The following is a 72,089-nucleotide window of genomic DNA, read 5'->3' as shown; positions in this document are numbered from 1 at the left end:
AATAATTGATGCAAATCCTGGAAATTTGTACTATGCATACTGCACTAACTGGTTTAAAAAACCACACACTGCACAAAAGCGAAAAATTTGTGGAATTTACCAGTGGTATGTTACTGAGCTGAAAAAAGTTAATGGAAGTTTAGTTAATGATGTAGATTTTATAGAAAGCAACAGTAGCGTTGATGACTCACTACCAACTTTGAATCTTGAAACTGAAGCTTATCTTGATGGCTTGTTCAAGTCTTTTATATCTAATAACAACTTTGAACCTCAAGATTTTGATGCAGTTGGTATTGCAGCTAAAGCAGCAGAAATGGTAGGAGGTGCTTCAATAACTCCAGTGCAAATAAGTAACGTTTTCTTTAAAAGATTCTATTCAGCTCGTGAAAATTGTCAACCTACAGAAGCTATAGTTTCTGAATCAACAGAAAAGAGCAGTGAATTTCTAATGTCAGAATCTTCTATGAGCAATGACTATTCTCAAAAGTCTTAGAGCTGTTGCTGATGTTGAAGTTTCCACTGCTGAACAGTGGAAGTTATTTGAGATCTCTGAATATTTCTTCAAAAAATGTGTTTATACCTTTTAAAAGAGACATTTCTTTTTTTCGTTATAAGTAAAGTTTTACCTCAAAAAAATTTACTTATAATACTTCTCTAAGTAAAAATAAATATAAAACAAATAACTTTTTAAACAAATTAAAAACAAATGAATTTTTTTATTGACCTTGATTTTTTGGAAATCTCCTCACACATTTGTGGATATTTTTTTAAACAAAACAAATAAATACAAGTAGTTTTCTACCACGCACATCAGTATTTAACTTGTGGTTAAAAATGCTGTGAAAACATTAACTAGTAATAACTAAGAAATTCAAATCTATAAAAAAAATAATAAGTGTAATACAACTACAATAATTAAAGAAATTAAGCAAACGTTTAATTAGTAGTATAAAAATGTAGCACAACTATATTAATTAATAAACAGAGCACATAATTAATCAATTTAAATTCAACGAACTAAAAGGTATGCTCGAGTAGAATGTTTTATTTTCTTTGCATAGTTCTGGTTATAGGCTTAAGATGTTAGGGTTTTTAAATGAAATTCTTTAAGTGCTCTTTGTATTGTTTTGAACTTATCCACATTATAATTTTCAAAGTGTTTCTACTTTTTAATCAATTGTCGACTAATTGCTAAACTACTGTTTATTTTTTTATTAACAAATGTGTAAGGAGATTTCCAAAAATATCAAAAGTCGAAGGTCATTACAAAATACATAAAAGAGAACAACCTTTTAGTTGTCAAGTATGTGATAAAAAGTTTTCTTTAAAACTTCAAATGATTTCTTTTTAGTTTAACTAATCTATATAATTTGTAATGACTACTCTAAACTATAATGCTTCCTAGTTTGCTTAGTGTTTTAATAGCAAAGTGCTGCTTTTTCTGTTTGTGATTTTAGTAAAAGTTTTAGGTAAATTTCGTTACATGTTTTAATAAAATTTAAAAACAAAAATGTAGTTAGTTTAAAGTTTAGTTGAAAACAATTAACTTCAATAGCTTCAATAACTTGCATTCCTAGTTTATAAAAATTGAATAAACCTTTATACTTTTAAACAGCGCAAGAATGCTTCAAATATTTAGATATTTTAGTTTAAGATTTAAAATTTTATGATGTGGCAGGTGTCATATTTGCACATCAAATCCCCTGAGACAATGATACTACACACTTCTGTAAAGTAATTGAAATCTGCTGTTTTCGTTATACAATACAACTAGTGTTTTTTATTGTTTGTATGTACTAGTATTGTATATGTTTTTTGGTATTTAAGTGTTTAGTTAAAAAATTCATGCAGAAGTGTTTTAAATCACTGATAAAGTATTAAATTCAATAGATTTTCTAAATAACCAATTCAAAGTATAAATTCTACCCTTTTAGAGAGTTTTAAATAATAAACATTTTTTTTTAAACTTAAGGTCTTAACAAAGTTTTCTATTTCAAATAAGTTAAATGAACTTCCTTGAGTAGATACTTATTTGGTGAAAATACTTTTTTTAGAATACCATCTATAAAATTACTACACAATTTTTTTTTAATCACAACAAAACTTTTTAAAACTTTTAATCAATGCCACTTCAAAATAACATTCTGAAAGTAAATTAGTTTTTTTCCTACAAATTTAAATAAAGTTATAACTATGACATTGAATATTTCAAAAAAAATAACTTATTCATAATAACTACGTGAAACTTAGTCTTTTATTAACTTGTAAATCGGTTTACGAAGTTTTTTTTTGCCAATTTAAAATGCATTAGTCACATTTAGTTGTGTTAGGTGTAGTACTTTAATCAATTTTCTAGATTTAACTATAATCCCGGCAACTTCTAAATGAAATTTAGATATAAATGAATTTTAGTTTAAAAAAAGAACAACAGATTAAATATTTTTTGTATAGGTTGGAACGGGAGCCGATCATCTCTAACCCGCTATCATTTCTAACCCTATCACTTTTAACTCGATCATTTCTAACCCGATCACTTATAACCTGATCACTTCTAACCCGATCACTTCTTACCCGATCATTTTTAACCTGATCACTTCTAAAACGATCACATTTAACACGATCACTTCTAACCCGATGACTTCTAACCTGACCATTTCTAACTCGATCACTTCTAACCCGATCATTTCTAACCCAATCATTTCTAACCCAATCATTTCTAACCCTATCACTTCTAGTCTGATTCATCTAACGCATTTTACTAGTTTCTTTCATTTTAATTTTTCATCCGGGTTTCTTGCAAAAACAAACTAATCTTAATAAAGTTATTAAAATAATAAAACATAATGATTTAAATGTGTTACGTAAAAAACATTTTTAGTATAAATTTAAATTTTAGTATTATCATAATTTTAATTTAGTTTTATTTTACATGTTTTGATTTTTTATCCTACATATAATTTTAATTTAATTTCATTATATCATACTTGATTTGTTTTCTTAGACTACTTTAACAGACATTTTTCGTTAATTATATACAATTTACTAAACTGTTTACTTAACAAGATTTTAAAGTAAGCAGTTATAACTATATAAAAGTTAGATCTTATTGTAATTAACGTAACTATAATAATTTTTACATAAGTAAATTTAAAAAAACAAAACTCTACAATACTATAACATTAAGATACAAAAGCTTTTATATTAAGGTCTAAAAACTACATTGTAAGTCTGACGTAAATGTTGTACTATTTCTGACTAATGTATTAATGTTTTATAGAAGGTTAGATTTAAATTTCATCTCATTAATTTATACAAATTGTTCTACAACTTGCATAAGCCTTATAAGATAATAAAGTTCAAACAAACATTAATAGATAATAAATTATTTTGTTTTATTAAGTGGAAAAACATGATTTTTAGATATAACTTAGGTATTAAAACAGTTATATCGTATAACAAACCGCAAAAGTATGTTACGTCGATTGACCGTTTTGATTTCACATCGTTAATAAGTTCCTACTTAGTCCTAGAGCAAAAAAAGTCACTAATAAATAAACAGACATGTTTATTTGTATAAAAAGTCGGAGGGTAATTAATACTCGCCTAGGTAATCTTCTTCAAAACTTTCACTTTAATTTATATATTGTACGAAATTTTTCAATTACGACTTAAATTAGTACTTTCGTTGACAAATATTTCTTTAAATTATACTTTATATATATTTATATGAAGAGTTGTAATAACGTAAGTAAAAACAAAATAAGAACTAAAAAAAACATTTTGAAACAGAATAATAAATTAATTATAGTTAAATTAAGTATAGCTAGGAACAAAAGCTTATTAAAACTCCTTTAAGTTCTTTGTTTCCTTTAATAAACTATTTTTTTAGACGATTATTACACTCAACATGTTTACTTTTTATTCATTACAGTAAAGCCAGCTTGAAGTCTATTGACTTTATTCTCGGTGTTTTTTTTCACATCTAAATTTCTATAAATGTCTTGAGTTTTTTCTTCATTAGAAATTAAAACCTATATAATAGGTTTTACAACACAAACAATTTTTATTATTTTATTATAAGTTTCAAGTTATAAATACTAATCTAATAACTTATATTTATAACTCATTCTTAATGATCTCTAAATAATCTACAGTTTTTGTGTTTTTTGAAACCTGTGAAATAATGACTTTTAAAATAATGCATGCAGTCAAAATTTTCTTTCAGTTTAAATGTGAAATTAGCTTTCAAACTAAACTAATCTTTGCAAAAAACTTAAACAAATTTGATTTAAGTTTACTTAATTAATTTAAGAAACTAATAGTAATTTACCAAATTTCAAACTTATAAACCATTGATTTAATATGTAAGATTTTGTTCATTTAGTAGTTTGATTATATTAGCAGCGCCTTTCTTCTGTAAATATTCCTGCCTGATGAGTCCTAATAAGGACGAAACCGGTTGTAGGATTGTCTCAGATACTGTTGTTGTTGATCTTGCGGTAAAGTTCATTGTTTATTATGGATGGCATATAACATCTCAACTTTGTTGATGATGGCCAAAATAAATACTGGCTAAAACTGATCAAACGAGCGTAGACTATAATCTCACAATAAGCTGACAATGTCTGAGACGTTGGGCTGTGAATAATTTAGCTGTGTCATTTTTTTAACTTTACCCTCAAACGGTCGCTTCAGTACTTTGTACTTAAGCCCGCTTGTTTAAGATCACAATAGCGGTTTCTCGCGACTATTCCTGCCTGATGAGTCCTAATAAGGACGAAACCGGTTGTAGGATTGTCTCAGATACTGTTGTTGTTTATCTTGCGGTAAAGTTCATTTTTTATTCTGTAAATAATAATACATTTTTCAATGTTTTCTATAAATATTTATTTGACTTTTTTTCTTAATGTGCTTTGGACTTTAGGCTTTAAGTTTAGTGGTTATTCAATAAACTTAAGTTTTTGATTTCTCTTTTACAACTGTCTGTACCTTAGTTCCAATAATGTTTATTTTAATTATATCGATTATGCTTTAACAAAGCTACAAAAACAATCGATAAAAAAAAACAATGATATACAAAACGGTTGCACAAATGTGCAGAACCTAACTCTAAAAGTCAGGATGTGTAAATCCGGTTGATGTTAGAACAAGAAGAATTTTTTTTGTGAATTTTTGTAGTTTGTTTGAATTCTGACATTCTGGTATGTTCTAAATGAATTTAGTAAAAGTGACTTCAAACTTTATTTTAATGTAAAAGTGCATGATTCAGACTATTTTGCTGCTTGTTGCACTAAACTCATTGAAATAATTTACTAAATTGTCTAAAAATGTGTTGCTGAATTTTGCAGAGATGGTTTTTTGTTGAAAATAATTTAGAAATTAATTCGATAATGAAAGATTGGGTAGCTATGTTTGGTTTTGTTGAAACTCACTAATTGTTGAAAGAGTTGACGTTAAAGTTACCTATTATGAATTTAAAACCGAATTAAAAAAAAACCTTCTACTTCCAATCATAAATAATTTAATTAGTACTATACTAGAGTGTTGATTTATTTTACTGTTAATCTTTAATAAACAAACAAAACTGTAGTTTTTGAATTTAAAATATTTTCATTTTCGTCTCATCGTTATGTTTCATTCAGTTTAAGTGGCCCAGATTTTGCTGCTTGGGTCTAGCGTAAAACAACAAACTTACAATAGCAATAATTATCAAAAATTAAGTTTTAACTTTAGCTATCTGAACATTAAGTTTTATTTTAAACAAAATAAACTAAATTTCAATAAAAAAACAACTTTGTTGAGATTTGTTTGTTTTTAATACAAATCCATTTTTTAAAACAATAATAAAGAAACATACTAATACAGATCGAGTTGTCGGGTTAGATCGAATTAGAAACGATCAGTTTAGAAACGATCGGGTTAGAAATGATCGGGTTAGATGTGATCGGGTTAGAAATGATCGGGTTTGAAATGATTGGGTTATATCGGGTTAGAAGTGATCGGGTTAGAAATGATTGGGTTAGAAGTGATCGGGTTAGAAGTGATCGAGTTAGAAGTGATCGAGTTAGAAGTGATCGAGTTAGAAATGATCGGGTTAGAAATGATTGGGTTAGAAGTGATCGGGTTAGAAGTGATCGGGTTAGAAATGATCGGGGTAAAAATGATTGGGTTAGAAGTGGTCGGGTTAGAAGTGATCGGGTTAGAAATGATAGCGAGTTATTAATGATAGTGAACCGGTTGGAACAGAGGTTGGCAGTCATTACAAGTCACGGGCAAATTTTCCGTAAAAAAATTGCGCGCGGAGCACATTGTATAGAAAAAAGTGTTCAAGGCCGCCATTATTTCATAATAACAATTAAAATTTATTTCTGGCTTAATTTTTTATCACAGTAAATTAATTTCTATGCACAAGTAAACACTGTGAAGACCACTGATCTAGAGGGCTTAAAGTAAATTTTAGGAAAAGTTATGTGTTGTAAACTGTTAGAGATCATGTGTTATTAAAAATAAAATTCTCTGCTAGAAGGCGCTGATAGCTTCTTTTTAAATGCTTAAATCTGAATTTAAACTAAGTTTGCGGCTTTAGCTAGTGCATATCAAGTTGTGCGCAAAAATTTGATTATTTTTTTGCTGTTTTTATTTGCGCCTTATAAAAGGAACCTGATGAACTAACCGACTTTGATCGATCATATCTCAAAAGTTACTTTGAATTTTGTAATCAGTTAAAAATCTCTTATGACTAAGATAAAACTCTGCAAAACAAAGTCAATTTATAACAAACAAGGTTGACTCGCCAGTACCTTTTATAGTCTAAACTGGGCTTTGGCAACCTACAGGCCACATCCGGTTCGCTAAAAGAAATATGTGGCCCGCGTCTCTATATAAGCCTATCTTTATACTTGATAGTAAAGAGATAGGCTTGTATAGAGACGACGGCCTTATCATTATCGGACGAAAAAACAACCAAGATTTTGAAAACAAAAAGAAAAAACGATGGAAGTATTCAAACGCATTGGTTTTAAAATAACAATTGATCTATTAGTGAAACTACATTCAACCCTACTAAAAAGAAAACACAGAAATCAGTTACATTAACAACAATCCTAAAGTTAAAAAACCTACCGGCAATGGTGGAATATAGACCGACTAAACTATTCAAAACAAACAACACTAAACAATTTGCAAATACCAAATCGCGTTAGACTAATCAAATTTTAAACACATGATGACTAATACGGAATATGTAAATTAAAAAAACAAGATAAAGGATCAAGAAAAATAATTTTGTTTATTCTGCCATTTTGCGAGTTAGTTAAGAGAAATGTTTGGGAAGAAAATTCTTAACTAATAAAAAAGCGTTTTAAAGAAAACAGCAGACTAAAAAATTTGATAAATAAAAACAATTGCAAATTATCGTATAGTTGCATGAGTAATATAAAAATGTTAATACAAAGACACAATAAAAGAACTTAAAATAATATCGAAAATATGGAAAATACTAATACAGAAATAAAAGAGTCACTTTGCAATTGCAGAAACAAAAGCCAATGTGCCCTTAAAATCAAATGCATTGCTAAGAACGTAATCTATAAAGCTATGGTGACAACAAAAAAAGAAATAAAACTATATATATTAGCAGCACTGGGGGAGGTGTTTAAAACTAGGTGGTATGCCCATAATAGACATTTAAAAGTTCACAAAAAAAACGGTACTTAATTTTCGAAATATATCTAGAAACTAAAAACAATGATACTGATTACAGCATTAACTACTCCCTTGATAACAAAAGTTTGTTTGAATATTTTATAAAGTATTCAAATGGAACACTTTACACCACATCGGATAGATAAGGAATCCGCAAAGAATCTGCATGATCTGTACCTATGAAAAGATGGAAAAAGCAAACGCAGAAGGGGAACTTCGTAAAAAAGGAACGAGTCAAAATGTTTATGTGTTTTGTAAAAAAATTGTTTTAAAAGTAAAAAAAAAAGATAAACACATTCCTAATTTAAAGGTATAAGTAAATACTAAAACCGACAAAATCAACCAAATAATTACGAGTCTTGTTGGAACACTAAGGTGCAGGGGCGTGTTTTGTCTGGTTTCCTGTTTCGTGTGAACCCCCTGAAAACAAAGAAAAGAAAAAAGAAAAAAAAATTCTTAGAATATCACTAAAAACGTCGTTTATTGACTTTGCTTTGGTTATTTGATAAACTTTGAATAATGAATGTTGAACTTATAACACTGAAAGATTATAAGTTTCCGTAAGAAAAAATGCTCGTTTTTGCACAGCTGAAATAGATTTCAAATAAAATTTTAATCGGGACGTGATAATAGGTAAAAGTTTTAAGTAGCAATTTTTTTCTGGGAAACTTTTTTGAATGATTTATTATCAAGGTTTTACATTTTGTTTTACTGGTACTTTTAGATTGTTTAAAGTTCAAAAGTTTTCATTTACCTTAAAAATTTTTTATTCTAGCTGTGCTTTTTATTAGCTCTGTTCCAAAAAAATATGAAAATTAATGATAATGCTTGAAAAAATTATGTTCTCAATTGTTTTATTTAAATGACTTGTAATTTTATTTTCGACAACTTCTAAAGGTTTTTTATTGAGTTTTGTATTATACAACAGATTTATTAAGTTTTTCTTTTCAAACTTTAAACTATAATTATAATTATTTAGATTATAATATACTAATACTACCTGCAAGTTTTGGTCTATAACTACCTATATATTAAATAAACAATGTTCGTTATTTTCGATAATTAAATAAACTGTAAGTAATATATTTGTTTTACATAAAAGACTTGAATTTTGATATACAATTTGTAAGTTCATAACTTTTTTTGGTTCTTTAAGTTTTAACTTATCTAAATTTAATAAAGTATAATAACATAAAAAATATTATATTTTTCTATTACTACTTATATTTTTTTAAAATTTCTAAGTAGCTTAGACTTTTTTTACCTTAGCATGAATTCGCCTAAAATATTTTGATTTTGCTAAATTGATGGTTTTAAATTAAAAGTTTCATTTTGCTTGTTTTTAACATAATTGCCCGTTTTCTTCCGAGTTTAGCTTAATATCTTCCTTTAAATTTATATACAAAAAAATTACAAATTTCTTGATTTAACTTAGGATCTCGTTTGAATTAACAATATTATTTTGTTCAAACGACTAAAATAATGTTTAGAGCATAAAATTAAAAAAGTTTGATGTGTAAGTTTTGTAATGACTAATTTACATAATAATAAATGCTTTAATTAGAAAAAAACATTATTAGTACTGTACTGTAAAGATATTTTTGTTTCTGGCAAAAAAGTTGTGCTACTCGATTTAAAAAAGTCTAGAGACGCCCTTTGAAAATAGAATGCTGTTGATATTTGTATTTAGTACAAAACTTAAAAAAAAAATTGCTTGCCCACTTTTTATACAGAATGCAGTAAAAATAAGTTTTCGAATTAAGTCCACTTTCGTAAAAAAATTTAAAAATGTGTAAGTTTTATCTCACTATAATACAAAAATACACCCTAAATAAAAAAATATGTTTAGAGCACAGAATAACAAATATTATTACACTATTTAAAACAAATGATATAGTTTTACTACAATTATCTTTGTTTAGTTTATAAAGTATTATTCTAAAGAGCGCATCATTTTAAAGATTTTCAAAACTTAATTTAAATGAACTATGTTGTTTTTAACCTATAAGTACCTAATTAATCAAGGTTACTGGTATTCTATTATTTTTTTTTAAAGTAGACCAACAAAAAAAGAAAAAGTTGTAAAGTGAAAAATAATTCGAAAAAGATCTTACATGAATAGATTTGAAAAACTAACAATTTTTGCAGTTAGCAGAATTAACAGAATACTAGAACAACTATTTTAGTAATTTTACTTTTGTTTATTGTTATCAATATAAAACAAAATCTCTAGAAAAAATCAAATATAGTTAAAGTTTACGTAATTTCTTTTCCAAAGCAAAAAAAAAAAAGCAAAAGAGTATAAATGTTAAAAAAAGAAAGGAGATGCGATGTTAAACAAAATTAAAAAAAACTTAACTACACATAGAACTGGGATAAACCACTCAAATTTAACCTAAAAGTGAAAACAAATTTTACAACTTATGAGTTTACGAACTTCAATTTTTAAGGCTGTTTAATGACAAAAGCTTCCTAAATAAATTATTACTTAAAATCGTTTTGATTTTTCTCATTTTACAAATCATTTTACAGATTAGTTCAATGATTTATTTTTTAATTTGTTTAGAATGTGTTACTTTTACAATGAACGTGCATGCAAATCATAGTTCTACTCAAACTAATTTTTTTCTACAGTAAAGTTATCATACCCATGTAATATATTTATACAGCTATTTAATTTATTTAAATTGCATGCATATCACATAACAGCTTTAAAAAGAGCTGAATTTCATATTTACTTAATCTATGTATATTGTAGTATTAAAAAAAAAGATGTCCAACTTGATGACTGAGGTTATTTTTCTCACACCAAGGTCCTTTAAATAACATTTTTTTGAGCATCTTTGTTCTTTTTTTACAGTAAAATTAACTTAAACAGCAAAAGTGATCGAAAAATACTTTTTAAACTCGCAAAAATGTTTATGACTATGATTAAAAAAAGTTTCGAGTAAATAAAAGCTCATAAAATTTAAGTATAAGATAAACCAAAGTAGTTAAGCTAATGTATAGAATTTTTTTTAATTAATAACAAAATATACATGGAAAACAAAACACAGTAGTGATGTTTTAGAATTTAGATGATTTAAAAACTTTCAGAATCAAGTTGCAAAGATTAAAATTCGACATTAATTTCTTAAAAGCTTCATAAAAAATTAACTTTGAAGAAAACTTATTTACTTTTTAGATAGTAAAAAAGTAAGTAGTGTAATTAATCAAGTATTAAATATTTATGTGACAAGCTGGCAAAAAGTACAGGAGCTCGTAACAAGAACGTACAGCATGGCTACAATAACAAACATAGGCTAATGATAAACAATTTGTTAAATTTAAATATATAATGAAAAAAAAAAAACTGTAAGAGCTTTGTAGGAAGTTAAAGTTAAGCTAGCTAAAGATTTAAAATCGAAAATAAAAAAAATAGTCAAAATAAAAATACTTATAGATCCTAAAAATTTTTTTTGTAATGGAGTAATAAATGTTTTAATGATGTGGTTTTAAGTATATTTTTATTCAAAGTACTTACGTTTAAATTTCTATTTACTATAACAACAAATAAAGCATGAAACATATACATTTAAACTTTTTACGACAATAATTTTCATATACAACTCATTTTTAGTTTTGATCTTTTGCTTGCAAGAAAAGTGTAAAATTAAAAACAACATGCTTTTAGAATTTTTTTTTTCAATTGCCGTAAAACTTATTTAATAAGTTTAAAGACAATTAAAATATTATTAGCTCCTTTGACTTTTCCTTAAAGGTTATTTAGTTCTTGTAGTATAATGACATAGCTCTATGTATCTTTTTATTAATTTTTAGTGAACTGTATATAATAATACGAAAATTCTATAAATATGGTTTAAGGCTTATATAAAATGTGTACATTTTAAAAATATTGAAAAATATTAAATTTTGTAGAAATAAAACTTTACAAACAAGTTAAGAGAAAACAAAAATAAAATAATTTTATAACTAAAACTTATTAAAACTATATGCGATACTGAGAAAAAGTAATTGTAAGTTTTAGGTTAAAACTTTAAAAAGAACTTTAAAATTGTAATGTTTATACTAAGGTTGAAAGTGAAATAATGAGTAAAAGACAAAATTTGAGTTAACAAGGCTTATAATACATTAAAAGTATTTTTATACATATTTAATGTAGTTTGCATCAATCTTACTGATTAGTTGTCTGCATAATGTTTTTATTCCTATTTCCTAAATAAAACTTTAAGTTTTACTCTAGGAAGTCGTCTAATGGTTTTTAACATTTTGCTTTTAGCATTTAGACTTAATTAACAATTAAATATGCTTAAATTCTCAAAATTAATTTTTAAACATTCACTTTAAAATATTCAAGTAAAGATACATGTAAAAACTTTAGCAATTACACATAAAGTTTGTTCTTGAATTAACTTTTATTTGTAACTTATAAAACAGCAAAAGTTAAAAAAAATCAAAACTTGTAGTAAAAACTGAGTATTTAGAAGAATATTTTTCTATAAGATTAAAACAAGTTATTACTGTAATTACACTAATTTTGTATTAGACTTTTATTGTATTAGGCCGTTTTACTGTTAGAGTAGCTTATCAGACAAAAAAAAGCCTACTATAATTAAATTAACAAGTACATTACTGTAATATATTTATTCTTTCAAGACTTTCTTATGCAAACTAAGTTTCGGTCAAAGACCTTGTCGGTACTTAAATAAATAATTATCTAAAAAGATATGCTACAGTCATGGAAAATAGTATTTAAACAATGAAGTAAAAACAAATTATTACTTGAAAACAAAACAAATAGTATTTTAATCTTAAGGTTGAATTTATGGTAAAGTTTAAACTTTAGTTAAGTTTCCAAATCAATATAATAATGATAATAATTATAATAAGAACCTATATGTAGGCTTCTTTTTTTCTTCTAGTGAGTAAAAGAACTTTAAGTTGAGATATATTTTATTGTAGCTAATTTTAATCGTGATGTAACTAACGAAAATTTAAAGATTTATATGCTTATAATATATATGAAAATTCGCTTGAATGCTTTTTATAAAAACTTTTAGTTTCAAGAAAATAGTAGCTACATAAAAACTTTTTAAGAGCAGGCATAAAACCTATATTACGAACAACTTAAGACTTTAGTTTTGAAGTGCGGGCAGGAGTTCGTACTGTTTATTTAAGTTATCCCTTCTGTCGGCTTTGGCAATCGCGACTTTTTGTAGTTTGCAAGTACTTCAAACACTTTGTGGGTTTTTGGCTTTGCCATTATGGTGGATTATTTCTCCGTCTATTTTATAATCAATGTTGTTATTTTTGAGTTTCCAGATGTATTTTGATATTTCTGTGCCGTTTTCTTAAGTTTTTAAAACCACTGATATGGTTTTACCATCTTTTTTTGAAAGTCCTTCCCTTTGAGCATAATTTTTTTTGTTTTGTTTTCTGATCTAATTATTGCTTTATATATGACATTTTCATTTAAACTTTTTATTGAGAGGACATTTATTTTTGTTCGACAGTTCGTTGTTTTATTTTCTTTATCGTTTTTTGTTTTCAAGTATTTTCGATTAATTTCTTAACGTTGTCCATGCAGCTATGTGAAAGTTTACAATTATTTCTACTTGATATTTTCTTTAACCTGTGATTTTCTTTGAAATGTTTATCTACTAGTTGCAGAAAAGCTTTACCTATATTGGTTCTTACTGACTGACAGTAGGGTGGGTTAAAGTAGATTGTTTTTTTTTTTCTTGTTGGTTTCTTTTTGTTTTGGTAGTTTGGGTATTTAAGTTTGTGTTTGAAATTTGAGTTATTTAAAGCATTCTGGTATCCAGTTATTGGTTTTTTGAAAATTTCTTCGGTTTTTGATAGTCTGTTGAGTATTTTTTCGATCATTTTTTTGAGGTTCTTTTTGGTATTGGACGAATGGTTTGAAAAATTTTTAATGGGTGCACGACAATTCAAATTCGGACAATTAAAATGCCGACAATTTAAATTCTTAAAGTAAAAATTAAAGAGACATAACTCAAAAATTAATGTATACTATAAAAAAAGAAAAAAATACGTATGTAGGTCTTATTAATATCTTCAAACCATTTTTATTTTTGCAAAATTAAAAATGGTTTTTGAGATATAATTAAAATAACTTTGAAATATAGTTATTTCTAGTAATTTTTAAACATCTCAAATATATTTAATATTTTACAAAAAGAAAAAAAAAACTCGTTAATATCAATAAGACCTACATACGTTTTTTTTTTAATGTATAACAATTTTTGAGTTATGCCCCTTTAACTTTTTCTTTAAGAATTTGAATTGTCCGAATTTGAATTGTCATGTAACCATTTCAATATAATTGATGCCGGAATTTTTTTTTTGGTATGGTTTGAATGTATTTTTAGCAGTATCTAGGGATATATCTAGGGATTTACATTTTGTCTCGCCTATATTTAGTCGTTATATATGCATTTAGTCATTATATATATATTATATACACTTAGTCGCGCCTATTGTTTACAAACCCACAAAGTATTTGAAGTATTTGCATACTAGAAAAAGTCGCGATTGCCAAAGTCGACAGAAGGGATAACTTAAATAAACGGTACGAACTCTTCTATTCCTGCCCGCACTTCACAAAATTACTTTTTAAAACTTAAGTCTTCATGTTTCATTAAAATAAGGGTGAATTTATATGTTTTCTAAAATAAACAGATAAATAAAGCTAAAATTATGGTGTAAGTTAGTATTAGTTACAATTTTTTTAACTCAGTAGTTATTTATAATTAAACAGTTACTTAAATAAAGCTATACATATACACATGTATATACTTATTTAGGTAGTTTGTAGTAAGTGATAGAAAAAAAAAAGTATCGAAACTTACAATGTTGTTTAAAAAAATTTATAATTAAAATCAGTTTTTGATGCTATATATAGTTAACTGTTTATTTATTGGAAAAGTTTAAGAAATACTCAGGACTTTAGGGTAAAATTTTATATGATAATTTCAGTAGCTAGGCCTAAAATTAAACACATTTTATGAGTTAAAGATTATATATTCCGTGCAAAAATCCTGACCTTGTGTAAATCTTAAAGCTGCCAAATCCAATACTAATTTATTTTTGTTTAAACACCCTTTTTCAGTTAGAGTATCAATCATAAAAAAAAACAACTAAAAATTTGATATTTTCAAATATAACTTTTGATGATCAAACTAGAGAATATTTAACAGGATTTAGAACAACTTTATTTCGGTATTGTATTTTTTGATGTAATACATAATAGTTTATACAAATTTTTACGTTATTTATTGCTGCAGTAAATTTTAAATTTTAAACAAGTAATTGTTTGTAATTTTTAGTACTTTTACATTTTATTTTACTTGAAAAGATAGTAATTTTTTTTGCCACCGAAACCTGGCAATAAATAATATATTTTCACACTTTCATTTATTTATTTAAATAGTAAATTTCTAGTTTTGATTGTTTTCAGAACTTTTTTTGAAAGTATTTTTATTTTGGCTGTTTATTAATTACTTATTATATATTAGACAGAGTTTATTTAGTTTTTAGAAAAAAAATTAAAGTTTATTTTCAACAGTGTTATTTTTAAAACTTATATATTTAAACTAAGGCAATTATGAGTTTTATTTCTGTTTATTAGAAATTTAAAATTATTTTATGAGTTATAAGTAAAAGCATATTCTAGTAAAAATAAATTTTTAAGATTTTTTTTTATACAATTGTAAAAGTTTTTAAAAAGCTTTGTTAGATTTTCATATTTACATAAAAAAAATCAAGTTTCTAATCTAACTTACAAATTTTTTACAAATAATTGTATAAAATGTTTTAAAGTACTAATAACTGTATAAACCATTTGGAATTTAATTGAATTCTTTGTTCATACTAGATACTATTTTTTGAAGGAACAAAAAATAACTCAAAAGGTATATAAAACTTAATAGTTATAGATTTAAAAATACACAAACTTGTTTTTTTAAGATTAATTTTATAAATTTAAACTTAAAAAAAAAAAATTCAAAAATAAAAACAATAGATTGATAAGTTTATAAATTAAAATAATAGTGAACTAATAATTTGATAAGAAAAATTAATGTATCAAGTTATGGCTTCCTTTTTTATATCATTACGTATAATTTACAAAGACTAAACACAAATATAACATAACAACAAAAAAAAATCATTAACCTAATAAAAAACTAAAAACACTGTTTAAAAAACATAAATAAAACATACTGTTATGTATAGTTTTATAAAATTTATTTTAGAACGTTTTTATTCATGTTAAGGAAGAAAAACTTTGCAAACAATTTTAGCGTTGACATTTTTAGAAGAGTACGCAGGACAAAAATCAATCAAAATTAATTTTGCTTGTATATTTTGAAGTCTTTTCAAGCAAAAACAAACTATTTCAACAAAATTTGGCTGAAACAACTAATTTGCTAATTAATTGAAACGTTTTTTATTTTTTATTTTTAGTACTACACTATAGTTGTTAAGTTTAAAAATCATTACTAAAAATGTTGTATCAAATCTAGATTTTCATAATAAATAAAATCTGAAAAATGAAATGCAGCAAAAATTAATTTAATTTAAGATTTTTTTAGCTAGCTACTTTTTATACCTCAAACTAAGATTAACTATTTGAAAACTAGCAAGTATAAGTAAGTTTCGTATTTATTGTAACAACAAAATCAATTCTTTCAATTACATTTTAAAAACAAAATTTATAGTTCAAATGTTTTTTATATTTGTAAATATGTTTTTCTAGGAAAGAAAAAAAAAAAACAAAATAGATTAAGAGCTCCGTTTAAACAAGCTAAAAGAAATCTTCTTGGTAAAAATAAAAAGCAAAACTTAACAACATAATTTTAAAAAACTAACTACATACCTGTATAAATTTTAAACTTCTATTATTAAAAAATGTTTAAATAAGAGAACTTAATTAGTTTTATTTGCCAAAGTATTTATAACCAAGTTTGAAAAAAGATCACAGTAGCATAAGTGTTTGTTATTTAAATATATGGTTAAACAATTTTGTAATTTAAAATAAAAGACATTTATTTTATTAATTATTGTATTATACAACTCATTTTATAACCTTATATGCTTAACAAATTGGCAGAAAATAACTTATCAAATGTAAAGTTGAAATACAAAATTTTAAATATGAAATCAACTAATATCGTGAACAAGTATAGTATTAAAGCAAACAAATCTTTTTAAAAGTATTGTTCATTGTATTTATTTTTAAAGAACGAGAAACAACTTAGTGCACTTCTGTAAGCATTTTTATTTTTTTAGTTGGAATCGTACATCAATACGTTAATACTTTAGGGGCAAATAGTTTCTTCTATTTTGTAATTTAATCCTGTTACAATTAAGTTTACACAAGGGATTAAAACAATTCTTGGACACAACCAAACTTTTTTCATGAGAACTTTGTCAAGGCAAATTTCAAGCTGTTTTTCACGCAAAGCTGTAGAATTTTCTGCAAAGATAGTTTTTGATTAAAATACAGGTTAATTTACATAACTTATTTTTTTGTTAATGCAGAAAAATATTATAAACGTTGTTATCGAGTACAAATTTAACTTTTACGACAAAGCAAGTTAAATTTGATTTATTTAGGAACTACAATAATTTTAAACATTAAAGTAAGTAAAAAGTTTAGTTTAGTTTCTATTTAACCCAATACACTTTTTTTATTAAGTATAATGTACTTATTAAACTAAGAAAATAATTTCGAAAAATTTCAGATAAAACTAAAAGTATTTTTTTATAATAATACACTAATCAAAAAACTTCAAGTAGCTTATAAGAAAGCAATTTTAGATAAATTAAAATTGATTTAAGTTGTGCGCAATATAAAACTATAAAACTATATGATATGTATCTCAAGGTAATTTTTAATAACAAAAATAAACATTCTTTTTGTCAGTTATTTGTGTAAGCTAACGTTTCTAGAGTTAAATTTTTATTTAAAAATATATTTAATATTTTTATTAGTTTTCAAATAAATGAACTTCCATAATATATTATAAAACAAGTTTTTGATTAAGTATTACTTGGCTAATATTTAGAAATAAATTGTTAGATTATAATTTTAGATACTAAGGGAAAATATTTTTGATGTGATTAATTAGTCTTTAATTATTACAAAATATACAATTAGACTCTTTAATTGTTTTTACAACAAAATTTGTAATATACAACATTATCAAATACCTATAGAGTACTTTGAAACTTTAGCATCACTTTTGCAACTATTATCTTTTAAAATCTTCTTTTTGTCTTTTATCATCACACAAAACTCTTCACTAAAAGTAGTTCTGCTTTTTGACTTAGTTTATTTGATTTTTTAGAAAAAATAACTTTTAATATTTTGTATAGTTTAAACCAGGAGTTGTAATTTTTTTATTAAATTGGCCCCATTGCAAACGTAAATATTTTGTATAGTTTAAACCAGGAGTTGTAATTTTTTTATTAAATTGGCCCCATTGCAAACGTAAATATTTACGATGTTTTCGACAAAAATTTTTGTGAAGCAAAAGTTTTAAAAGGGTAAACAAAATAAAAATAGATAACAAGGAGAAACCAAAAAGTAACATTTTTTTTTATCAATAAAAGGTTAATAATTAGATTAAAAAATTACAACCAAAACACGTTGCAATTTTGAAATATTTGAATACAATAAATTTTAAAATAATTTAACACTATTTAGTAATATGAGAAGTATTCAAACAATTTAAAAACAGTCTTAACATTATATCATTCTTAAATTTAACTTTTCGTAAAGCATTAAATTAGGGGCGCAGGCTAGACTTCTTTATTTATAACTTGTTAAAAAAGTAGAAGCGTGTTTTAAAATAAACATTGGTTTATAATTCAAAAATATAAAATACAATGAACTAACAAAAACTTACAAGGTGTTTAAAATTCAGTCTACTAGAACTGTAATTAGGGTTACAAAAAACTAAACGATGTTTTCGACAAAAATTTTTGTGAAGCAAAAGTTTTAAAAGGGTAAACAAAATAAAAATAGCTCTAAAAAGTAGAATATCAAGTATAAAAGCTAGTTATCTAACATGCTTGAATAGGAATACTCAGGTTTAACAATTGAAGTAATATTTGCGGATCCACTCAAGGTTAAATTCAGTATGATTCTGAAAATGCAGTAAAGGTACATAAAAATCATTTTAAGTTGAGCATGATTTTTGTTAGGTATATAAATTGACCAAATAGTTAAAATTAAAAGTGATGCTACAACTTGAAAGATTACTTTGAATTAAAGGTACTTTTTTGGCAAATTGTGTACTCTTCACACGGATTTGTTTTTATTATGAAAATTAAGTTCCCGTTTAATGAAAAGCTATTTCCTGATAGTTTTGAATCAAACTTTAGCGTTTTTGATGTTTTTTCCTGCAACAATACAAATTGAATTATTTTTTTTGTAATTTATGCTTTGGTTTAGTTTAGAGAAAAAATGACTATATATATGATTAAAAAAAAATTATTAGAACTTATATAACTTTAGTAATATTATAAAAGTTTTTTATCTTATTTTTTTGATTAGTACAAAAATAGAAAATTGGTAGAACGATCGTAAAGCAATCATATAACTGTTGCTTAACAAATAGTTTAAATTAATCATATAATATATAAACATTAATACAAACTTTACTTTAGAGTATTAATTCAATTAGTTTTTTTAATTTTTACAACTTTTAAATCCTAGAGCTTAGCTTTGATGATGCGTTGGTACACAACAGACAGCGTTACACAAGTTTTTATTTATACAAAAACATTAAAAGATATTTATAGAACTTAAACTACTTAGGATTTTAGAAAAGCTAGTTATTAATACGAAAACATTTTTAGAGGTGTTTCCATCATTTTTGATGATATCACTTAGTTTTGCACTTAAAAATCCTCTGTTTTTGTTATGATAAATGTTTATGTAGACAATCATAACTGTATCATGCTTTACAATAAATTAAAATGATTTTTCAGTATGACATAATTAATGTTTATGATTGGAATGGTATAGAAAATTACCGTTTTTTATGAAGTCGCGTACAAAGTTTATTTTATTCTGTATTGTTTTTAATGTTGTTTTATAAATTAAAACGTATTTTGTAAGATTAAAATTAACACTATTTACAACTTATAATTTATTGTCAAGCCTTTATTTAAAACCCTTTTAGTAAAAGTATTTTGATTTTTTTTTACCAATATAGATTTAGACTTTTCCTTTTTTGTTACATTCAAGTTATTGAGTAACACATTATTTATAAGAAAATTAAGTTTTTATTCAATAAAATTTTCAAAGTGTACTGTAAAAAATAAATCAATACCTAAAATAATAATAATTTACACGAACTTTTAACAAGTTTTTATTTTATTTTCGAAAACTTTCTGTGCATCAAATTAAAATACCTAAACATGTATCTAAAATACTCATCTTCGTTTATGTAGAGAGAAAAGTTTGCTTATTTAATCAAAGTTAGCTTATCGACTAGAAACTGATACTAATCAAAATTTTCTCCGCAAACTTTCTAATGTAATACTTTATAGGTATGCAATAAGTTAACTTATTAATAATTAATTTGCATGCCGTGTATCTAAACAAGTTTAAAAAAAAGAAGACAAGCTTCGTTCGTTTATTGCAATTTTAATCTCAGCGTTTTATTTTTCATAGATAAGTTTGTAATTATCCATACTATTATACTGCAGTTAATAAAAACCGGGTTTCACTTTAACGTTTTTTTGCTTAAAAGTGTCTATAATGTAATAAATTTGATAATCAATAAATTGAAAAAATGTTCTATTAAAGGAAAAAGTGCTTAAACTTCGTATACTTAATGATCCTTTTTTAATAAGTTAAAACTATACTTAATCTCTTATTTGCCTATTATCATTATCATTTTTTTTTTAAGTAGAAATTTCGCTTTAAAGCAGATTTTTTTTTTGATTAACAAAAAATAAAACTAAAGACTTAAAATTAGTTTATGATTTTGCTTGAAACATATTATTCTTTTAATTTGATCTTATTAAACCATAAATGCTACTGAACTTAAAAAACATTTAGCGAACTTTTTTTTTGTGATACTATTATAAAATTCTTTTTTTTTTTAAATAAATTAAGCTTTAATGTGTGCTTCTATTTTTTTTAAACCTTTAAGTATTTCATTTATTACAGAATAAAAAGTTGTAAATTTGTTTGTTAGAGTATTTTTGTAAACTATGCAGCAAAAATAAACAAAGATATTTTGTATTGTTACTTTTTTATTATAAGTTTCAATCTAAACATAGCTAAACTGATATTTTTAAATAAAGAATAGTTTAAATTAGCTAGAAATATATGAAATTAAGTCAGTTTAAAATCAATATAGTCTTTTTTTAATGGTTAGTCAGCAAATGCATTATAAAGTTTAATGTATTAACAAGATTAAAAACTTTTAAGCACATTATTTTCCCTGTAAGCTTTCAGGCCAATTTTTAATTATTCATTTAACAGCTCGAATTGAGGTTAACAACCTTTTTTCATTGTTTAAAACAATCTATTAGACGTATATATTTACAAATACATAAAAAAAGTATAGAAATTTTATTTTGTCGGTATAAACACTTTTATTGAATTTTTTAACACCAAAGTTAGTTACAAGTAAAAAGTTACACGACTGTTTTATATAATTGTTTAAATATTTCAGAATATTTGAACTGCTTATATGAGAAGTAAACAATACAATGAAATTCAACTTGTATCAAAAAGTTCTAAACGTTTAAACAAAACTTTAAAAGGTAGTTTAAGTATTGTAATTTTTTAAAATATAATTTATTTAGAGAGTAAAAACAACAGTTTAATTTTTTTTTAATAATAACTAGTTAAAGTTTGTCTCAGTGAAAATTAAAATTACGGCTAAATATTGATTTAATGCTTATTAAAACGGTTTATTAAAATAAGTTGGGACTTTTACTTTCAATACTCAGGTTTATGTTAATTTCAAAATTGAATATTAATTAATAAAGTCCTGATATATGCAAATTATTTCTAATCTGAATAATTTTTGAAAAGCCTAGCTAGTTTTACTATGAAATTAAAAAAAATTAAAAAGTTTCTCTCATAATAGTAAAATATCAATTTAACTAATAAACCTATACTTTTTTCATACTGTTTTTAAAAATTATTTCAAAAGATTAAAATTTGTCAAACCTTTTATGATATCGACCGCTGACAAAAATATATGAATACAACTTTAAGTTTTTACGACTTATCCTAAGTTTTTAATTTTCTTAACTAAACTAAGCTATTTAATTTAAAGTTTATTAGAATTATAGTTAAAATAGTTCTACTTATTTGAATTTTTATAACCTAACTACAGTCATTCAACGTATTAAATAAAAAGTATCTATTTGTAAAAACAGAAATTTTTTTTCGGTGTTTTTATAACTTGTTCTATCACACTTTAGTACTGTCTGTATGTAGGGCATAAACTTAATTATTCTTTAAATTTTAATGCGATTTACGTAGAGAAAACAAAAGTCAGACTAGGAAAAAACAATTTTAAGTTAGTCTTAACTTTTAAGTTTTAAAAAACACTACGGCTGTGAAAAGGAAATTACTTGCTACATTGTTAATCATTTAAAGAACGATGTACATCTGTTTGAGTTTTATAGCTTATGAAAATTAAGCCAAATTAAAAGTAGTAAGAAGCACATATGTCTAGTTCCTAAACTATATAATTAGTTGTTTTGTATAAGATTTTAAACTTAAGCCAACTTTTTATGTTCTAGTTTATGTTTTAAACATTTATGAATGAAATCGTTTCATATAATAATTCTCAGCAAGTTATTTTGTTTAATACACTAACTAAACTTTGTAATTGACACGTTTCATTCTTTTATCTTAGGTTTGTTTATACGATGCATACATGTAACTATTTAAATTATTTTTTTTAAAATACTTTATTTACCTTTATCTAAAAACATCATTTTAAATTCATTTTAAAATGTTTCAACTTTAAAACTTTTGTGCATAAAAAGTTACAGTAAAAATTTTAACTAAACGTTTATTGAAACAAAAACTCTAAACTTTTGAAGTATTTTTTTAAACTAACGGCCGTCAAATTATGTCTACATAAAAACATTATATTGGTTTTTCTTTTTGTATCTTTACAAGAGCAAATAGTTTGCTTAAAAAAAAAATTCTCATAAGAAAACAACTTAGATTGAACTAGTTACAAGTATTATTATTTTACTTAGTCTTATGTTTAACTAAATAATCTTCACAATACAAGCTATCTATAAAAGTTTGTCTATTTGAACAAAAAACTTAAAACTTTTTATACAATAAAAAATGATAAATCCAATTTAGTTAAGTACAAGCTTTAAAATAAAATTATTTAAATGCATAAATAAAAAAGTTTTAAAGTTATACATAAACAATTTTTATCTTAAATGGTGACATATCAGAGTTTAATAAACTAACTAATTATAATTTTAGTTTTTCTTTAATTATTTAAAAATATTTTTCAAAAACTCATTCACTTAATATTAACTTAATACCGATAAAAAACTTACATTTAGGTAAAATTTATTTACACAAATACAAACCTTCAAAAACTTACATCAAGGGGTTTGTATTCTTTTAAGCTTGAATCTTTGTACTTAAAGTTAGGTTTTGAAATACAGCTTATGTTTAAAGAAAAGAACAAACAAACATAGCAGTAAAACCCAATTAGGTTTAGACAGTGCTTCATGATATATGTTCTGAAAATACGTTTTTTACTCTATCTTATAGTAAAGTTTGATATAAATAACAAAAAGAAAAACGCATAGAAGCTAAAACACGCCAGCTAGGGTAAAAAAGTTATAATTTTTGGAAATATAATAAAGGAACTTAAAAAATAAAGTCATTTAATTGTATCTTCTAAATTACTTTAAGTTAATAAAAGTTTAATAAATGTTAATAAAACACTACCCATGATTCGGCAACCCAAAAATCTATATAACTTGAACTGTTAATGTTATTTTTCAAAAGAAAAAAAAAAACAAAAATTAACTGTAATTATGTTTTCACTATACTGAGTAAAAATATATGAGAACATTAATAATATAGCAGTGGTCGGCAGCCTTTATTAAGTCGCGGGCTAATTTTCCTACAAATAGTTTCTCGCGGACCTTTTGTTTATAAAAAGTCTTCTACAACCCGCAGTTGTTTCAAAAAGAATGTAGAATTTGAAAAAAAGTAATAAACTAAAATTATAAAATAAGAAATAATACAGGACTAGTAATGCATAGTTAACAAACTAAGAGTCTAATTGTAGGTGTTCACATAATATTTTTACTGTTTAAAAAAAGTATGTTTTTAGCTGAAAATTATATCGTAGGCCACAGTTTGCTGATCCCTAAAATATGGTAAGCAAATATATTAATTTAAAGTTATATATCTGCATATAAGTCTAATAGAAAATTACAACCAATAATAGTGAATTCTTTAAATTAACTATCAATAAACTCCGTACCGCCTTACTTAAAGTTGTAAATTTTGTATATTGTTAAAGGTTAACCTGCTTAAAAAATTGTAAAAAGTCTAAAGAATTTAAAAATTTTATTTTTATTTTAACCAATGCATGAAATTACAGTTTGTTTTGTTAAGTCAAGTCAATGATTAATTTTTTCTATTACTAACATTTAACAAGTTTTAGGTTTTAGTTTTCGTTCTGTACTAAAACTATTAAAAACTATTTTATAGGGTTTCAAAAAGTTAAAAAATAAAATTTGATGAATTTTTATTAAATCAGCTGTAAATTCAAAATTTCTGCATACATTTATAAAACGATCATAAAACAATAAAATGACTAGCTCCTTATAAACTTAGTCTGTTTAGTGAGCAAAAAAGTATATAGTCCACAACTTTGCTGCATTTATCAAATTATTGCCTACCATACTAAGTTTTTATTTTGCACAAAAGAAGTATATTACGTTTCATAAGCATTACTATCAGAACTCAGGAGTATACATTGTTTAAACAAATAATAACTTTACAGTCTAACACTTAATACTTTATTTGAATTTAAAGTGTATTTCATCACTTGTTCTATAAATATTTCAACGTCAGTAAAAACAACTTCAAGTGAATGTAACGGTAATACAAAAAATAGTTTTACAATAAAACTTTTTTAAACAATAATGTTTTTTTATGTGACAATAAGTCAAAAGCGTTTGTGGCATCAATCTATTTACTAACTTTAACAGCGGTTACAGTTTGATACTAATTAATAAAAACAAAACTAAGAGAACTTGTTTAATCAGCAAAAGTTAAAAAAAAAACAATGCACTAAAAAATGAATTATTCAACTGATAAATTTTAGTGCTCAAAATAAATAGATAAGAAGATACCAAATAGTTTTTGTTTATTTATTAAGCACTTTTTTCGCGACGTTGAATGGTTTTTTTGTTTTATGGAGTTTTTTGACCAGTGCGGAAATAGTAAACATACAAAGAAAAGTTATAATTTATTTGTGCTATGTTCTTATTCAAAATTTAACAGGTAAATGTAAAAACAGGATAAAAACACAAACTTTTAAAATAAAAAACTTAATGAATATTAAAAATATAGACTCTGTTTTAAATATAACATAAAGTATTACAATAAGAAGTAAGGAGAGACATCAATAAGACACCTTGAACCCAAGAAAAGGTGTGTAGTAGTACTTGTACATCGCAGTTATTAATCAAGTTTAGTTTTTTATCTGTAACTACTAGTGTGGCAAATACCTTTTTTAAGAAAGAAATACGTTTTTTATAATTTTATAAAATGTTTTTTTCAAAAAAGTATGCTATATTTATACTTATTAGATAAATACAACGATTTTTAAATTTAACTTCATTTATCTAACAAAATATCTCAAAAAGTTTTTTTTTTTTATCAATTACTAACACCATACCACCCATTTTCGATGTTTAATGCGTACCTTATTAATGTTTCTTTGTAATTAAAAAAAAAATATATGATAAGAAAAAAACATTTTGTTTTACTATAAGCTTGTCTTGGACAGTTGCCTCACAATTCACTATATGGAAAACTTACCACACTTTTTATTCCTATACTTTTTAATTATTTAGTATCTAGAGATAAAGATGCTTGTTATAAATATTTATACTAGTTTTTATGCTTAGCTTACTTTTTTTCAAAATAATTGCTTCAATTGATTTTTTATTCAATATCATTATAAGGTAGATTTTTGAACTGTATAACTTTTTCTGTTTAACTTGTATCTAATATCATTTTTATAATAAAAATATGTTTTTAAGTGGCTTTAGTTGTTTTGATAACAGTCGGTCCGCTAATAGAAATCTTTGTCCCTCGACTCGACGTACTTTTTAGTTCAAAAACTTATTGTGAAACGAAAATATAAATGATATTAAAAAAATATATGATATCAGTTAATTTTTTGTACACATACACTTAGTAGTACTTAAAAAATTACTATTTAATTTTTACTTTACTTTTTAAGCTTTTAAAAAGTTAGTCTTAGACAAGACATTAAAAATAAAAGGTATCCGTGGTGTGCGACTCGATAACCGAAAGGTTTTTCGTGCACCAAGTCTTAGGACAAAATATTTTGAGCGCTTATTTTTTGTCGTTCACTAAACAATATATTTTATAATACACGTAACTAATTTTGCCCACCAATTTACAAAATTGCCCACCCTTAGTTTGTAACAACTCGTTTTTGAAAAACGAACTATATTTGGCTTCAAATAAGGTTAAATTGCAGACTAGTAGTTAAAATGCAGTCAAATTGCAGCTTTGCATCATGATAGGAAAGGAACTTAAGCTAATTATGTAAAATGAGCTTATAAATATATAGGTACCTTTAGATCATAAACTTAACTTATACTAAATGCTTATATTCAATAATACTTAAGGCTACTCTATACATAACTAGGCATGACAATGAATGAACATGTTGTATTAAAGAACAATTGCGAGCACTAACAAATATATAAAGAACATCAAATTTATAAAACACTTTAAATGTGGTCAAAACTTTTACACAAGATTTAATCTAGCAAGAATATACTTTAAGAATGTATAAAACAAAGTAAGATTTAATTACTTAAAGCTAGAATGTAAATAAGAAATACTTATAAAAATAACACTAATAAAAAAACACTTTATAAAACAAAAGAAAACAATATAGATGTCTATTCTTCATTATCACGTTTACTGCAGCAGGCTGTGGCTAGAATCTCCCAGTCTGTCTGTTGTATCAGCTTATATAAAACATTCCATAACTCAACGTCGCATCAGGGCTTCTGGTATGCACTTTATTTTCTTCTTTTGTCAACTGTATCAAACTTGCATCAGTATAAAACTTGACCTTGCAAGCTTTTTCTTAGCGCTTGAATGAACTTTTAGCTTAAAACTTCCAACCAAATCTAAACAGTAATCAAGTGCAACTTGATATCCTGTTACATTTCATCTGGCACATCTGAACAAGTTGTCTTTTAGACATATTTTTATTTTTCTTAAAACTTGTTGTATGTGTAATGTGTATGAAATAACAAGATAAAACCTCTTAAAAGTACCCTATTAAGTAAAGTCCAATGTTATCTTAGCCAACTTAAACTCAGTTTCCCTAGAACTTGTCAACTTGTACCTTTAGACAAATTAGCTATTATACACTTTCAATTTTTAGTAATATCTTTTATCTATGACATCACAACAAAAACCCTAAAACTGTTAAAAATACGGTAAAAAATAGCCTGCTTAAAATTTATTAACCAGTAAGTGTAAAAATTGTTCATATAAAGGTTTCTTATTTTCAGCATATATCAGTACTATTCCTTTTTTTAATAAACACTATTTATATTCAATTAGCCTAAATAGTAAATGTTTCACTGTTAAATGATTCACTCGACTCAGTATATTTGTCCTTTTAGCAGTTTTCAAGTTTTAAAACAAAGCTAATTATACAAAAAATAGACTATTCAAGAAAAACCTATTTGGAAAATGTAGAACAATTTTAATTATTTACTTTTTAACATAAATACTTGTATGAGCAAAAGCTTTAAAAAATCCAAGTTAAATTTTTTATGGTTGTCTCTATGAATAATATTTGTTTAGTTACTGACTACTGATATTTTCCTATAAAATAAAGACATTTTCAATAATTACTATAAAGTCTAACTAAAACTTAAAAAGAAGAAAAAAGTATTTCCTGAATATATCTTATTATTATATAATACATGTTAATTTTACTGTATATAATGTTTGGCAAATTGGGAACTGCTTCTTTTAAAGCTATAAACATACTTTTTTTAAACACTGTAAATTTTTAAAAAGTAAATTACTACAATGAAGCTCTTTAATTTTATAGTTAATAGTTACTACTGCTTTATTGTTGCTTATTTATTGCATTTTTGATATAAAATAGTATAGTTTATATTGATTACTACAATTATTCTAATTTACTGCAGCCCTGAAGATTTTTTCTATAGTTTTTCTAGAAAAATTTGTTTGTGGTTAGAAAAATACTACCAAGCAGAGTATTTTTTATTAATTTCACCAAGACTTTTTCACTGTAAGATTGTTTGTAATTGAGATCTGGATTGCTTAATGAAAACTGTTTTATCTGCAGGTTTTTATTTTACTTCATAATTTTAATTATGATTAGAAATCTGAGGCTAAATGTTTTAGCCCAACACTTGAAAAAAACAAACATGGTGAGCCGAAATATATACCACAAAAGTTTAGTTAAAGAAAAAATAGATGTACTTGGTTCTTCAATTGCATACTATGACTCAAGTTAGTTATTTTAAAGTTTAGTCTTACATTTAGTAATCTTTTTCATTAAAGCAGTTTTTAATAAGTTTATTCCTGTTCTAAGTTGAAATTATGATGATTGACATCTACCAAAAAAGTTACTAATTTCAGCTACATTACTTTTGTAAACTTTTAATTCAATATTTTTAATCAATATTTATACATAAGTAGTTAATCATAGACCGCTAAAATTTTTGTTTTAAGTAGTTTCATGTTTTCTTTAAACTATATCTGTAAATTTCAAAATAATAGTATTTTAGTTTGTATTACAATATATAGCTAAAAAACTGTTTATTTTACAAAGCTCAGTAAAGTTACAATACTATAATTATATGAACTAAAATTATATTGTATCTAAACTTATAAAATACCAGTAATAAATACACAATGAATTGAAATGTTGTTGAAACATAAATTTAGTATGCATTTTAGAAAATCTTTACAGTTGAGACAAAAATGTAATTTCTTTGAACTAATGATATTTAGTTTATAAAATTTATAAAAAACTGTAATATTTTCATTAAAAGAGTTGTTTTTGTTCAAAGTTTATCTAAGCTGTACTTATTTAATTTTTATAATTTTAAGTTTTTACATCGTTGTTTACTACTTTTCTCAATAAAGTGGGCAAACATCTAGAATAAGAAAATTAGTTTTTTGTTGTAAAACTAAGAAATAATTTAATTTAAAGCTTTAAAGTATACTTAAAATTTCAATCTAAAACTAATATTATGCGAATGTGCGCAAAACAATATGAAGGGTTTTTGCTTAAATAAAGTTTGGATACTTTTATGATAAGAGAATCAAGCTTGAAAGAAAAAAACAAATAATTGTCTTAATTTATTGCTTTTTAGATTAAGTTTTTGATTTTTTTGTATGTTTAAAAGTATATTTTAAAGTTTAATTTATTTAATTTATTTAGTTAAATTTTTTCATTTTTTTGCAAAAACAAAAATAAAAAACGTAATATTTTTGCTTTTTCTTTTTCTTTTCCTAAACCTGGTTAACCTAATAAATTCAGAAAAAAGAAACTACACAGGTGGAGGGTATATATGATATATGCAGGGTTGCCACTCGGTCAGGAAAAGTCAGGAAATCAGGAAAAGTCAGGAAAAATATAAAAAAATGACACAAGTCAGGAAAAGTCAGGAAAAATAAGAAAATTTGATAAAATTAAAAAAAAAAAAGTCAGATTTTGTCAGTTTAAATTAAAAAAATTCTTTGTTTTCCAAAGCCTTGAAATGGTAAAAATTAATTTAAGGTACTTTAAAGTCAGAAAAACATTTATGCTAGGGTGTTCTTTATTGTTTTAAGGTTTCAACTGTAAAAATTTGTTATTGTTTTAAGATTTTAGTTGTAAAAGTTCGTTATTAATTCAAGGTTTTAATTGTGTAAATTTCTTATATATTGTTTGTTTATCTAGATACATTTATGCTAGGAAATGCAAAAAAATTGTGTCGTTTTTCAAGCAAGCTGTGTTTATAAGGTAATAATACAACTATTTTGCTGATAGAGCTGTTTATTACAAACATCAATCATACACAGATGGTTTAAGTGATGTACTGGAAGTTGGATGATAGAATGCAGCAAAAAACTGTTGTTTTTAACCTGTATTAAAATTAGATTGAAAGCTTTATATAGTTTCAAGTGTTAGATTATGTATTATAGAATAAGTTTAATTTAAGCTTTTGATTTAGAAAAGTCCGGAAAATTTAGGTAAAAAGTCAGGAAAAAGTCAAGAAAAGTCAGGAAATTTTTCTCAGCTTGATCAGTGGCAACCATGTATATGTTTTAACTAATATAAATTAAATTAATTCTAATAAAATTAACAAATAACCCTCCACTTCTCATTTGTTACACTCTTTTTTAACTTAAAAACCTTATATTACACACCTACTAAACATATACAAGCTCTTACATTACAATTATAATTCAAGTTTTACTTTAACTTGCCAGTTTCAAGTTTGAACTGAGCCTATTCTTTAATAGAAAAAAACAGAGCAAAAACATTCAAAAGTCTATTACTTTTATTCTGAAAAGTCTTGATTTTCTTCTCAAAATACAAAAGTCAGATGATATGATCTTGATTTACATTAAAATTTTATTGTAGAAAGTATTTACAAATATAGTGTTTTTTACAATTTTTTATTTTTAAATTCCAGTTCTGTATGACTCTAGCCCACCGTGTAAAAATAAATTTCATAAAAAAATTGTACTAATCCTTATACTCTTTATTTTAAAGGCAGCTCTTGATCAAAAAATTAAAGTAAGTAAATTGATCAAATATCAGCAAATGATTCTTTAAACAAAATTAATGCTTTATTTTACAATATATATAAAAAGAAGATCTTAATATCATATGTAGAATTACTCAAAGTTTTATCAGTGTAAAAATAATTAAGTTTTTTAATAAAAAAAACATTACTAACACAGAAAATCATGACAATGTTGTTTTGTTTTTGCACGGAAACCCAACATCAAGCTATTTGTGGAGGAACATTACACCAATTGTAGAACCAATTGCCAGGTGTGTTGCTCCCGATCTTATTGGCATGGGTGACAGCAGTAAGGTTGATCAAATCAAGTATACTTTTGATGACCATTTTAAATATTTGGATGCTTGGATTGAAAATATGAACTTCAAGGGCAAAGTTTGTAGTTTTAGTGTATATATGTGTCTGTTATCTTAAATATTTTTTCTAGAGGTTTGTGGTAGAAGTTTTTAGTAAACTCACTTTTAAAATGCTAAAAACGGTTGTAATAAATAACTAGAGGTGTTTAAACAATTTATTAGTTGTATGCTGTAAGAAATTAAAATTATATTCAAGTGTTTTAGTAAGTAAAGAATAGATCACCATAAAGTTTAAATCAAAAATTCTGGTTATGTAATTTTGTTCATTTTCATACCTGATTGACAGTTTTGTTTAAAGGTTAAGCCTTATGTCTTTTTACATGTTTGTTTTTATTAGATTTCATTCCAGATTTTATTATTAGCTGATGATCTCTTTTTTGAGTGAAACATTGCTTTGAAAGTAATGTCTTAAATATTTGAAGTTATAAAATTTAGATCTTCAGAAATTATTCCTAATTATTATAACAACATTTTAAATAAAAATCTTTATATAGTATTTAAGATCTTGTTATAGGTAAAAAATGTTTTGTAATCTAAATATATGTATAAAAATTCTTTGGTTTTAGTTCTTTAATTAATCATAATATTAAACTTAAGTTGAGAATAAATGCATATGTTAAAAATAAATTAATTATACTTAAATAGTTTTTGTATATTTTAACACTTATTCTATGTAAACGTACATTTTTTTCTTAGCTAAAAATTTTAGCATAAGTAGTTAAACCACTAAATTTATAAATATTATTTTGAATTCTTTTACGAAATATAGATTTGACAACTATTTATAAATCTACAGATAAATCTTGTAGTACATGACTGGGGGTCAGCTTTGGGTTTTCATTGGGCAAATTTGAACAAAGATCGAATTGCCTCAATAACTCACATGGAAAGTTTGGTTTGCCCACTGCCTTCATGGGATGACTTCCCAGAAAATGCTAGAAACATTTTTCAGGCCATGCGATCTGCAAATGGTAAATAAAAATTAGTTGAAAAATTAATAATTTTGTTAACCATTAAGTTTGTTTAAAAAATACTTACATTTTAATAGAAATCTGACAAAAAAGCATATAGCTAAAGTTTTGATAGTTTATATATTGAGTAAAAAACAACAATTTATATTATCAAACAGGTGAAGAACTTGTTTTAAAGAAAAACTTTTTTGTGAAAAAACTTCTGCCACTTAGTATAATGAGAAAGTTGTCAAAAGAAGAAACACAAACTTATGAGGCTCCGTTTTGTGATGAACAAAGCAGACTCCCAACTTTAACATGGCCCAGAGAAATACCTATCAAAAATGATGGTTTTTAGTTATTTTTATTAAATTAAAACAAACTTAAACAATCTTGTCATATACTATTGTAAGATTTTTTTTCAACTTTTACTACACCAAAGAAAATGAGTAAATTAAGTTTATACATATTATGTTGGAAATGGTACATTTAAAATCTTGATATAGTTTTGGGCTTATCTTCTAAAAGTATGATTTTACTGTTGGTATTTGAATTTTTTTTAAATAATTATAACTTTATAATAAATTAAATGATATATCTATTATCCAATTATTAAACATTTACTTTAATATTAACAATTTTTTATCTTATTAATTTAATTCCTATATGTATTAGTTTCAGCAATAGATATTTTAGTGTTAAAATTTTTATACTTTAGTTTTGTTATTAATTTGATTTTTGTTGGAACTTGTTTACACCTGTAAAAGTTTTTTTTAAACTATTGGCTAACTAGTTTGTCACTAACTAACTTTTTTTGAACGATTTTTTTAATTTTCATAATTGTATTACTATAAATGTCAATAAAAAAAATATTGAATTTAAAGTATTGATGCTTAATATGAATTTGTTCAAGTTACGAATAATAACAAATGTAAATAACTAAAATCTGAAAGAAAGTAGCTTTTAACTCTGAAGTATCAAAACAATACATTTTAATACGTTAAACGACAGGCCCGGCAAACGTAGTAGGATATGCTACTGATTATAATAAGTGGCTTCAAAACACTAAGGACCTTCCAAAGTTGTACATTGACGCTGAACCAGGGTTCTTCGCACCTTTGATTAGAAAAGTTAGTTACAGCTAATTACATGTGAATTAAAACTGTATTTTTTTTGAATGTCTAAGCTTAAACGAAATTGTTTTGTACTTTTATGAAATTGCTTGTTTATTTTTAAATAAGTTATATTAATTATTGCTAAATATTTAAGTCAAAAATAATTTAATTTAGCGCTGACGAGGTCTTTGACCGAAACTTAGTTTGTAAAATAAATTTTTGAAAGAATAAATATAATTTAATTTAATTCGAAAATAAATTTAAGGAAGTTATTTTAGTTGATATATTTTTTATTTTCGCTCTAATTATAATCAAAAAAGTTATAAGAATATCGTTTGTTTAAAAATTTGTAACAAAAGCATTTTTAAAACTATAAAACCAATGATAATAGTAAACAATGTAAAACAAACAACAGTAGTAACTAATCAAATAAGGTTTGTAATTAATCAACATAAGTTTAAAGAAGAAAACAATATGGTTGAGTACACAATATTTTTTTCTGCAAAACTCAGACATAAGGTTCCCAATGTAAATTACGTATAAAAGTTTAACATATAATTTTGTACTTTTAATAACTAATTAAAAAATAACAAAACGTTAGTTATTTAAAAAATTAAACTAACTGACCAAAAGTTGATTTCTAAACTACTATGAATTGTTTCTTGCTTCCTTGCAACCTCCATACAACTGTTTGATGCTCTGATTAAAAAAAAAGGTTTAGCGATTTTGTTGATACCCACGTATGTTAAAAAAGTTTAGCTTTTAAACAGGATCCTTAAATTGTAGATCTATGTCAACTTTCTTTGAACTCAGATATTTACGAAAGAGTTACACAGTAACTTCAAATGCACAAGAAATTTCTTAGGGACAAGTTTCAACAAATCAAATATGACCTTTATTTTAGCAACTGTGGAACTAAAAAATCCTATTTTCTATTTTTAACTATTGTAATTTAATGTTAAAAGTCTATCAAAGTTTATTTTCACAGTTTCATAAATAATTTAACTGAGCCTACTTTTTGTTTTGTAGGAATTAATATACTGTACAAAATTTGGTCTCCAGTGGTTTTTTTTTTACAAATACTTGTAAAGTTATTGTTTTTCTCAATGAACTTAAAACATCTTAAATCGCAAGTTTTTTATCATTTTTTTTTTTACAATATATTTTTTCAAAAATAAAAACACCAAAGAATAAATTATTGCAATGAAAAAAAAGTTGGTTAGGGGAAAAAAATCTTAGTATCTCAGCAATAGATCAACACTTGATTGAAAATTTAGATTGTGTTGTTAACTAATAGTTTGAATGTTTTTGAAGTAATATTTAAAATACGAAACTATTTTATTTAAGCATTAAAAATTTTATAAGCTTTGCTGATAAAATAAATATGTGTAACTGAACTTTTTGTTTTCTTTTTTGAACTTGTATTGACATGTTATAGCTTGTTTCGTTAGTTACTAATACTGTTTGTTTTGCATTAATTGCTTTTATTTAACTTAACTTTGTAATTTTGGTTTATTATTTGTATTTATTATACTTAATTATTTATTTTAAATGTTTTTTAATCGTATTACTACAGCTACATTTGCTAATTCAATTTACAAAACACTAATAAGCATTGCTAATAGTACTTATTATTTATTATTATTATTTTTGTTTTGAAAAGGTATTTTATGAACTATCATTGTGTAGTTATTTGTCTTAAGTAAAAAAAAAATGCTCAAATCACTGAAATTTAAAGAGCTTATTTAAATAAAGATATGCAATTCAAAAATGTTGTTTACTATTTTATTATTTTAAAAAGGTCGTAATTTTTTGCCACCGAAACCTGGTAGTAAATAAAATATTTAGTTTGCACATTTTTATTTATATATGAACTAATGTTGTAAATATTTAAGATCGATAATCCATTATTTGAAAAAAATATTTCCTAAAATCATAAAATTGTTTTTATATATTTGATTCTATAAAATTTTTGAAAAATCTGGTGTTTATGTCCTTATTATAATAAATAGTATATTTCTTTAGAAACATCTATCATTATCATTTAGAATATATAAAAGCTACTAAAATTTTACTGCTTTATAAAAATAATTTTGATTGAACATCATATTTGATCTAATTCAGGGTTTCCCAAATTTTTTTTTCAAAAGGCCCCTTTCAAAGAATTATAAAAGCTATGGCCTCCTCCAAGAACAGTTCTCAAAAAACTACCATTAAAACTGTCTAAGACCTTCTTTTTTGCTCTTTACATCAACTCCAGAATATCTAGTGTAAGTTTCAGAATATGGCCTTGTTGCTCACCCTTTTACGGCTTGTAGCCCCTAAATTTCCTAATTTTTTTCCATAATATCTAGTATAAGTTTCAAAACTACCATACTAAAAATGCCTAAGACTTGTTTTTCTCTTTCTCATCAACTCCAGATTATCTAGTGTAATTTTCAAATTATGACCTCATGTGGCCCCTTTACTGCTCATGGCCCCCTAAATTTCTGTAATGGTCCACTTTGGGAGACCCTGATCTAAAAAATTAAAAATCTTTATAAACGACTATCTTTTTAAACACTTAAAAGTCGTGTAGTAAACTATAATGTTTTACATTTTTTCTAGCTGTCTAAATAAAAGAATCCTTACTAAATAAATATATGAAAAGTTTATTAGTTTGATGTATTTTAAGGCAACTTAAACAATTTAAGGTGGTTGAAGACTGGCCGAATCAGCAAGTGGCAAAAGTGAAAGGAGTGCATTTTATTCAGGAGGATTCTCCAGTAGAGATCGGTGAAGCTATTCGAAACTTTCTTGAACAAAAAGTATTTAAAAGCTAGTTTTTTAAAGTAAACACAACTTTAATCTTTTTTTGTCGTTAAACTTGTTTGAGCTAAAGAATTTTTTTCTAAACCTTGTTTTTGAAACTCAGTTTTATATATTTGAAAACTTTATTTAAAAAAATATTAAACATTTTGGCTTTAAAACAGAAAGTTTTGCTACGAAAGTGCAATCATCTAGTTGTAATTATTTTAATTTTTATTCAGAGGTTTTTTCCAAATAAGCATAATTTTTTCAAGCTGTAATTATTTACTGTAAACTTTTTAAAAATCATTTGAGGTTCTGTAACTAACAAGTTATATTTTCTTTACTAATTTTTTTTAATATGAAATTCATCTGGTGCTTTAAAATATTGATAATGTAAATATTTTTAAAATGCTTGAAAGATAAAACTAAATTCAGTATTTTTTGTGCTTTCAATTCACATTAAAATATAATTGCTTTGGTAAAAATTACTAGAAATTTATTTGTACTATGTAGTGTAGTAATGTATACAGCTTATTTATTGAAATTATATACATCCAGATTTTTCTTCTCTCCTGCTTTTTTGAATTGTGTTTTTAAGCTAATAGTAAGGTATAAAATACTCTTCTTTTATTGCAATTTGTATCTAAACAAAAAATATAAGTATAGTAATGTAATTTTTCAATCATGGACTGTTGTTTTTGAAGTTTAAATAAAATACTTTTAATAGTTTTTAATACTGAATTTCTATGAATTTTACGTATATCCTATTTTGTAAGTTAGGTACACATAATTAACTTAATTACTGACAAGAGAATATTTTAAAAACAATTTATTTATTCCGATTTAACTGATTGTTTTTCAAATCATAATTCAAATATTAAAAAAAAAGTTAGTATTAAAATGTATTTTTTTGCATATTTTGTGATAACATGTTTCTGAAATTTACTGAGTATTTCTTAGTTTATGTAATTAAGCTTTTTAGGTGAAATTTTTAATACAGTTGGAGTTATAGAGTAGAACAGTTAATATCACATTATTGTTAGTTTCAATTTTTTTTATTCTCTAGTTTTATGAATTATGTTTTGAAGTTTTAAAGTATTGTAAATAACTAAGTAAAATTGTTTTGTTTTGTATATATTGGTTTGAAAAAGCAAAGTTCCTGATAAGATTTTATTTTTAGTATATAAAAGTGCAGATTATCATTAAAAAACTTTATATTAATGTTTTTATAATAATTTATGCGACTAGCGCATAAGTCGTGTTAGCGCGAAGAACATATTGATTAGTCTAAACTTAGTATTAGTAATTGCTAAGACCAGATTATACTTATAAAAAATAAATTTGTGTGAATATAAAACTTTTAGTGAAAGCTAAAGCTTAAAGATTTAAATTAACATAAACAAAGTTCGAATATTTAAACAGATAAGAACAAAAAGTTTATAAAATACATTTGAATAAGAGATTAACAATATAAAAACTATATTACTAAGTTTTGATAAACGTAAATACAGTTGTTAAGCGAAAAAAATTCCGATTTTAGATCTTTTGATAAATTACATCATTAGTGTGTATAGCGGTACAAAATATACTTCTAAAATTAAACCAAATTCCTCTAAAAAAACATACATTAAAAAACAAATATTTCAATTTAAACCTAACTAATGTACATAACTATTTTTTAATAAAAGGCAAGCAATTTGTAATAAGTAGAAACAGTCCAATACTTATTAATTGGTTTTGTACCTCTGATATTTATAATATTTTGTTTACTATTTTTATAAATAATTCTTGATATATACTGCCATCATTTATTTAACAAGATTATAAGGGGATATGATGCTTTAGAGCAGGGTTTTTCAACGAAAGGAGTGCACGCACCCATTGGTGGCGCAAAGCAGCATTCAAGGGGTGCGAAATGGATTTTTAATTTAGTTTGATAACTAAGGAGAAATTTCTTTAACTTGGGCGACTGTAAGACGAAGTTTGTTTTATAAAACTTAACTATTGATTTTTAAATCTAAAAAGCAATTCAAATCATAAAAAAAATATATTAATAATTTTGTCATAGTCTAATTGCATAATTTTAACTAAGCTTTTTAACTCTTTTAGTTGTCGTTTTTATTTCAACTCTTGCTTTACGAAAAACATTACTACCTTTAACTGAATCTAAAGTTTGTAATAATTAAAATTCTTTTGAAAGAAGCACTTCACCATACCCGTTCAAACTCTTAACTTCTGTTTGACTGGACCAAAAGATTCCCACGGTACATATAATGCTTCTGAATTTAATTTACGATGGATTTTAGTTAAAGTTCCCCCATCAACTGATCTTTGGACACAAACATCTAAAAAGTTAATGAACTTTTGTAAACTTGAGGTTTTTGTGAAGACTGTTTAGGTAATTTAATAAAACTGGAACTTTCTTGTTTATTTTCAAACATGTCAAAACTGTCATCTACCTATCGAGGATACACAAAAGGACTTTTAAAGTTCAAAAACAAATCACTTTCTAGTTAGCTAGCAAATGTATTTGCCAAGATAGAACCCAAAGGTGAACCTATTGCAACCCCATCTATCTAATTGTACATTTTACTATCAACACCAAACTGAGCACCCAAAACAGCTATGTGTAACATTTCTTTGCACACGAACTCTGGCACCTGAGGGTGTTTTAAATCTGAATGATACAATATCTTTAAGCAGATTTTAATAACCTCCACTTACTGGAATATTAGTGAACAAGCTTTTGTTATCATATGAAATTATGTAGCTATTTTTGACTTTGGAAAAAGGAATTTGTTTTATATTTTTATTTAAACTGAAAAGAATCTTTAACAGAGTAATTTGAAAATTTGTTTAAAACTTGTGCATTTGTTTTTACCAAAAAAATTGCCAAAACATTTTGTGGCGAAACTTCATAGATAAAATTAGCCTTAAAAGGCAATCGTTTTTATGTATTTAAGGAAGACCGTAAAGTTTTGGGCGTAGAGTCCCTACCAGTCTAATTGAATTGTACGTAGTTTCACTAATGAATTTATTTTTGTACCATCCTAAAACTTTCCCTTGTTATGAAAGTTCAATGCGTGCTGTGAAATCAAAAGAATTTATACAACCTATATGTTTAAATTTAGTGTAATCATTTGTTATTTTCCATTTTACCAGCATAATCTACATAATTTAAAATTACAATACCAAAATCTTTATCCGGTTTTGTAATAATGATGTTTTTATCGTTTTTAAGTTGTTTAATATGGTTTTTAATATGAAATTTAACTTTTAGGTATTTTATAATTTTTTCTTTCTATAAACCTTAACTTTTTTATATAAAAAATTAAAAGAGATATTTTTAAAATAGTTTTGTAATTTTAAAATTCTACAAATGACCTACATACTATATTTATCTACTTACAAAGAAGAATTTTTGATAAAGTTTTTATTTAATTTCTACTACTTAGTTTTACTATCTATTTTGATTTCTTCAGCTTTATTTGCTGCTGCTTGCTATGAAGTTGCTACTTAGCACTTTAGATATTTTTTAAACATTGTAGGTATAGAATTAGTATTTTAGAGATTCTTATGACAGATCATATGTTTTTCAGACAGATTATATATTATTGAACGACAAAAAAGCGCAAAAAAAAATTGATTAAGGTCTTAATGTATAAAAAAATATTCTAGTTATCGAGACATACACTAGTTGGATACAATTTTATGGCTTGTACAAGACAAAAAATTATTTAATTTTCTTAATATTTTGAATCATTTTGTTTAAAAGTATATTTAAATCATATTGTATTGGTTTACCAAAATATTTTAGAGTTTATTAGCAAAATGTAATATTAAAACTATTGATTTTAGCAAAAAGTAATTCGTTAACGTTTTAATTATTTTTTATTAGCTTAATCATAATCCAGGGGTCAGGATGCATTTGGTGGTCGTGGGCAAACTTTCAAAAATAAAAGTTTTTGCAGGCCTTAATTGTAGTTTAGTTTTTCACTCTTTGTACTAGACCTAAAATATATAGTGTAAGTTTTGTATTTCACCTGAAATATACTTGACCATTTTTTGCTCTTTACTTTAAACATTCGAATATCTTATGTAAGTTTCAAAGTTTTCTTTCGCGGGCTGTATGTTTTACCTTTCACGAGTTCCGCAGTTTGCCGACCCTTTTTCAATTACTATCTTTATAAGGTTTTGAAAAATTTGTCAAAAAATCTAACAATAAAACATAATATTAACTTTTTTTTGTTAGGTTTTGCAATAGCTGTTTATTTTTACTATATCTATTTTTATGTGATCATTTTCTACCTGATTAGTTTTTAAGTTTTTTTATTAGTTAAATGAACCACATAACATTTTTTAAAAGCTACAGTACTACAGTAGTACTTTCTTTAAACTTGAAGATCAGAATAAGTTTAAATTAATTTCTTTTGTAATAGTTAAAGCATGTCTTCTTAAACAAAAGTAAATTTCTTTCAACAGCAACTCGAAAAAGTTTGAGCAACTACTTGAACTACTATTTTATAATTTAACCATGGAATTTTATTTTAAAGTCCACTTTGGGAGAACATGCTTTTACACTATCATAAAAATATTATGACTCCATATCAAGTTCCAGGTATGTAGAAACTTTATCGAGAATCAATATAAACTACTCAGTTTGTTTAGAAAATATGAATTTTACTCCAAAACTTATTGGATCACTTATTTATTTACAGTTGAATTGTGTTACTAATCTGCTAATACTTTTAAGTTTACATGAACAGTATTATAAAAAAATTTTTATAACATTTATAAATTTTCTTGTCATTTTAGGTTTAAATTTTAATCTCTGCCGTTTTTATCTACTTAAAAAAGTTAAATATTTGATATTAGTTACTGTGTACATTTTACACCTTTTTCTAACTTCGGTTATCATAAAATTAATGTTCCTATAATGTTTTCTTTTTTATATATAATGATTAACTATTTTAACGTTAGATTTTAACTAAAAGAAAATTAGTCCTATTGTAATGAAACTAACATTTCATTTTAATACTTTAAAGCTCGTGAATAAATATGTAATTTTTTGTAACAATTATAGCTTTTCCAAAACATTTTTAATTATTCTCAAAACAATCTTTTCCAAATTTATTTAAAATCGGATGTTGTAAACTGTTTTTCGCAGATTTCGTGACGTGCTTCCAGTATTGAAAAAACAAACACATTTTATTGTTAGGAGTTACATTTGTTTCAGTGCTTATAAAACGGAATTTTACTTGCATTTACTTGCAGTAGCAGTAGCAGTATCAGGTGTTTGGTAAAGCTCGAAATGTTGTATTGTAAAATGTTTAAGTTTAAGTCGTTTTCTTTAGTTTAAGATACTTCTTGTTACTTGTGTTCAATTGTAGTTTTAGTGTGTCGTGTGATTATTTTATATTTGTAAATAAACTTTTGTTGACTTTTAAGTATCTTAAATGTATTTATCTTATCTAACCATATATATCCCCATTTAATTACCCCTTAATACATAGATTGTTTACATTAGACATCACATCTAGTACTCTTATCGAGACATTGGAGACCATGTGTGGCCTGAATATTAGGAATCTTCTTTAAGGAATTAGGTGCCTTATCAATTAAAAAACGCAGCGAAAAAAAAAACTTTAGTTTATTACTAAACAACTTTTTAACGGGTTTAAAATTTTGACAGTATAATTTGCGATAATACTTTACTTTGCGACATTTCACTATGATAATAGTAAGAAAAATTGTGTGAATAACTTACTACTTTGAAACAGCAAGTCTACAACTATAATACAAGTGTGTAGTAATGGTTTATTGAGTTTTGTTAAAAGAGAAGCTTGATGTCAAGGATTTTTTGCTGGAAGTACTATATAATTTTTGCGGTTATTTCTATGTATAGTTTTATATATGATTTTTTAGTGCTTAGGTGCACATTTTATTTGCTAGTGAGCTTAATATTTCTTCTTCTTAGTGCACAATATATGTTGCAACTAATATAAGTCGCATGGGTGCGCAGTATTTCGATCCTAAAAAGCTTAATCTTTTTAGCTAAGGGCACAATATATGTTGCAACTAACATAAGTCGCATGGGGGCGCAGTATTTCGATCGTAAAAAGCTAAATCTTTTTAGTTGAGGGAACAATATAAGATGCAACTAACATAAGTCGCATGGGGATGCAGTATTTCGATTATAAAAAACACAGTCTTTTTACTCTAGTGCACAATGTTCTTTTGAAGATGCTGAAGTTTACATAAATTGTCAGGGGACGCAGTATTTTAGTGCGAAATTGGATTTTATAAGTTACCAAGAGAGCACAACATTAATATTTTTCTAAGCATAGAAATGTAAAGTATAAACCGCATAAAGTTTAGAATCATAACAGCAGAATAGTTGTTCTTGATAATGTCTGAGTTTTAGCTGATAAAACTAATTTTCCTATGTGTTTACTACTACTAGTTTATTGTTTTGGTCTGCCGATTTATTGTTCTATAGTATAGATTGTATTTGTTATAAATCAGAATGTTGCTGAAGTTTAAAAGTATGTTTGAATGAGTTTTCATCTTTCTTAGTCGTAAAATGGCAAATCATTTGCCTTATTTTATTACTCGTTTCAAGTTCAAGTATAAAGTTGTGTTAAACTTTTCCGTTTGAAACAAATCAAAAATAAACTCCCCTTAAATTTAGCAGTCGTCGCTTGTAAATAAATTGTTGCGTTTGTATCTTTTTAACGTTGTTTGAAGCAAATTGTCGTTTGATAACCACAGCTTTAAGCACACCTAACACCTTGCTGCTGCATGAAACTTTAAAAGTTTTTTTGTTTATAAGTATGACAATAGACAAAAGATTGAATGAAGATTTTGTGTTTGTTCTATGACGTCACAATCAAAGTTTCTGCTGTCATTATTTACAAAGCCAATCGATGTGGTGTTTTGCTGATTCAACAAACCAGCTAGAAGACAGAAAGTCAAATGTTTCCTAAAAGAAACAAGACGTTGTCAATGATCCAATTGATGTTTCATAAGCCTCTATTAACCACCAAAGGACAACAAGCCCGAGGACGACAAGCCCGAGGATGACATGCCCGAGGACAACAAGCCCAAGGACAAGCCCAAGGACAGCAAGCCTGAGGACACAAACCCGAGGACGACAAGCCCGAGGACAACAAGCCCAAGGACAAGAACTTCGAGGACAACAAGCCAGAAGCCAACTAAATGACTATCATTGTTACCTTGTTGTGTTTTGTCTAAGTTTTTGTAAATTATGTAATTTTTGAGATAATAAGAAATACAGTTTCTTTTTCTTACTTTTTTTAAACCGGACTTTTAATACTGTTAAAAAAGTTTAAAGTTAAGTAGGATTTTAAGGATTTAAATTATTTAAAACAAGGCTTTTAATACTAATTTAAAAAAAATAAAATAAGTAATGTAATGAAACTAACATTTCATTTTAATATTTTAAAGCTGGTGAATAAATATGTAATTTTTTGTAACAATTATAGCTTTTCCAAAACATTTTTAATTATTCTCAAAACAATCTTTTCCAAATTTATTTAAAATCGGATGTTGTAAACTGTTTTACGCAGATTTCGTGACGTGCTTCCAGTATTGAAAAAACAAACATTTTTCATTGTTAGGAGTTACATTTGTTTCAGTGCTTATAAAACGGAATTCTACTTGCATTTACTTGCAGTAGCAGTTTCGGCAGAGCATTCGGCAAGTGTGCTTTAAGTTAAGATGCATTTTAAGCACGTTAGATTTAAGAACTAATGTTTTCTTGTGTGTTTAACTTTAGTTCTCGTATAGAGTGATGTAATTGTATCTTTGTGTTGCTTAGTTTATGTAAATAAAATATAAGTCTTGTTTTGATTGTTGTACTAATCTACTTTACTAATCCCTATTACCCCCTTTAACATCTTTTTATTGAGACACTATAATAAAAGGCTAATGGCAACTAAAGTTATTAACTTAGTTTAGAAACTAATCTTTTGTCAAAAAATCAACCTTGATCAGGTATTGTTTAGATATCTATGTAGGACAGAGTGGTAGTAGATACTCTCTACTAGAGAGTATTAATCCACAAAAGCTCACTTAACGGTATACTATCAAAATCCACCTGACTTTTTTTTTTCTTTATTCATTAACTTATTTTATATATTTTTTGCATTTTTTATCTTATTTTTAATTTATTTTTCACTATCACTGTTACCCCTAACCCTTACCCTTGATCGGTAAGCGGTTCTCGTATTTGACTAGGTGGATTTTGATCGCGGGTAGATTGTTAACGTTTCCCCACTTAACAATATTCAGATAGTATAAATAAAATCATGCTGAACGCTGCAAGAGAAAAGTTTTTTTAAATTTTAGTTTTTGCAGATAGTTTGTTATTTAATACTTTGTTACTAATATTTAAAAAATATTAAAAAGTAAGATGGTTTCATTAGTTTTATTTTTAGTAGCCTTACTTAGATTGTAGTATTAAGTGGTGCCATTTAATTGATAATGTTATTAAAATTTTCATTTAAAGAGTTTAGTTCAAGTATTAAACTACTTTTTTTTTATTGCACGGCCCGCACAAAGACTTTTTCTAGTAAATCTGGCCAACTGATAAAAAAATACATTTTCCATGTTCAGACCTACAATGATACAGTTAATAAATTATTATTATGTTGAACAGTTTAAAAGATTAAATATGAAAATCTTAATGGATATTTAAAGAACACAGCTAATTTTATTTTAGCAACATAACTTAATGCATAGAGTAAAAAAGTATAAATTTATACTATTATGTGCATATATTTAGTTAAAATTACTTTAACGAGAATGCAGGTATCCTAAATAACATATACTCAGATTAAAAAAAAAATTCACTCAAGATCACTTATTTTCAAGTTATATATTTTTATTATCTTAAATATTTAGTTCTTTAAGGTCTTTTACTATTAGCACGCAAGTCGATCAAAAATGTAAAAATTAAAAACAATAACTTCTGACAACAATTAAAGCGCTATTTTAATAACTTAATTAATTTTGATGCGTACTCAAATTAAAAAAATTTCAACTTTAAAAAATAATTTTGATTACCATTGACGAGCTATTTTCTTAAACCGTTAAAAGACTTTCTCTTAGTAAACTTAAATGGATATTAGTAAATAGTCAGTCACGGTATAAACTTTGCATTCAAGTGTTAATTATATACAACTATCTGATAATATAAAACAAATAAAGTGTTTAATATTCTTAACGAGTATGACAAATACTACCAATACATATATATATATAGTTTATTGAGCGAAAAAAAAGCGCTCTAAATATTTGGTTCTAGGACCTCGTGCACAAAGAACCTTTCGCTTATCGAGTCGCACACCACATATACCTTTTAAAGTCTTGTCCAGGACTAATCCATAAATTTTTTTCTTAGATAATAAACATTAGTAACCCAAACTCTTTCACAACAGTATACATCAAATAAATTAAAAGTAAAAGAATAGCTAATTTTAAAACTTAAATATGAGTTTTATTATTATTGTTAAAGTTTATTGTCAAAAGAAATTGTTTATTGTTTCAAATGAATTCTACCTTTAATTACATTATAAACTACTTAAATAACTAAATACATTCTTTAACATGATCACTTTTCTTTTGATAAAAATTTATAATTAAATGCTTTGAAATTTGAAACTTTCTGAATTAAAAAAAAAAAAGTAAAAGTTAAAGTAAGATTAATTAATTTGCGTTTTTTTATGTTACAAATGAAGAAAAGTTGTGATATCGTAGTTTCTTAAATCGCAAAAATTACCTTATTCATACCAACTAGTAATTTTTAAGTAACTATGTGATGTTGTATAAGTAACTTCTTCTAAAATTTTTAGTTCACTAGACAAACTACTGGTATTATAAATTTCTTTGTTAGAATCTAAGCTAACTCTAAAACGTCATCAAACCTTTTCGCCTGTGCTTGTGCTATGCCTGCCTGATTAGTCCAAATAAAGAAAAATCCGGTCGTGGGTTGTCTAGGATGCTGTTGTTGCTGGTCGTGTGGTGAAATTCATTATTTATTAAATTTTAAATCAAAAATATATAGTTTAACTTTCTTTACCAAAAAAAAATAAATAGAAAACTAGTTAAAAAGATTAAGCACAAGAAAACAAACTTTTCAATTATAAAAAGTTATAGTTTACGCATATAAGCTGTAATAAAACTTTGTAAAGATAAACTTTATTACTTAAATTAAAAAAGAGTTAGATATACTTAATTAAATAACATATGCATATCAAAAATTTTATTGGTTTTTAGTTGTAGTAGAAATATAATTACTGTACTTGATATTTTAATTGTTTTTCTTTAATTGTATAAAATATTAAACTAATATGGTTTTTTAATATATATATTTTAATAAATTAGTAAAACAATATTACTACCTTAGACTAGTAACTGCTAGTTTTACAGAAAAAAACATCGATTATCAAAACTTTATAATAAATAAAGGAACTCTGTGTTTTTGGTTTCCAAGCTAGCAAACTATAATTTATTTTTTTGTATAACAAAAAATAAAGTAAATTATAAAACAAGTTATAACATAATAAGAAATTCGTTTTTATTATTTAATTTAATCAGCTTCAAAAATAGTTTGTAATTTTTCTATTTAAATGTGTAGATAAAAATAAGTTAAAGTAGCGTTCAACAATTTTCAAAAGAATTTACCAAAACACTGGTTTTGCGTAAATTATACTGCTTGTTATTGAAACAGGGAATTTTTACTATAATATGTTAAGACACCTAGTGCTGAAAGCAATTGATTATTTAACTTAGTTCTAAATAACTATTCTAAGCTATCTTTAGTTTGACTCAATAAATAAGTGTTTGGCATACTTAATTCTATTACTGAATAAAAATAATGTTTTGAAATTATTTATTATTTTCAATTATTCTACATAAATATCTTAACAATTTTAGCAACGTTTTTAGTTTTAATCTGATAAATAAAATTTTGAGCAAAGTAACTTTATACAAGTTTTTTTAAAATCATTTGTGTAATGAAGTTATACATTTTAACTGTTCTATGCTTTGATGTTCAATGACATATGTCAAATTCTTCTGATAATCTTATAAATACTTTGATTGCTTTGAACTAGTTTCCTTAAAAGGTTTTATGAATATATGTTTAGTTTAAAGATGATAAAAGTATCTAGTGTCTAAGATAATTTCAAAAAGTACAAAAAAACTTTAAAAAACAAGATTAGCTCCCTCCCTAGGCCTCTATAATTTTAAAAGTCAATAATAGAAATAATTCTAATACATTAATGAGTTTATTTAGAACTTACTTTACTTTCTGTATCTTTTTATACGCTTTAAAATAAACTAAGAAACTGCAAGTATTAAAAAAATAACTAACTAGGAGATATTATTTTTTAAAATTAATTTCTCTATTAGTTCTAAAAATTTCAATTATCAAAATAAATTGGAAATAAATGAAATAAATTGAATTTTCTAATATCTAATTGTAATTTTTATATGAAAAAGCTTAGCCATTCTACCTAGAAAATCTAGAATTAAAAAAAAAATTGTAAAAAAAAGGAAAAAAAAATGTAACTTTTATATGAAAATTAGCTATATTTATACTACTTTTTTTCCTGTATATCTTAAATAAAATGCTTAACTGAGCATATGAATAGAAATTTAATTTTTTTAAAGTGGAGTCTTTCAACCAAGTCTTTTCAAAATACTATGAGCAAAAAAATAATAAGTATGTTTAAGCATAAAAAGTACTTTTATGATTCTCAGATAAGTGTTGGTCAATCAACAAATAAATGTGCAAAAAGTCACAAAAGAGTTTAAATAAAAGTTTATCAAAAAAATTAAATAATTTTTTTTCTGCAATTGGCTAACACTTTATTGTCAATTATGAGTGTGTCAGCAACTTTTAGGATAACATTTTTTGAATTTAAATGCTATTTTATATATGCTATATTTATAATATATGCTATTGATAATATATGCTATTGATAATATATGCAATCGTTACAGCTAAGTTTATGTAAAGAGAAAAAGTTTGTTTGTCACACTTGGTTATAAGTTTTGATAACATTAAATTGTTTTATAGTAATTGTAAACTAACATATATATTTTTTTAATTGTGACACTAGTTAGTTGTTAATTCATTGAAATTAGATTTTAAACTTAAACTAAATAGTTTTAAACAGTAAATGATAGTATAGTTTAAACTCATAGTTTAATTCAGAATTTGGCAAACTGCAGTCTGCAAACTGTAAAAGTGTGGCCCATGGGCATGCTTTTATTTTAAATGGGAATGGAATACACCTATAAAATGTATAACTGCAGCCTGTAAATATGTAAACACTAAATATTTTGATGTTTGAAATAAAAAGCCCTTTGAAAGGTCTTTTGAGAAGTTTGAAACTTACATTAGATATATTAGGTGTGTTATTAATAGTCAAAACTATAATTTCAATTGCAGACTACAAGTGTTTTTATTTTGAAACTTGGCCTGCTGACATTTGGTTCAATTAACAGTTTAAATTGTGCACACTTAAATTATATCATAATGTATGCCTAACTAAGTAATTGTTTACTTTTAACCAGCCAACAATTCCCAACAATTAATTCCTTCCCAAATGAAAATATTTTTATAACTTGTTAATATACCTAACAAGAACTATTGTATATATCAACACATTTAATTTTTTAGAACTATTTTACTTTATATTACTTTCAATACTGTTTATAAGCATCTTATCTACAAAGTAAAGAAACATGGTGCTTTAAATATTAAACTATACCTATAAATGATAACTATAAACGTGTTGTGTTTAAAATGTTTTTTCAAAGAAAACAAGCATAAATTAAAACACAGTTTTTTATAATTAGTATAAAAGTCACACAAAGAAAAAGTTATTGTGGATATGAGTGACAATAGTTTGTTGCCAGGTTAGTTTTGTAAATAATTTATATGTATATGTATAAACTATAAACAGAATGACTAATTTTTTAATTAAACTTTTAAAATTAAGGTGAATACAATTATGACAATGTTGATCCAGAACTTGAAGAAATTGAAAATGCTTTCAATGGAATTCAAGAAATAAGAAATGAGCTTCCAAGTCAAACAATAGGTAAGATTCTTAAATTAAAATTGATCACTTTTAATTTACAAAAAAAGGTAAAGAAAAAAATTTAAGAAATAACTTATATTTTGAACTTTATTTTGGTTGAAAATTTAAAAGTTACTTTGAGACAATAAAATTTTACATAACTAGTATTTTGATGACTAAACGTACTATAGTATTTGAATTTAAATTTTCACTAAAAGTATTATCTTAATACATATACTTAATATAATTTTTTTTTGAGATTTATGTAGTCTTAATTTTTATAATACCTTCTTAATCTTAAGGTTTCTTGGCAAAATAATTAAATCAAATTTATTTTTAACTAGGTCGGAGAAGAGGTGAATATTTAGATAAAATGTTGACAGACGACTTGTTCTATGAACAAACAATGAAAAATACAGTAAGAAGAAGAATAAAAGCAAAAGATAAAATTTCTGCTGTAGAAGGAAGTGAAGCCCTTGCAGCTGATGACTTCGAAAGTAAAAACTTTTTTTTTGTGTTTGTTTACAGGCCCCTCTTGCAAATCTACGCACACTGTGTCAACAGCAAAAGTGCATAACTAAACAAGAGGTAGAAAAGTGGTAAAACCTGAAATTTGAAAAATTTTGAAAAAAATCTGGAATTTTGAAAAGTTTAATATAAATTATGTATATATATATATATTTATAATATAAAAAAACAACTAGTTTTCAAATCGTTTACTTAGTTTCGATGCTTTATGCATCTCCTCAGAACGATAATAAAGAACAAAGTAAGATTTTTAAAGAACAAAACAAAAAAACACATTGTGACGTTTCAACGAAAATTGAATAATTTTAGTTAGCCTATTTTAAAAACAACTTATGTACAAGTTAACTTATCTTTGCTTTGTTTGTTCTTGTTTTTAGATTTATTTTGTTGTTATTTTTTTGTTATTATTTAGTGGTTGTTGTTCTTTTGAAATACATATTTTGATTATGTAGGCAGGGTTGCTGCCTTTCTTTTCTTTTATTTAATGATAAATCTTTTTTAATTTTTTCAATCTCGTATTTTTCCAAGCAACATAAATGGCATGTTTTATTGTTTTTTGGTTTTGTTTTGGTTCTGCAGAGTATTTCCCATTTTAATTTGTAGTCTTTTTTTGCGTCTTTTAATTCCCAAATATAGTTCATTAGTTCGGTATTGTGTCTTTTTAATTTGTTGGTAAAGCTTGCTTTATGGTTGCTATATCTGTTTTTAAATGTTGTACTGGTGGAACCTACGTAAAATTTTGTTATATCATCTGTTTTTATAGTTGCTTGGTAGATTATATTTTTTGATAGACAATTATTGTTTAACGGGCATTTTTCTTTCCTGCAGTTGCAGGTTTTTTCTTGTTGTTTGAGGTTTAGGTTGTTTAATATTTTGTTATTGTGTTTAAGAATTTTTGTTTTAAAATTTTCCATACAGCTATAAGAAATTTTGAGTGTGTTCCTGTTAAAGATTTTGTGATATGGGTGGTTTGTGTCAAAGTGTTTATTTACCAGGTTTAAGAATTCTTTGCCTATTTTAGTTGCTACAGTTAGGGAAAAAGGTGGGTTGAAATAAATATTTTTTCTTTTTCTTTGCTTTTTTGTTGTTTTTTCATTTGCTTTTTGGTAGGTTAGGTTGAATTTGTAGTTGGCGGATTTTAGTGCTGATTGATAACTGTGTTTTATACGATTAAATGATTCTTCGTTACTTGATAAATTGTTTAGTCTTTCGTTAATAGTTATAGGTAATTGTTTTAATATTTGATTAGGGTGGTTTGATTTGTTGTTTACGTAAAGGATGTCCGAGTTTGGTTTTCTGAATGGGATGTATGTTTTGCTGGGTAAGTTTAGTTCGATATCTAAAAAATCTGTTATAATTAGGCCTGCATCTACTGTTATTTTAAATCCCCATTTGTTAAATATTTTGTGTAATTTTTTTGTGGTATTTTCTATGGTTCTCGGCGATTTAGATTGGATGACCGCAAGGCCATCGTCTCTATATATGCCGAATTCTTCTTCATTGAATATATTAGTTTTTTTTATTTCGCTTAGCATGAAAAGTCCTACCATGTCGCACACTTCGGCTCCATTGTAGGATCCAATGCTAACGTTAAATAGGTCAGAGGTGTTTATTTTTTCCCATGTTTTGTTTTCGTGAAAGATTGTAGATTTGCAGGAATGTAGTATTAAGTTTTGATCGTTGTTTGTGATTGGTGTGAATTTTTCAGCAAATTTTAGTGAATTAATTAAAGTTGTTTTTCTTATAGATGGGTAAAATTTAGTGATATCGAATTTTATGAATCGGGTTTTAGTGGTTATTTTTAGTTTATTGAACCAGTTTATAACGCTGTCAGTGTTTTTCCATTGGTTTAGTTTTGAGCCTGTTATTGTTTTTTTATTTATTGTGTCTAGTTTAGCTTTCGTGAATTTGTTAAAAGGGGATTTGGAGGGGTTTAAAACTCTGCAGTTTAGTTTGTTTGGAAAATCTTTTTTGTGGTCTTTGATTGTAATGAATGCAGGTTTTTGTTCTATTTTTTTAATTTTGCCTTTTACATTATATTTGATGATGAATTTATAGGTTTCTTCATTTAGTTTTTCAATTATTCCTGGTTCTGATTTTTTGTAGTCTGATGTGATGTTTTCTTTCAAAAGTTTATTGTATGTGTTTTTGTCTATTTTGTAAATGTTAGTTGATTTGTCAGAAAAAATAAATAATTTGTCAGAGGATGTTATATTCTTGATATCTTTTTTCATGGTGTTTAATAAACTGTTGCTGTATTTTTTAAATTTAATGTTACTTATTATTACATATTTCTATATTAAATGTGTTCTTAACTCAATGAATTTAAAATATTAAAAAAATCAATTTATTTTTCTTTAAAAAAAAAATGTAACTAAATTAGAGGGCATAACAAAACAAGTGGGTAGATTTGCAAGAGTTGACTGTACATAGTTTTCTGTAAAACTTAAAAACAAGAATAATCCAAAAAGAAAAAATATTTTTTGGATTAAAAAAGTATATATAATATTACTTTGATGTTCAGTTATTATGTACTTTTCAGAGCTTAAACAAGGTGAACTTAGAGATCTTCCTTTTTCAATGAAAATGAAAAGAAGTTTAAGGTGATAAATGTAGTTTTATTTTAAAACAGTAAAAAAGGTTATAAAAGTAGTTGTTGTTTGTTAGACCTAAATATTTGAAATATACTAAGTGTCTTATTTATATTTATATTTTTAGGTTTTTTTAATGCCAAATTTTTATGTTTTTAAGATGTGTAAATAATAATAAAAATAATATTTAAATAATAACTACTTTTAATTAAAAAAATGACTAATAAAAAAAAAAAAAGAATTTTAGTTATATATTTTAAGATAATTTAAAACTTACTTATTTCGTTTAACCTAGAAACAAATGGAAAATGAATTTAAAGACCAACAAAAATGAAAACGCACAAACAAAACAAGCAACTAAAGTACCTTTTTTGTATACAAGAATTAACCAGAAAAATAATGTTTTAAAATAAATGTTGTGTTTTAAGTTTCTTACTCTTGAGTTTTTAAACAACTGCAGTTTTTAAATCTATATTTAACTTATACTTTGTGTTATTTTTAGATATAGTTAAATTAAGTAAACTTAAATTATTAGTTTCATTCTAAGCTTATATGTCAACTGTCTAAAGTACTTGTTGATTTAGTACATTTTTTCAAAAAAAGGTATACTATATAAACAAAAAAAAATTTAGATTTGTTATAAAAATTTGTACTATAAATAGGCACTTAAAACCTACAAAAATTCAATTTCTAATTCATTTGAGTGGTGGGCTAGTGATATAAGGACTATAGAAGGAAACTTTGGTTCAGGTTGATTTTATTTGCCTTTTTCATGATTTAAAGGCTATTATTTATTTTGCAGTTTTTTGTCTGGTATATAGTTTTGACCAAATTACTTTACTAATAAAAAAAGTACCATACAGCGTTGATTATAGTTAAAGTTAAATTTACTAAAGTATACTTAGATTCTTTGACAGGTTAGTTAATATTTAAACTAAACATTTCAATTAAAAGAAAATATTAAATAGAAAATCTCTTTAAACTTCTTATCATTTTTAGGTGTTGCTTCTTATTTCCTGTTTTTACGTGGAGTGTTTTTTTTATCAATTCCTTCATTTTTTCTGTCATTTTGCTTTATATCATTACCTCAACTCATTGACCAGCCGGTTAAAGACAATTTGACGTTCACCGGAGAAGAAATAATTACTGGAGCAGTAAATAATTAGTTAACAATATTAAAAATAACTTTAAACTTAAAAAAACATTCTTAGAGAACAGGTTATAAAAAAGGATTTGCTTTTGAGAATCTTACTCAATTTGTTATTTATTATTACTTTACTCAGTATATATTTAAAAAAAAAACAAAAAACAAGGAATTTTTTTAGCTATATTGCTGTTATACTTTTATAAGAAACATATAGAAGCCTTGAACTTTCAAGCTTTTCATTAAAAATAAAACTGTATAAAAGATTGTATAAAAGAAAAAAAAGCTTAAATATGAAATTAAAAATACCATTATTAAGTTTATATTATTTTAATCTAGATCCATCGCATGTTTAATAAATGTTATGTATAACTTGGTTTTTTGTAACTTAAAAAGGTAAATAACAAATATTTTAACAGAACTGGCTAAGCGATACTGTCATGTACTATGGACACTATGTTAATGGTACTATATCAAAAAATGATAGACTTTTTTACAATATGCCGCTTGCATATCTACTGGCCACATTCTTTTACTTTGTTGTTTGTCTTGTCTGGATTTTCAGAGAGTAAGTAAATTCTGTTTACATCTTTGTGTTAGTTGTAACTGTATTTTTAACTTTGTATAGAGATAATAACTGCTGTTTAAATACTAAACAAAATTTTTAAGCGTTTTTTTTAATTTCAAACACCCAATCCGTTGTTAATAAAAAGTTCATGAATTTTTTATTTTATAGTTTTTAGAATCTTAGCTCCACGGACTAATTAATTGTTTTATTTAATCACTTTAAATTGTTTTGATAGTTTATGAAAAAGTATTCGAAATGGATTTTAGATAGGATTAAAATATACTAGCTTCCTTGAACTAATAGACTGATCCAAAATAAAAAACTGCAGAACTTTATGGTATTATTAAGAATTAAGTTATGCTTTAATTTAGTTAGTATTGTATTTGAAAAAAATGCTCGAGAAATTTTCTTCATTTTTATAAAAAGCTAATGTAGTGTTGTTGAAAAACCTCTTGTCACTTTGATGTCTGATAATGTGAATTTCGTTTGTTTTTCAATATAGTTTAGCGTGTTTGTAAACTTTTAAAGTAATGTCTTTATATATTTACGAATTTTTCAAGATTTTATACGTAGTTTTGTATAACATTAGAAAAACGATATAACACATATTACAGTTTCATTTTATTTTGGAAAATTACTTCTTTTCTCTTAAAAAGAAAACTTAAATACATATCTTCTTGATTTAAAGGAAACAAATATAGACCAGAACTATAGGTTTATAAGATTTATGAAAATAAAACAATCCAAAGTTTTATATAAATATAAAGTCAAATATCTTTTTAAAAAGGGACTAAAACTTTATGGTAAATTGGTATTTATTTTGCTTTTTATCTAGACATCAAAAAAGGTAAACGTCAATATTTAAATTCTTAAAACTTTACAAAATAAAAGTGCTTTATATATTAATAAATAAAAAAACAAGTAAGTAAAACACTTAAAATATGGAACTAAATATGGTCGATTTTTATTAAAAGTGCATTAGTTCACGTTTTCTTGACTTTAAATAATTTAATATAGGTAGTTAGATAGCGGTTTTGTCTATTTATTTTAGAACTTTTTAAGATTTATGAATATGCTAACAAACAGAACTGCTACAAACTTCCGCATGAGTTATGTAGATTCTACCTTGGATGCGATGAACTTCACCAACAAGATATTTTGCAGCTGGAGTTACAGCATAATGTCGAGAGAAAACGCGGACCTCCTGCACAAATCAATCTACTTTGACTTGAAAGTAGGTTTAATATGATTTAGAAAAATAAATGTTAAATTTTTATTTAAAACGTCAACTTCAGCATTAAAAGAAATTCTTAGTTTTAACTTCTGATAGTAAATACAAAATCATTTTTTTACTTTAAATATTAAATAAAACTTGATAAACAATTCATTTGTTGTATTTTTTTTTAATAATAATACAAATGAATTTTTCTTAAAGTTAGTTTAAGCCAAACTTATTATAAAAAACAGTTAAAAAAGTTTTTAGGTAAAACAAAATAAATAAAGTATAAAATACTCACTTATCTTTTTATCAATTGATGGAACTGGTAAATTAATTTTCTCATATCTGTTTAACAGGAAATTTTAGCTGAGACAAAGCTTTCAAAATTACGAAAAGAGTCAAAAATAAACTGGAGATTGCATACTAAAAGAGCATTTATATGGTTGATATGGGCTTGTTTTACTGGCGGAAGTATAGCTTTCGTTTATTACCTTAATGGACAAATACTTCCAAGTATTAAGGTTTTTGTAATTGTTTAGCTTTAGTTTTTAATGTTTGTTAAACAAACTTAAGTCTATTTAAAAGTTTTTATGGTAATATTAATATTACTATGTATAGGGAAATGTACGATTTTACTTAACATTTGTTATAGTTAATATAATGTTATATTTGTGAAAGAGTTTCGATATTTTTTTTACTGTAAAAAAGAAGCATAATTTAAAAAGCTTGACACTAACAATCTCTTATTATGACTGAAAAACATTTACTTACTGATTTAATAAATATTATAATAAATATTAATTATTATTTAAATTTTTGTCAAAATAAAAATTGTGACCTTTTTTTGTAAATCAAATAAATAACGTCTATTTAATTTTTTTTAAATAGACCGGATCAAGTATATTCGATCAAATTCTGCTCGCATTATTTGTCTCAACTGTCAATTTTTTGATGCCTTTTATTATATTCTTTCTCACTACTTTTGAAGACTACAACAATCCAAGGAATGAACTATTTGTCGGAGTTATAAGGTTTTTTTAGTTTTTGATTCGTTTACGTTTTCCCAGTTTTTCTTATAATTTAATGAAAAATTTAAATCATTTGAACTAGTGCTTTATAAAAACAAAATCTTTTAAAAACTGGCTAAACAATTTAGAATACCAGTATTATTTTCTTGCTTCTGTTATTTTAAGCTTACAAGTCTATTGTAAGTAATCCATTGAATTTAAAAAATTGCCTAAGTTAATGTTTTCTACATGTCTAAATTGGTGTGTACAGAATAATGTACCTGTTAAAATAAGGATGCCCCTGTGCACAAAAGATTTTTTTAAACAACTGTTCAAGTTTTACTTAAAACTATTTAGATTTAACTTTTAATATTTTATACTTTTTCATAAGTTTTTATTTGCAGAATATTTCTCCTCAAGATCGGTATGTTGGCAACTATATGTGTTTTCTGGACTGACAGTATTGTAAGTTTGTGTTCAAATACTTTTACTCCAGTTATTTCATCTTAAATAGCTTTAGTATAATTTTATTTTATGCTTACCCTAAATTAAATAAATTAGTGTATATAAAAAATTTTAATCAGCTATTTCTATTCGAAGAGATTTTTATAAAACTTTAAAACAACATAAGTTTGAGGTTTAAACTTTTTGTAAATAAAATAAACAACAAAACGTGCAGACGAACGAAGAGACGAGGAACGAGTGCTGGGAAACGAGACTGGGCGAGGAAGTTTACAGATTGGTTGTTTTCGATTTGATGTTTTGCGTCGTATTCAACACCTTCTGCATGGAGTTTATTAGGAAGTTAGCAATATTTTGTGTTTGTCTACACACTTGTTTTCCATTATTTTTTATACTATTGTTAAATAACTAGTTTAATAGCTCATTATTTGATTTTAGTTTTTTTTTCATTTTTTTTTCTTTTTAACCCGCTAAAAGGCTAATACTTTTTAGAAATAAGTGTATAGTTTTCGTACTTATTTTAATTACTTTTAGATCAAAATAAGTCATGCAGGGTTCCCACAAGGTTAGGAAAAGTCAGGAAATCAGGAAAAGTCAGGAAATTTGACAAAATAAAAAAAAAAGTCAGACTTCGTCAGTATAAAATTACAAAATTCCTTATTTTCCAAAGCCTTCAAATGCTAAAAAATTAATTAAAATCCTTTAAAGTCAGACTAAAATTGTAAATTTTCCTAGAAATTTACAAAATTAGTTAATTTCCAATGCCTTCATCTGGTGTAAATTAATAAAATATCTTTTATATCTTACTGTATAATTTGTTTTTATTTATATTTCAGTGAACTTGTTCCACTAGGATCTTTTGTTAGCAAACGATTGAATTTATATTTTGAACAGTTAAAATATCTTTTATAAATCTGCAAAATTTTTCTATTAACATATTGAACAACTACTCTACTTGAACAAGCAGTTTTTTAAGCTTATTAGTGTTGATGATTTGTAGCAAGGACACTTCCATAGTGAAACTATGGTATATAAACAAAAGTTTATCTAGCATAATTTTAGAATCAAAGTGTTTTTTGTTTAAGTAAATAATTGAGGCAGCAAAATTAGAGTTAAAAATAAATGAGTGCAAAAAGAAAAGAAATGAAGCCCACAAGTTGTGGCTAGATTTAGAGAAAAGATTCTCTTTGACAAGTGTAGGGGCAGCAGATGAGAACGATTTGAATAAATCAAGGTAAACGGTTTTAACTTCCAAGAAATTGTAATTGAGATGCGACCAGATGAAAGAAACCATAGCTTCATTAGATGAAGAGGTTGAAGTGCTAACAAAGAAACGGAGAAAAAAAGTACATATATTAAAAAAAAACAGTGTTTGATTAAGTTCTTTATTCTCTTAAGGTTTTAATTGTAAAAGTTCGTTATTGTTTTAAGGTTTTAGTTGTGAAAAATCGTTATTGATTTGAGGTTAAAGTTGTAAAGTTACTTATATGTCGTTTATTTAGATACATTTATGTTATGAAATGCTAAAAAAGTGTGTCATTTTTCAGACAAGCTGCGTTTATAAGATAATAATACAAGTATTTTGCTGATAGAGCTGTTTATTGCAAATACATCAATCATACACAGATGGTTCAAGTGATGTATGGAAGTTTAATGATACAATTCAGCTAAAAAACTGTTGTTTTAATCTGTATTAAAATTAGATTGAAAGCTTTATATAGTTTCAAATGTTAAATTATGTATTTTAGAATAAGTTTAAATTAAAAGTTTGATTTAGAAAAGTTAGGAAAATTTTAGTAAAAAGTCAGGAAAAGTCATGAAATTTTTCTCAGCTTGATCTGTGGCAACCCATGACTCATGAGACGGAGTTACGAAAGTTTTTAATTAAGTTAATTAACAGTTAATTGACAGTTAATTAATTAAGTTAATTAACAGTTATTTAATTTATGTATGTACAATAACAGTTAACTATTTATGTAGTTGTAAAGTATTAAGACAATATTAAGGTTTTAAAGTTATTAACAAATTTTACGTAGATGTATATTTATATTAGAAAATAGTATCTTTTACTTCAACTACTCCTCGAAAACAATAGAAATACTGCAGTTTTAGGAAAAGTTTCCTCAAGTAAATAGTTTATAAATAAATAAATAAAAACTAAGTAAAATTTTTATATTTTTAGTCATTACCAAAACATATGCTTGATAAATGTCAATATTAAAAAAAAAAAAACAGAGTTTTGTCAGACGTTTTCAGTGTTGGAAACAGACCTATATTTGCTATTTCAATAAATGTTTTAGATCTTATATACGGGCAAACACTTTGCTGGTGAGTTTTATTATTTGATTACTTTTATGTTTCAGCTTAAATATTTTAAGCACATATAATTAGACTTATAGAACATAAAACTTAATATTTTATATATCTATTTTATTATTTTAAACAGGGTTGGGATATTTTTCAGTCCTATTTTATCACTAATTGTTATAATCAAGTACGTTCTACTCTTCTATATTAAAAAGGTTTGCTCTTTTGTATGTAATGTATAGTGTTATGATTAGTTTTTCTAGGAATAAAAAAGTTTATGATTAAAGTTATTGATTTAGATTAAGAAAAAGTATGAACAAATTATGTTTTTTAATTTAAAACGGTCAATTTAAGTGTAGAATTAGCAATTAACTGTTTCTACAATTTTGTGTCAGTTAATAAAAACTAATTAAATTTTGTAAAGTTGTAAAATTTATTAATTATAACATATTTTGTAATACCTGTTTAACTTATTTACGATTAATAGTATTATTATTTATTAATTTTTTACGTAACTATAAAAATACGTTAATCTACATGATTGTACTGGTTCTAATAGTATTTTGAAAAATAAGATGGTTTAAAATTGTTGGGTGCCTGACTTTTAAAGTTCTTATGATCAAACTTTGATAGCTCAAAATTATTGTGAAAAGTCTTTTTTAATATACCTTTATTTATTTAAATACCAAAATCTTTATTAGTTGGATCTCCTGTAATTTTTTTATATTATTCATTTTAAAGTACATTTTAGTTATTCTAAAAACAAAGTTTAAAACTTGATAAAAGGGCTATCATCAGCAATTCTTAGTTGTCTATTTTGATAAATATTTGAAACGTATTTAATATTAAAAAAACTCCTTAAAAACTTTAACAAGAGTTTAATTGTCATATAACCAATTTTGTAAAAAAATAGTTAAAAATTCTAGTTAAATTACGACTTAATCAAAGTTCGTTTACACACTTTACACTACTCAATTTATTTAACTTATGATTCATTGTCATACTAAATACTGCAACAATTTCGTTTCACAACTTTATTAATTTGAAACTAGACATCAGTTTTGAGAAATTGTCGCCCATCCAAGCGGAGATGGAGAGCATCTCAATCGAGAACTTTCTTCAACTCACTCCTCCTTCTCTGCTTCATCTCCTCATTTTCCTTCATTGTATACGTCGTTTACAGGTTTTGAACTGAAATTATTAAGTTTTAGATAATTATTAAAAATGTTGTTATTTTGAAAGTTTTTGTTTTGATGTAATTGTGGTTAGAAATTTTTATTTGTAATAGTTTTTCGATGGAAAATACAGATGGAAATTAAACATTGAAAAAATAAACTTTTTATTATAGTTTTAGTTTTTTGAGTTGTGTGCTATTATTTCTCTTTTTGAAAAAAAACTTACCTTACATTTAAGTAAACTTATCAACACTTTTCAAATAAGTTAAATTAATAAGTTCTGATAATATGTATATTTTAGTATTTTACTTTTTGATAGACAACAAAAATCGTGTTTTATTTATTTAGCCTTTAATTTGTTTATAAAAACTTGCTTATTTCACAAACTTTCGAGTATAAGAAAATTATTTTAACTAAGTTTTCAAAAAATGTATCACTCATTTTATCTTTAATATTGTAGTAGAACAGTTAAAAGTGTAAATTTATGTAGCTTTTTGTATCATATTTCAATAACTATTTTTATCTTAACAGGTCTACCATTATTAGAAAAAAACTTAACAAATTAAATAAGTAGTTATTCTTTTAAAAGGAACACAATTTAATTATAAATTATTTACATTGAAATATGATGTAAATAATAATTTTCAAAGTTTAAACTGTTTTGTTCATTAAGCCTTCCTTTGTAACTACGTCACTGTTCAAATACATGGCGTATAACAAAATTAGAAATAAAAAATCTTGTGTTTGTTTTTATGACTTGGTAATTTAATTTTAACAAGTGTTCCTTATTATATAAGTTATTTTAAAGTGAACATCGTCTGTATAAGAATTAAAGTTAAATTAATATACAAAATATTAATCTTTTCTTTAAGTTTCAAACTTTTTTTTTTGATATTTTATGTTTTAATTTTTTCGTTAGGTTTTATAGTTTCAACCAAAAAAGTTAAAATGCCATAGTAATATTATTTGATTTTTTTTAATTAAGATTTTATCTTTTTTTAAGTTATTGCCACAGTAAACTAAGAAAACTTAGGTTTGTTTAAAATTGATTCAAAATAAAAATATATTGCTATTTAACTGATAACAAACTTAGTACAATCTTTGCTTCTTATTATAAAGCACTAGTAGTGTTTCAACAAATTTAAAAAGTTTAAAAATATTTTTCAAAATTACTTTTGTTATGCGTTGAAAGTCATAATATTTTTTTGTAAAATTTTTGCATATATCAAAAACATTAAATAAATGAACAAATAATACACCCAGTGTCAGACCTTCTGAAGACTGTGGACCTTTCAGAGATGTTGAAAACTCTTACTCGATCATAACACAGGCGTTCAACAACATGAATCTGCCATGGTTGCGAGACATACTGCAAATAATCGTCAGTGTGTGGTTTCTGTACGGATTTGTAATACTTCTTTCGTGAGTTTTTTTTTGTTTGTTGTAGTTTTATTGACATGCTAGGTTATAGACTTTACTAAAAAATGTTAAAAAAATTGTAAGCTAGGTATTGTTTTGTAAGTAGTTGAAGAGTTTTTGTTATTGAGAGTCTTTTGCAAATGTTCAAATAGTTTAAGTTGACTTAGTTGTATCTATATGGAACTTTATTTTAAGCTATTGTATCACTGAAAAACTTTTTTAATGATATTATCTAAGTTTCAAGTTAACAAAAACGTACAGGCTCACAGTAAATATAGGTTTTCTTTTATCTATAATTATAGTAATTACTGAAATAAATAATTTTTTGATGGCTATGTTAAAGTTAACATAGATATATTATAATAATGTTTATTAGTTATTACACTAATAACAAGTATTAAAATGTTAGTATAATAGAAATATAATTGTTGTATAAACATATTTTTAATTAAAGTTTTTGAAAGGTTAGTATATAATTTATTATGTACGAGTTTTTCCATACCTATTTAGTTTGTTGTACTTAAATTTCTCTAAAAGTTAATCATGCGAAAAAACTAAAACACAACAAAGAAGGAGGAATTATTTTGTGTACCTTAGAATTTTGCATTTTCTCTGTTTTCTGTTCAACTAAAATACTTTAATTATTTACTACTTTGACCTGTTATTTTAAAAACTTCGATAAAAAAGTTATGTATGATAAATTACTTAATACGTCAAAAAACTATTGAATTTTATAAATATGTGTTTTATTAATAAAAGTGCAATTAAAATAATCTAATTACTACCAGGTTTCAGTGGAAAGACTTTTTCAAATATTAATAAAATAGTAGTATCTATTTTTATAAATACTTTGTAGTTGTTTTTTGTAGTTTTAACTGTTTGTTAAAACCAGTTAAACTTGATGTAAGTTTTTGAAGTTACGTTGATTTTTTTATTATTCGATAAAAATATGCCAAGATAGTTTTGTTTATCACTTTTAACAGTTATATTTTTAACAGTATATACACAGTCTTTTTACGAAGTCAAGGTAAGGCAAAGAAAAATTTGACAGAGAGACTTAAAGAGCAAATTTACCTTCAAGGACAAGACAAAGCGTTGCTACTTACATGGCTGAAAAATATTAGCCAAAACCACAAAAAATATACAAAAAATATGGTCGATCCAAATTCGGTAGTTGTTTTGTTTTTATAAAAGTTGTATGAATTAACACATAAAAAAGCACAAATTTTTATTTTGTTTTGTTTTTTTGAAAGGATTCAAACATTTTTATTAGGATTGCCAAAACACTTGAAATCCTTGAATTTAACGACTTAGGCAAAAAACCTAAAAACTTAAAAAAAACCTTATTAATAAAAACTTTGAAAACATTTTGATAAGAAATTTTAATTCACTAATTGAAATTTTAATTTGATACGAAAAATCTTTTTTATTTACTTTTTTGTATCGTTTAGAATATTTTTTATTACCAAGCACATTTAAAGAAGAATTTTAGACTTCTACTTTCAAAAACCTAGAATATGTTCAAAAAAAATGAAAAAAAAATGAAAAAAAAATTTTGCAACCTAGTTTTATAAATGTTGTATGTATTATCACATACAAAGTAATTTTTTATTTTGGTATTTTTTAAATGATTCAGTTCGCGTGATACAAAACAACACAGTCTTACTAACTCTTAGAATATAGATTTTAATTTCAAGTTTATATATGTGAAAAACAAATAAAATAATTTTAATGATTGTCAGAGTTTTGATCAGAATCACGCGGTTTAAGTTTTAATATTTGTGTATTTCAAGGGGGTCCACCGGCAGGGAGACCACAGCGATATGTATGACCCTACATTCAACAGCAGGGCGAATGTGAATGCCGAACAAGTGTCAGGTTTCCAGCAACTGACTCATGTTGATCCTCAGCACGCTATATACGTTAGATTTTACTCAAAACTAATTTGGTTAATAGATGTTTGAAATTGAAGTTTTATATGATTTCAAAGAACAGTGATCATAAATTCAAACTGTATGGTTTTATTAAAGTCTATGTTTAAAAAGCACTGTTCATTACAACTGTTTTCAAATTTAGGTTTTTATCTTCACTAAAATTGTTACTTTAGAATGCTGGAAACAATGACAAGTTCATGGGCAGGAAAGAACACAAAGACCCGCTTTACCAGAGGGCATTCCGCAACCAAGTTACCCCTGAAAACAGTGAGTAAATGTGTTGTTTTAAAAGTTTTGCAGTGCTTTACCTGATGTTTTTGTAATGCTGTTATTAATATTAAAAAACAGTTTATTCATTTATAGATGATGAGTTTAAGTTTTTAACATGATGGCTTTTTTACCGGTGAGGTAATTTATATTACTAGTTAAGATTTAAAAAAATGCTATAAGACAATGATTTCAACTAAATCTTTAATTTATAGTTATCGTTTTATTAAACTTTAGAAGGTTCAACATTTTTTTTTTCAAATTGAGTTTTAGACTGATAATACTTTATACTGATTTAATTAATATGAAGATAACTTAACAAAACGATGGTTAATCATTAGATAACTACAGTTATAGTTTGTAATACTTACTTAGCTTAAAAGTCCCTTGGTATGAAAAGATTGTTAATTATCTCGTATATAAAACTCCTTTTTATACTTGATACATGGCAAATAAATTATTTATTTTAAATAAATATTTTCAAATCAGATAACTCAAATTTTTATAATTCTTAACTATTGTGAAATATATCTTTTAACAAATAAATTTTTTAAATTTTTTTACCATTATAATCTTACAAAATAGACCTACACAAGCTTGTATTTAAATGATTTTTAAGATATGGCTAAAAAAATGTTTATTTAAGCTTATTTAAGTATAGCTAGCTTCAACAATTATGAATTTTAATTTTTTTGTAAATATATGTTTGAAACACTTTGTTACCATAATAATCTTATTGATAAGACTTACACGCGCATTTTTTAAAATTTAAATTATTTTTTTAAGATAAAGTTTCTTAAATTTTTTAATAAGAAATTGGAATATTAGATTTTGAAATGTCGGAATTCGACTTGTCATGTTACCAAAAATTAGTATGAGTAAAAGCAAAAATATTTTGTTTTTAGACACTGGATACTATGATGAAAACGAGTATGGAGAACCAAGCAGAAATTATAATTCTAATGTTTGTTTTTATATACAAGTCTTTTTAAGCTAAACAGTATTTAAATAAGTTGTTATAAGTTTATTGATCAGTTTATTACACTTTCTTATTGTTTTTATTTTGAGTTTCGTTTGTTAAGGTAAATTATTACAAAGTTATTTTAAGTTACTTTTAGATAAAAAAAACATACTAAAAAGATTGAAAATGAACTGATTAGTTTTATCTTCTAGTATTGTTCAAAGTGGTCTTCAAACTTTCTAAAATTGTGCAGTGCACACTATAGTACTGGATAATAAGTTCTGAGCACACTAAACTATAAAAAACATAAATTACTATTACAATTATTTTTTTGCTTTGTGTGTCTTGATATATAAATGACGTGTTAGAAATTGTCAATTTGTTTTACAGCAGAATTTTTTTTTTTCATAAAACAAAAAATTTTGTGCACAGTAAAATAGTTTTCATGCACACTAGTGTACACAGGTGCATACCGTGAAGACCACTGGTTTAGAGAACTTTAATGTTTAACTTTATTTTAGTTAGAAATTTTATAGTATTATTTAACATCATATTGTAGAACTTAAACTCATTTTTACTTAAAAAGATATTTATTAGTTCTATTTAATGAGAAAAATAGTCTTTTAGTTTTTGTTTTAGTTAAATTAGAAAGATTTTTAATTTGATATATTTATAGTTCGATGTATATATTTTATTATAATATTATAAAATAAATTCAATTTACTTTATTAATAATTATTTTCAATATACTGTATTGTTATTAAGATTTTTTTGTTTTTGAATAACTATTACATGCTGTTATAAACAAAACTTTTTACGAATTAAATTATACAAATATAAAGTTTATTTAAAAGTTGTATGTTCTACAGGACTCATATTTTAGTCAAAATATTGGTTTTAAAGATAACGAAAATTTTTAATTAGATTTTTATAGTAAATTTTATATACTGTATATCTAAATAAAATCTATTTAAAATTATTATAATACTTTTAACATTTATTTTTAATGCTCCTTTAGTTTATATATGCTATTTTCTAAATTTAAAAGTAATACTAAAATCAAAATTTAACAGAATCAATATGGAAAAAATCGCTATTGAAGGAAGACATATGAGCCTTTTATGTCGTTAAGATTAAGATTGATTTTTAAAAAGTTCTACAATAATCATGTTAAAAATTTCTTCATTTCTGTAATGTTTAATATATGTTTGTAAAATTTGTTTTGTAGTTTATTTTAAAATTACTATCTGCATAATTGAATCGGTATTCAGCTATTCTTTTTATGCAATTTAACTTGAATCATTAGACTACTGTATTTGTTTCTGTAGACTTTTAGAATTATTAGAATTTATATGATAATATTTTGCTTAGTCGTATAAAATTAAATATTAGTTTTTTTTCCAAGTAAAATTTAAATTTTTTTATTTTCTTTAGATCATGTAAAAATTAAAACAAAGTTTTTATTTATTTAATTAACTTTCTAAAGTACATTACTTTATTTACTTAAACAAGTATTTCTAAAGCATTTATTACGTACTTAAACAAAAAACTTGTTTATGAATTTTTTATAAAACTGTTATCATTTTTTTAAATTAAAAAACTGCTTTTTTTCTTCGAAAAATATTATTGTGAATGATCTTTGTTAAAACTAAACATTAACTTTGAATAAAACTTATGTTTTCTTCTAATAAAAAAGCAAATTTTTGTTTTTAACTTTTATCTTATTAATACTAAAAGCCTTCAACAAATGAAAATCTTATAAAAGTTTGTTTTAGGACATTAAATATAATAAACTATAAAAGTGTCTCGCTGAATAATAAAGTGCTCAAACACAAACGTGATAATAATATAAAAATAATAAGATTTTTAATTCACACTAGATTACATATTACTTTTTTAAATTAAAGGGATCTACTACTTTTTCTAAACATAAAAAATAAGTTATCCAACTTTGTAGTATAAATTAACAGCTGGTCCTTATGTTCATATATATTGTGACGTAATTGTTAGATATGTTTTTTAAATGATTAGTAGCCAGTAAATATTTAGAATTAGTACTTCCTTCATTTTCATGTAAGTAGTTTATAACTAGTGATGTACCGGACTCACTATCCGGGTCCGGCCGGATATTGCCATTTTTGTTTGATATCCGGATCCGGCCGGATTCTAATTTGAAAAAAAAAGTCCTGGTCCGGCCGGATCCTAACAGAGATCCGGCCGGACCCGGATCTAATTAGTAAAAAAGAGCATACTGAAAAGTAATTTTTCAAAAACAAACCCTGTGTAAATTAATAATAGTCATTTTCGTCAGTTAAAATTAAACACCTATCGTGATTGGCTCATTTTGTACACGTGACTAATTTACATTTGTTTACATTTAAACTATGAAATAAACATTTCAGAAATGCAACTCTTTACTTATGTTGTAAAATTGAAAACTTTGGAATGAATACTTGCCTTATTTATTGTTTAAAGTTGAGCTCAGAGAATATTTAGAGTTTATACGGTTGAATGTACGAGCCAATGAGAATCATAAGACGAAATGTTTCAAACTAAATACTGATGCAACAAAACATCAGAACATGACAGGCAGTTTATATGTAAGCAGTTAGTTAGTTTGGTGTGCAGCTTGAGGCAACAAAATAACTTTTTTGTGAATGCTTATTGTAAGTAGTGTTTTGTTTTAATAGTGAATATTTCAACTGGTGTTTAATTGTTTAAATATTTAAGCCAGGTTTATAGTTTATTAAAAGTTTTACAGTTTCTTGTTTACTAAAAGTTTTATTTAATTTTTAGTTTATTGGTTTTAGTTTTTTGATATAGATTTAAATAGCTTCCAGTTTTTAAGGTGTTACCAAAGTAATTAATAATTTTGTATATGCTAGTATTTCTTGTTGTGTTTTATATAAAAGATTCATCACTCAAAACTGTCGTGTCTGATTATAGAAAGTAGTCTCAGTTAGAATTTAGTATTTGTTAGATATTAATTAAATAAGGTAGGATATAATTATGATGGGTAGTACTAATAAGTTAAGTGTACCACAATCAGTCCATAACTTTACTACCAAATTGTCAACCTTTGCTAGCTGTTCTACTGATTATTAGATTAAAGTAATTTTTTCAGTTTTTAAAAACCTCATTCTGACTCAGGCTTGTTTATACTCACTTTAGCTAGTTTTATTGACTTAAACAGTGGCAACCCTGCTAATTTGATAATTTTTGTGAATTTTAGAAAATCTTGGACTGCCTCAGTCTAGTTTAAATTTTTATAAAAAATCAGGCTAGTTTTCTTTTAGATTTTGAACGAGTTTGAGCTGATCCAGTTTTTAATATTTTGTAATTTTCTAGTGTAATTTGTTCAAGAACTTGATTTCAGATTTTTAATTGTAAATAGCACCTAAATTTGTAAACCTTGTGACTAGCTGTTCTACTTATTATTAGATTAAAGTTCTTTTTTTTCAGTTTTTAAAAACCTTATTTTGAATCAGGCTAGTTTATACTAGTGATGTACCGGACTCACTATCCGGGTCCGGCCGGATATTGCCATTTTTGTCTGGTATCCGGATCCGGCCGGATTCTAATTTGAAAAAAAAGTCCGGATCCGGTTCCGGCCGAATTCTAATTTGAAAAAAAATCCGGGTCCGGTACATCACTATTTATAACATGATTAGTTGTTTTATTTTGTATTTTTACTTTAATCTATAAAATTTAGACTTATTATTTACAAATATTATATATTTTAGTAACAGTCGGATTTAACATTAAGTATTTTATCTATTATTAACCATTAACCTGTAAAAATCTATAGCACTTACTTTTAATGGACACATGCATATACCTACTTTAGCTTCTATTCTTTCCTTACAGTATTTATTTTTTTTACTGAGCTCCGTTGAAGTGTGAAAATCCGTTAACACACAGAAACATGTGTTAGTGTAATAAAAGAAGGATACTGTATAATTTGTTATTATAACAATAAGATGTTCATATATGAAATGTTTAGTTAGTACATACTACCACGGTTTCACGGCTTTATAGCAGAACTTCAGGTACAATAAAAAAATTCAAATCAATTTATATATAAAGATAGGAAGGTAATAAGAGGTGATTGGTAATACTTTGATAAATATTTATAAGTGTTAGTAGTTGCTATAACAAAAATTTAACTAAAATACAACTAAATTAACCAATTACGACGTAATAAAAATAAATAAAAAAGACAATTTAATAATCATAAGCTATAATACAATAAATAAGATTAAACTAAAAATAGCACGACCTAAGTGGAGGTAGCAAGCTCTGTTCGCCGACAAAACCATCTTTCTTTGTTAGACTCTGCGATAGAAATTCTTTCTATTTTAGATATAGTGCACGCATCTGGTTTGTAGGGGGGTATTTGCATGTAGTTTTATACGTGATTGACCTTGAGATGTTGATGTTATTTAAGTTGTTTTTCTTTATATATGCCGACTATGTTGTTTGGACAGATTTGTTAGGCTTCAAGCTGGATTTGTGCAGCTTGTATCTGGTCTTAAAAGTTACACCAGTGGACCCTATGTATTCTTTAGTTATATTCTGACATTAAATTGTAGCTTTATAACCTTTCTAAAAACATTAACCCTGAACTGACATATAAATTGGAAAGAAATAGTATTGCACAGTCTAACAGAGAAAGATCTTTAAATCAACGAACAGTGCTTGCTGTCCCCACTTCAGATTGTGCTATTTTTATTTAATCTTACTTGTTGTAGTATAGCTTATATTATTTGAATCGTCCTTTTAATTTATTTTTTTTACTTCGTATATGCTTAATTTAGTTGTACTTTAGTAAAATGTTTGTTCTAACAGCTACTAAATAAGTATTACTAATGTCATCTAATTAAATTTTTGTCTCTTTATATATAAAGCTCTTTAGATCGTCGTTTTATTATTGTACCTGAAAATCTGCACAGATTAGTGAAAAAGTTTATAACAGTTTAAATAAAAGTCTTTTATCTGAACGTCTTATTATAACTTTAAGACATTTTAAATTTTTATTTCTTATAACAGAACGATATTAATTTGTACATAACACATCCACATCGTAAGTTTTTTTTGATGTTTTTCATAAAAAACGTATAACATCTATATAAGGTGACCAAAAGTTTTGGAATACTTCAAAATAAGTTTATAACTAACATTATTCAAAAATATTAATCAAGAATAAGTGTAATTTATATTTACAAATACCGTAATTAAGTTTATTCTGTTTTTTGCGTTTATAGTAATTTGCTTTTCTTTAGATTAGACTTCTTAATCATGATACTTCCTGAAGTATATTTACTTTAGATCATAGATTTAGCAAATACTTAATTTAGAGCATAAAAACTTGTATGAATTATACTCATTCGCTTTTTTTTTGGTAAAAAAAAACATCAGTCTCAAACTCTACCCCTTGCAACGATAAACGTTTTCTGGTGAGTCTGTTACATCATGTGTAATTTACCTGCCCCATTAAAATTCAACTTTAATTACCGAAAAATAAGATAAACAAAAAACTATCTTTCCAACAAATAAAATACCCTTGGTGACACGCCATTTGGAGAACACTCACAAGGCTAAAATCTCAACACTAAAAACACAAAGTGTGGGAAAATCATGAAGCTCAAATCCCCAAGTAAGTGTTCATCGGCGCTAAAAAAAATCACACCAACAATCCAATCATGTGATCACTGCCACCTTATTAACAAAACAATCAGTTGTTGAAAAAAATAGTATTATAATGAATAATTTAGCATTAAATAACTATCTTAAAACTATTTTATTGAAATGTTACTCAGAAAGATATAAAGTAAAAGTAAAAACTATTAAGAAAAAATTTAGTTTCTAACATTTGTATTAGTAGAAGTAGTTTTAGTCTAATAAAAGTAAAAAAAAAGTTTTTTAAAAGTAATTAATTAAAGTCCTAGGACCAAACATTTTGAGCGTATTTTTGTCGTTCAATAAATTTATAAATTTTATATAATATATACAGCTAAAAAAAAAATCAGAAAAACTGGAAAACAGCAAATAAACATTCATGCACACCCCGATACGGACCAAAACCAGCCAACCATAAATAAAAATAAGCACACACCAAACTGACCATACATATATTTTTTAGTATGTTATATTTTTTCATAAACCGCACTGAAAAATCCTTTGAACAACAGTCAGGCGATAAAATAAATTTTATTTCCTACTCCAGAATCTTGGAAAATGAACATTCTTACGCATTTCTTTTATGTATGGTATAGTGTTCTATTTTGTTGGAAGTTAAAAAGCTTACCTTTGAAGCATTTTTTAAAATCTGCAAATGCTGAAACCAAAATATCGTTAATCCCTAAATATTGTTAGTTCTATGTTAATCCCCTGCTCCATGAAAATCAGAAGTGACTTACAAGATTAAGATACTGAAGCAAACACCGCGAAGAAAAATAGGATTTGTCGATAGTAAAATGATCTCTCTGAATAATGAATAACTGCTAAGGATTTTGTTGTTACAATTGTTAACAGATGCTTCTGTTGTAAAACATAGTCATAAAAAATCTTGCTCTTCAATGCTTTTATACAGATTTTTAAAGTAATCTTTACTCTTTGAAATGTGATGTAGTTTTGATAAGGTGTACTGCACTGTCTTTTTTATCTTAAAGGGGTGGCAAGTTGAGATCGTGTTTTTGATGAAGTTTCTAATTGAGATCAAACTCACGTTCATGTCTTTAGCCATTCGTCTTGCATATTACTTCCAATTCCTCCTTGTTCTTTTATTTAAAGTTTGAAACAACATTTTCTATGCCCGAGTAATGCTCTGTCTTCCATTCATACGACGGTTTTCAGATAAACTAAGCTCCTTAAACTTTTCCAACACATGGTAAACTGTACATTCTGTCACCTTTAAAGTTTAATAACCTATGGTTTGTGCTTTCCGCGTAATGAAACTTATTTATCGTCTAGCTTTTGTTTATTTTCTATTCAGTAAACTTGATTAAAGTTTGTTTAGTATGTTTTATAAAACAAATTAGATTTATATTTAAATTAAATGCTATTTTTACTTGAAAAAGAAAACATAAATTTAACTGAGTTTAATATTTAACTATAAAAATAGTCCAAATACGTTTTGTTTACTTTAGTTGATGACTTTGATAATATCATGAAATTGCTCAAAAGTAAGACAAAAGATGTTTTAAATCCCTTGATTTTTATAAAGCTTTTTTTATCTCTATAAATTTAAAAATTAGTTGTGCAAACACTTTACTCATTATTAGATACAGATTCTATTTAACAATCTATATCTAATTATTCTATCAACCCTGTTCATAAGCTAGATAAAATAAACACAGA

At 25.0% G+C, this 72,089-nt stretch overlaps 2 protein-coding genes across 3 annotated transcripts; both read left to right on the top strand.

Moving 5' to 3' along the window:
• The first annotated feature begins 28,370 nt into the window (after nucleotides 1-28,370).
• LOC145831312 (coelenterazine h 2-monooxygenase-like) lies at nucleotides 28,371-36,285 on the top strand. The gene is made up of 6 exons (XM_082938514.1): nucleotides 28,371-28,531; nucleotides 30,980-31,197; nucleotides 31,975-32,149; nucleotides 32,308-32,478; nucleotides 33,140-33,258; nucleotides 35,937-36,285. Exons 1-6 carry the CDS (start codon nucleotides 28,393-28,395, stop codon nucleotides 36,063-36,065), a joined length of 951 nt encoding a protein of 316 aa, XP_082794640.1. The 5' UTR covers nucleotides 28,371-28,392; the 3' UTR covers nucleotides 36,066-36,285.
• A 12,624-nt stretch (nucleotides 36,286-48,909) lies between these two features.
• LOC145831504 (transmembrane channel-like protein 7) lies at nucleotides 48,910-66,412 on the top strand. 2 transcript variants are annotated; one of them, XM_082938780.1, is made up of 22 exons: nucleotides 48,910-48,984; nucleotides 49,068-49,169; nucleotides 49,493-49,645; nucleotides 52,219-52,279; nucleotides 52,563-52,629; nucleotides 52,930-53,017; nucleotides 53,267-53,421; nucleotides 53,831-53,979; nucleotides 55,066-55,213; nucleotides 55,555-55,719; nucleotides 56,087-56,229; nucleotides 56,610-56,670; nucleotides 56,885-57,009; nucleotides 58,903-58,995; nucleotides 59,114-59,189; nucleotides 60,027-60,157; nucleotides 61,413-61,571; nucleotides 62,567-62,738; nucleotides 63,362-63,490; nucleotides 63,676-63,769; nucleotides 64,675-64,733; nucleotides 65,804-66,412. In XM_082938780.1, exons 1-22 carry the CDS (start codon nucleotides 48,960-48,962, stop codon nucleotides 65,828-65,830), a joined length of 2,382 nt encoding a protein of 793 aa, XP_082794906.1. In that variant the 5' UTR covers nucleotides 48,910-48,959; the 3' UTR covers nucleotides 65,831-66,412. The 2 variants fall into 2 exon arrangements, with proteins under 2 accessions (XP_082794906.1, XP_082794907.1); XM_082938781.1 differs by lacking the exons at nucleotides 52,219-52,279; nucleotides 52,563-52,629; nucleotides 52,930-53,017.
• The last annotated feature ends 5,677 nt before the right edge of the window (nucleotides 66,413-72,089 follow it).

The sequence above is a fragment of the Thalia democratica genome, chromosome 3 (assembly GCF_965202585.1).
Source record: "Thalia democratica chromosome 3, ktThaDemo2.hap1.1, whole genome shotgun sequence".
Taxonomy (NCBI): Eukaryota; Metazoa; Chordata; class Thaliacea; order Salpida; family Salpidae; genus Thalia; species Thalia democratica.
The sequence above is the reverse complement of the archived record's forward strand: the minus strand, read 5'-3'. Positions and strand labels throughout refer to the sequence as shown.

Excerpts from the sequence above, each read along its gene's own strand:
- LOC145831504 (XM_082938780.1), top strand. The coding sequence starts at position 48,960 with ATGAGTGACAATAGTTTGTTGCCAG. Across the intron at positions 53,980-55,065 it reads CTTGTCTGGATTTTCAGAGA|AACTGCTACAAACTTCCGCA; the intron begins GTAAGTAAATTC and ends GCTAACAAACAG. Across the intron at positions 55,720-56,086 it reads AAATACTTCCAAGTATTAAG|ACCGGATCAAGTATATTCGA; the intron begins GTTTTTGTAATT and ends TTTTTTAAATAG.
- LOC145831312 (XM_082938514.1), top strand. The coding sequence starts at position 28,393 with ATGATTAGAAATCTGAGGCTAAATGTTTTAGCCCAACACTTGAAAAAA. Across the intron at positions 32,150-32,307 it reads GGCCATGCGATCTGCAAATG|GTGAAGAACTTGTTTTAAAG; the intron begins GTAAATAAAAAT and ends ATTATCAAACAG. Across the intron at positions 32,479-33,139 it reads AATACCTATCAAAAATGATG|GCCCGGCAAACGTAGTAGGA; the intron begins GTTTTTAGTTAT and ends GTTAAACGACAG.